Source organism: Phacochoerus africanus, chromosome 6 (assembly GCF_016906955.1).
Source record: "Phacochoerus africanus isolate WHEZ1 chromosome 6, ROS_Pafr_v1, whole genome shotgun sequence".
NCBI lineage: Eukaryota > Metazoa > Chordata > Mammalia > Artiodactyla > Suidae > Phacochoerus > Phacochoerus africanus.
In genome coordinates, this window is record NC_062549.1 from 61,335,940 (window position 1) to 61,408,028 (window position 72,089).

At 36.2% G+C, this 72,089-nt stretch overlaps 1 protein-coding gene across 1 annotated transcript; it reads right to left on the bottom strand.

Annotated features, from left to right (window-relative positions):
- Nucleotides 1–17,525: 17,525 nt before the first annotated feature.
- On the bottom strand, nucleotides 17,526–45,558 carry PI15 (peptidase inhibitor 15). The gene is made up of 5 exons (XM_047783721.1): nucleotides 44,802–45,558; nucleotides 29,245–29,363; nucleotides 28,136–28,268; nucleotides 27,898–28,013; nucleotides 17,526–23,290 (listed from the first exon to the last, which is right to left on the bottom strand). The coding sequence occupies exons 1-5, from the start codon at nucleotides 45,072–45,074 to the stop codon at nucleotides 23,155–23,157; spliced, it is 777 nt and encodes a 258-aa protein (XP_047639677.1). The 5' UTR covers nucleotides 45,075–45,558; the 3' UTR covers nucleotides 17,526–23,154.
- Nucleotides 45,559–72,089: the final 26,531 nt, after the last annotated feature.

Consider the following 72,089-nt stretch of genomic DNA (forward strand, 5'->3'; position numbering starts at 1 on the left):
CCATAAATGAAAATGTAATGAAAATTATATCCAGTTTTTTTTAGTGAGTTTTCCAAACTCACTGATTTGCTGTCACCTCAAGTTATGTTTTATTACTTGAGGTGATAGCAAAAATGGTAACTTCTGTTCTTTCCTTTCATTGTTTCTCAAACTATTTGTTTAATCAAAGCTTTTATTTGTTCATCAGTTTTAAGTATAGTGTCTCAGGCAAGCCTCAAATTCAGCTCTTTCTTTAGGTACCTGTGAGCCTGAGACAACCTGTAGAAAAATTCTATTTCATGATGAAACAGCAAAAAAGTATTCTGGAGAAAATGTTAAACTATTTGGTGGAGTAGTAGTTAGCATTAGCTTTTCTATTATAAAAATGTTACCTTATACATGTTTTGACTTCTGTTTAATGTTTCCCAATTCCCAGGCTGCTCTTTACCTAACATCAGACATCCAGTTAGTCTTCTGAAGTAATAAAGTGTATATTATTTCAATTTCTATATTCAAATTAGAATTTGGTTAGCTTTATCATCTAGAGTGGTGGATTGGGCAACTGTTTCTACTCTCAAAATTTTAGAATCAAGGCATTCAAAACTACTACAACCAAATTTTAGCTGAGTGCTAAAGTTTTATTAACTGTACATGAATGTGAATGCACTTTCATTAGCATATTAAAATATTATTTTTTTATTTGCCTTTTTAGGGCCGTACCTGTGGCATAAAGATATTCCCAGCCCAGGGGTCAAATCAGAGCTATAGCCACCAGCCTATGCCACAGCCACAGCAATGCCAGATCCGAGCCATGTCTGTGATCTACACCACAGCTCACGACCATGCTGGATCTCCAACCCACTGAGCAAGGCCAGGGATCAAACCTGTGTCCCCATGCATACTCTTCAGATTTGTTTATGCTGAGCCACGACGGGAATTCCTAAAATATTACATATTGGAACTTTTTTTGTCAACTGTCTATCTGTGAAAGCTCAAATTAAGGGAACATATAGCACTCTTTTAAACTTGTGGAGAAAATCTCTTTCTGACAAGACTATTTGAAATTTGATATGATCTCTAAAATGGAAAAATTTAAATAGTGGAATTACCTACTGATATTTCAGTGGAGAATGTGGGCAAATTATGGTAGTTTCCTAAATGTTTTACAAAATTCAAATTGCGAAAATGAGAGATTTATTTTTATTTAGGAGGAGGAAAGTCAAAATGTAGAAAATATTTTACTTTACAAATAATAAGAGTCATAAGAAGTTATATTACACACAACAAAATGCCTAACTTCAGGGAAAGATCAAAAACATATTAATGAATAAGTGTTTGATGATTTACCATCAGCTGGTAGATCCAAAAGCAAGATCATTTGTCTTGATGCAGTTGCGGGTGAACACAGAGCATATGGAGAATCCATCTAAGACATGGTTCCTTGGCTTTCTTTACTCCAACTACTTTCACTTCTTTAATCACTTGAGTGATTACTTATGATAACAGTGGTTGTTATTGTTATTATTTACAACCGCTTATTCAGTCTTTACGAGGAGCAATGCCATTATTTAGTATTTATGAAGTTTTCACTAATTCACTAGTACCCATGCCAAGAAATCTACATACAAAATGAGTAGTGGGTAAGAGTTAATTGGCCTGTGTTCAAATCCTAGCACTGCCACTTACTAGCTGAAGATCTCCTTGCTTACGTTGTATAAGCTACTGGTTCCAACACTATTCAGTATGACAAAACAAATACTTTGAAAACCCCTCATACCTGGAATTATTAAAATTCAGTCTAGAATATTTAATTGCTTTAATTCATCCTTGAGCTGACACAAAAGGGAGAAATCCAAGAAACATTGTAATAAAAGAGGGACCAGGTGGGCAGTCTCAAGGAGACTTCAACCTAAGCTGGACCCCATCCGTCAGTGTAAACCCACCACCCTGGAGGGGATAGCTGGAAAACTCGCCTGACCTGATCTTGGCACTAGATGGTAAGAAAATAAAATTGTCCTTGAGAATTTGTAACCACAAGCTAGCCCTTACATGACAGATGTTTCCAGTCCAAATCCACTCTGTCTTTGCGGTCTGCAAAATCTGAGGCAAGAAAGTTAAAATAGTTCCAGATTGGTAGTGTCCTTAGGACACTAACTAGAGCAAAAGAAGCCTCTCTTAGAGGAATGGGCTTCAACCCAGGCATCAAGTAATGTGCAGATCACCTTCCCGGTTGTGTAGGGTCAGGGAGGGGAAGGGAGCATTCTGTCAGATCACAGCAAAAGCAAACCAGCAAGAAATTCAGATATTTGAGATAGCAGATATGGAGTATGAAATAATTGCATTTAATTTATTCAAGAAGTAAAAGAAGCTTAGAAATATGTAAAGGGAATACGATGCTACACATAATGACTGAGCAGTTTTGAATAAAAAACAATTACCTATTTGAAAACCATAACTCAAATGTGTTGCCATTTTTTTAGAATTATGTCTGTCCTTTTCAAATTGACTTATTCAATAATTCTGGATATAAAAACTTCCAGAAGTACATTATAAACTATTTCTTCCAGTACATGCTTTGCCTTTTTTAATAATTGAAGTTGATTTACAGTATTATATTAGTTTCAGCTGTATGGCATAGTGAGTCAATATTTTACAGATTATACTCCATTTAAAGTTATTACAATATATGACAATATTTCCCTGTGCTGTACAACACATCCTTGTAGCTTATATATTTTATACGCAGTAGTTTGTACCCCTTTATCCCCTGCCTCTATCTTGCCCCTTCCCCCTTCCCTCTCCCCACTGGTGACCACTAGTTCTCTAGATCTGAGTCTGTTTCTGTTTTGTAATATACATTTATTTGTTTTATTTTTTAAATTTCCATATATAAGTGATAATGTACAGTATTTATCTTCCTCTGTCTGACTTATTTCACTAAGCGTAAAACTCTCCAGGTCCTTCCATGTTGTTGCAAGTGGCAAAATTTCATTCTTTTTTATGATGAGTATTATTTCATTTTGTGTGTGTGTGTGTGTAATGATTTCTTTTTCCATTCATCTATTGATGGACACTTAGGTTATTTCCATACCTTGGCTATTGTAAATAATGCTGTTATGAACATTGGGGTACATGTATCTTTTCAAATTAGTGTTTTTTTTTTCTTCAGAGAAATACCCAAGAGTGGAATTGCTAGATTATATGGTAGTTTCTATTTTTAGTTTTTGATTTGTACCTCCACACTGTTTCCTTTAGTGGCTGCACTAATTTATGTTCCCACCAATAGTGTACAAGAGTTCCCTTTTCTCCAAATCCTTGTTAATGATTATTTGTAAACTTTTTGATTATAGCCATTCTCTGAGGTGATATCAAGTGGTTTCTTTTTTTTTATATTTTTAATGATTTTTATTTTTTTCCTTTATAGTTGGTTTACAGTGCTCTGTCAATTTCTACTGTACAGCAAAGTGACCCAGAAGCATATACATATATGTGTGTGTGTATATATATATATATTCTTTTCCTTACATTATTGTCCATCATTTTCCATCACAAGTGACTAGATATAATTCCCTGTGCTATACAGCAGGATGTCATTGCTTATCCACTCCAAATGCAATAGTTTGCATCTATTAACCCCAAGCTCCCAGTCCATCCCACTCCATCCCCCTTGGCAACCACAGGTCTGTTTTCCAAGTCCATGAGTTTCTTTTCTTTGGAAAGTTTCATTTTTGCCATATATTAGATTCCAGATATGTTATATCATATGGTATTTGTCTTTCTCTTTCTGACTTTCTTCACTCAGGATGAGAGTCTCTAGTTCCATCCATGTTGCTGCAAATGGCATTATTTTGTTCTTTTTAATGGCTGAGTAGCATTCCATTGTGTAAATATACTACATCTTCTTAATCCATTCATCTGTCAATAGACATTTAGGTTGTTTCTATGTCCTCCTGGCTATTGTGAACAGGGCTGCATAGAACATATGGGTGCCTGTATCTTTTTCAAGGAAAGTTTTGTCTGGATATATGCCCAAGAGTGGGATTTCTGGGTCATATGGTAATTCTATATTTAATTTTATAAGGTACCTAATACTGTTTCTGATTTGCAGTTCTGTAATCTATAGCCTGCCATGATGAGCATATTTGCATGTGCCTGTTAGCCATATCCATATGTCTTTGGAAAAAATGTCTCTTCTGCCCATTTTTTAATTGGATTGGTTTTTTTTTTTTTTGTTATTGACTTGTATGAATTATTTATTTATTTTGGATATTAATCCCTTTTCCATCATATCATTTGCAAATATTTTTCTCTCATTTGGTAGGTTATCTTTTCATTTGTTGAGGGTTTCTATTGCTGTGGAAAAGGTTTTTAAGTTTAGTTAGGTCCCACTTATTTATTTTTACTCTATTACTGGATTCTATCTTGATATTTTATTTAGGATTTTACTAAGATGACTTTCTAGGCCCAAGATGGAGTAACTATTGATGGGGAGGTACCAAATCAGCAAATTGAAACTTAGATAACGCTTTTTTTTTGTTTTTTTGTTTTTCATCTTCTTAGGGCTGCACTCGTGGTATGTGGGAGTACCCAGGCTAGGGGTCTGATCAGAGCTGTAGCTGCTGGTCTGTACCACAGCCACAGCAAGGCAGGATCCAAGTTACGTTTGCAACCTACACCATAGTTCATGGCAACACAGGATACTTAACCAACTGAGCCATGCCAAGGATCAGACTTGTGTCCTCATGGATGCTCGTTGGATTTGTTTCCGCTGAGTCAGGAGGGGGACTCCAACACTTGTGTTTTGCATATCCCTGTGAATACTTCCCTTGACCAGAAACACAGTATAGTCAGCCAATCCCCAAGCACCAGGCCAACTCTGGGCTATCTTACCCCAAACAAGGTTGACCAGGTGGCCCCAGCTCTCAGATATTTTTCTATTTTTTGTGTCTTTTTTGTTATTTATTCTTTACCCTATAAAAGCTTCTTTCCCTCTGCCCCATTTTGTAGTTCCCTGGAAGAAGATGGGTCTTTTCATGAAGTGCTAAATAAATTTTATTTGTATCACCTAAACTTTTTTCTGTATTTTATAATAACATGTATTTTTTTGAGAAGTATTGGCCTATATTTATTCTTTCTTGTAACATCTTTGACAGGGTGATATATCAAGGTTATTCTGGCCACATAAAACAAATTGTAACGTATCCTTCATTTTGCTACTTTTTGGAAGAGTCTATGGAATTTTATTGTTACATCTTTTTCAAGTGCTTGGATAATTCACTTGGGAAATCATCTGGTCCTGAAGTGTTCTTTGAAGGAATGTTTTATTTTTATTTTTCTTTAATTGATGTATAGTTGATTTACAATATTCTGTTAGACTCTGGTGTACAGCAAAGTGATTGAAATATGTTGTATATATAGTCTTTTTCCTGCTCTTTTCCATTGTGGCTTATCATAGGATATTGAATATAGTTCCTTGTGCTATTTAGTAATGAAGGAGTGTTTTTAATTGCCTTTTCAATTCATTTAGTAGATATGTTGTTATTAAGCTTTTTATTTTTTCCTTTATAAAGCTTTATTAATTTTTTCAAGTATTTTGCCTATTTTTTCAGAATTTTCAAATGCATTGGCATAAATCTATTTATATTTTTCATATTTTTAGTATTTGCAAGATCATAGAGCATTCCAGTTTTTCATTCTTAATATATCTCAAGGGAGTATCACTTTTACTAATTTTTTCAAATAGAACCTTTTCAGTTTGTCTGTGGTTTCTATCATTACCTGATTTATTTAATCAATGTTTGCTCTTACATTTATTCTTTTTCTCTTCTATAATCTTTGATTTTGACTTTGTATTTTCTTTGTGAGATTCTTGTGATAGAAGCTTAAATCATTAATTTTAAACTTTTTTTCTTTTTTACTGTATGCATTAAAGCTATAACTTTATTATTGAGCACTGCTTTAGTTGTATCATGAAATATTTTTGTTATTTTTTCATTATTATCCGGTTAAGATATTTTATAAAATCCAGGTGATTTCATCTTCAACTAATGGATAAATTGCTTAATTTCCAAACATTTGGGTTTGTTTCATTTACTTTTCCTTCTTTCTTTTTCTAGTTTAATTTTATTATGATCAAAGAACATGCTCTGTGATTTCAGTCCTTTGCAGTTTACCTAAGTCTTGCATTCTGGCCCAGCATGTGGTCCACTTTGATGGTCTTATGCAGATTCAATCCTTGGTCTTGCTCAGTGGGTTAAGGATCTGGCGTTGCCGTGAGCTGTGGTGTAGGTCACAGGTGTGGCTCAGATCTGGCATTGCTGTGGCTGTGGTGTAGGCCGGCAGCTACAGCTCCAATTCGACCCCTAACCTGGGAACCTCCGTATGCCTCAGGTGCAGCCCTAAAATAAAAGACAAACCCCCCCAAAAACAAACAATTTGATGGTCCATCAAATTGCCCATTATCACACACACAGAACATTATCCTGTTGTATGCACTCTTCTATATGTTTCTACGTGGCTTATTTTTTCTTTTAGTTGTGATCTCGATATTGAAGCTATGTTACTTGATACATAAAATTGATAATTCTTATATCTTTCTATGGAATCAAGACAAAATGAGTCTTTCATGTGTAGCTAATTTAGTCATATTTTAAACTAACATCCAGCTATTTATTTTCCATTTGTTCCACCTCTATTTTTTAATTCCTCCTTTCTTAACTTCTTTAAATTAATCACTTTCTTTTGATTTTCCTGACCCATTAGGCTTTTGTTTTTACATCTTTCTGTTCTAGAGAATATGATTTCTAAAATTATTACTTAAATTGACACTGCTACCACTTCCTAATCAATTCCATGTATCCCCCTTTGCATTATTGTTGTCATATTGTTGTTGTCAATTTATTGTGTATAAATTGTAAGGTCCACAAAGTATCATTATTATCACCATTTTAAGCAGTCAGTATTTATTCATATTTACTCATATATTCACCTTTCTGGTGTTCTTAATTACTTCCTGTAATTTCATTTTTCCAGCTAGGTACCCCTTCCTTAAACAACTCTTGATAGTACTTCTCAGAGTATGGATATTTGAGCAACAATTCTCTTAACTTTATTCTCTTTTAATCTGCAAATATGTTTATTTCTTCTTCATTTTTGAAGGATGGTTTCTATAGGTATTGAATTCTAACATGGAGGTTTTCTCCTTTTAATACTTTAAGGACCTTAGTCCCTTGCATTCTGTCTTCCAGAATTTCTGTTGAAAAGTCATCTGTCAGTCTTATTACTGTTCCCTTCATGACAGTTGGCTCTTATTTCTAGTTTTTAAAGATCTTTCACTGTCTTTGACTTTTAGCAGTTTGACTATGATGTGCTTGAGTGTGGCTTTCTTTTTATATGTTATGATTGGGGTGGTAAAGCTTTTTAAAATCTGTTGCCAAATGTCTCATATCACTTTGGGGAAATCTCAGTAAGTCAGAGGCATGTATAAGGTGGGTTATGACTATGGATTAAGGAAAAGGGATATAGGGAGGGGATTTAGTTCAGTTATCGCCTCCTTAGAAAGCCTTTTAAGTGCCCACATCCACTCACAACCCCCAGTTCCCCTTAGGGCATAGCATTACAGCATATTTCTTACTACACTGTAACTATCTTTTTCACTAGCAGAATGCAAATAATATGGACACTTTTCTTTCAGTATTTACAAATGTGTATATGTGTGAAATATATAAAAATGATTTTGTTATGTTAATCATTACTAATAAAATGATTTTAATATAGCATTATGTTTTTATTAGAACACTTCTGCTTATATATTTTGCTTGTTTAAATATTTAAAAACCTAGAAAATAGTGCCTTAAAATGCCCTAAATGGGAGTTCCCGTTGTGGCGCAGTGGTTAACAAATCCGACTAGGAACCATGAGGTTGCAGGTTCGATCCCTGGCCTTGCTCAGTGGGTTAAGGATCCAGCGTTACCATGAGCTGTGGTGTGGGCTGCAGATGCAGCTTGGATCCTGTGTTGCTGTGGCTCTGGCGTAGGCCGATTGGACCCCTAGCCTGGGAACCTCCATATGCTGCGGGAGTGGCTCAAGAAAAAGACTAAATAAATAAATAAATTAATTAATTAAATAAAATGAAATAAAATGCCCTAAATGGTATTTAAACATCAGAGCTAATTAAGAACTAATTATGTAAATCATAAAATTATATTTTGCCAAAAATCATTAAATTTACTTAAGAGGATCAACTCTTACATTGTAATTTATTTACAATTTATTTCTAAATTTTTACTAACTCCAAATCACCTATAGTTGATTCAGTTTTAAAAATACATTAAGAAAAAATAATTTAAAAAAATACATTTAATTAGGAGTTCCCATTGAGGATGTGGGTTTGATCCCTGGCCTCACTCAGTGGGTTAAGGATTTGGTGTTGCTATGAGCTGCAGTGTAGGTCACAGACACGGCTGAGATTTTAAACTAACATCCAGCTGTTTACTTTCTGTCATGTAGGCCGGCAGCTGTAACTGCAGCTCTGATTCGACCCCTAGCCTGGGAACTTCTGTATGCAGCAGGTGCAGCCTGTTAATTAAACGTAAAGTATGGCATTGAACCCTTTTTTAATATTTACAACTTTCTGTCAGTTAGTCAAACTCTTACAATTTTTCTCTTCAGCTTTATTCTGAAATATCTTTAAAAAAATCGCTGCTTACTTGCCTGTCCCCTCTAGAATGAATAGCACTACTTTGTCAAAGTTTGAGAAACATAAAATCATCCACATAGTCTCTGGATAGATTTGGTAAACATGCGATGACTGTTGCTTCCATTTTTGATATAAGTAATGCAAACCAAGTATTAAATGTTCAAATGATATAATTCTTCTAAGGTCCTGTTGAGTTTTCAACACAAGTATGCTGCTACAGATAGTTACGAGAGTGGCATCTGTTGGTCACTCTTGTACCTGCAGATAGGTGACCATAGCAGAAATAATATGGCAGCTTGACCACAGTCTTGCATAAACGCATTGATTATTTCAGTGGTGAATACAAAGGTGATGCTAGCACAGACCGTGTAGTAGAATAAAAAAGGTCTTTAGAACTTTTATAAATATGCAATAAGGGAGGATAGGCAGTAAATGCAACAATAGAGATAAAGACCATGTGCTATGGGTGCTCAAAGGAAAGAAAACAAGGATTTAATTGGGGAAAACCGCAGACTTCCAAATGAGGTGAAATTAAATTAAATGAGGTGGGAGAAGCCTTTGTGATACAGAGGACACGTACACACATTGTCGCAATATAAACCACTTAAGATCAGACAAAGATGTTGGGTGTGTAGATTAGGGTATGAGTGATGCCATGTGGTTCTCATTGTCTGTAGAAAAGGTATGTGAAGCATAGCAGGAAAAAATATATATAAATATAAGCTCTCTCCTCATCAAAGGGGAAGGTAAGTGTAAAGAAAGGTCATTTGCATTTATTCGAAGGGGACAAGAAGTAAAGGAATTTTTTTTTTTTTTTTGTCTTTTTAGGACCTTGCCTGCGGCATATGGAGGTTCCCAGGCCACCGGCCTATGCCACATCCATAGGGATGCCAGATCCAAGCCACATCTATGGTTTACACCACCGCTCACAGCAACGCCGGATCCTTAACCCACTAAGTGAGGCCAGAGATTGAACCTGTGTCCTCATGAATGCTAGTCAGATTTGTTTCCACTGAGCCACAAAGAGAACTCCAGAAATTTTTTGAACAGGGAAGATATATGTCAAAGCTGGCCTCAGAAAGACTGATTTCATAATAAATTTAATTGTACAATTGCAGTTAAGAATGTTGTGATTTCTCAACTGGACCACTCAAACTCTCAGGAATAATAGAAGCCAACCAGAGAATAGAACCCAAGAAGAGTGTGAAAAATGGGATGAATTACTGCCTTGGATGCAACAGAAGGATGGAAGAAAATAAGTGGTAGTTGTGTTTAATAACTAGATCACAGAAATCTTCCCCAGGCAGTTTCACCCGATGAAGTAAGGTATTTGTTTACATTTCACCTCCTTAGTGAGGCCCTTTCTGACCATCATCATCTAAAATAATCTTCATTCTCTCTCTCCTTCCCCTGTTTATATTTCCTCATAACAATTATCTCCACCTGCCTTTTTATTATGTATTTATTGGCTTGCTTATTTTTCCCCTTGCCACTGAGAAGTAAGCTTCTGGTGGGCAGGTACTTTGATTTTAACCTTGAGTAGTACCTGACATGTAAAATGGACTCGATAAATATTTGTGGAGTAAATGAATTGAAAGATACCAAAGATTAAGTGGGTGACCAGAATCTGAAGTCAGTGAATATAGATGACGCACTCGTAGATCTGAGTCTCGAAGGACTAAAAAGCAGATGAGACAATAGCTACTTGTTGTGCTATTCTGGGCTTGGAAGAAGAGAACGAGAGTGAAAATACAAGAAAAAGAAAGGATGATTGACAGAGCAGGGTCTTAATGAAGGTGGCCTCCATGACTCTCTAAAGCCCATTTGAACTTAGTGGTCAGACAGAGCCTTCTGAATGTGTTGGATTGTGACACTTTTCTACTCAAAACTCTCAGTAACATTCCGTTTCATTCAGAATAAAAGCCAAATCCCTTGCAATGGTCTGCTCCACACAGCCTGGGATTCTGAGACCTCTGTGACCTCATTCCAACACTGTTTATTTCTTCCTTCTGCTGCAAGTCTGTGGACACAGCAGGCTTTTGCCCTCCCTTCTTCCTCTGTCTGGAAACTGTCCCCCCAGAGGTTCACAGGGAATGTGTCTAGGGTTAGATTCCATATGGCTATCTCCTTCAAATCCTTCATATCTTTGCTGAAATGTTACCATGCTTAGGCCTTTTCTGACCCCTTAGGTAAAAGTGTGAACCCTCTGTTGCGCATTCCCCATGTCTCATTCTGCCTGATTTTTCCTCAATAGCACTTACTGACCTCTGATAACATTCCACGTCTTCGTATTTGTTCATTGTTGACCTCCTCCCCTCCAGAATGAAAATACTATGAGGCATGGCTTTTGATATGTTTTGTCCACTGCATTGCTTCAAAACCTTAAAGAGAGTCTGACACATAGTTAGAAATAAAAAAATGCGATGAAAAAAAAAAAAAGAGTGACTGTGCATATTTACAACAAAATATAAGAATGAGGAACTCACAGAGGAGTTTAATGCATTAACCAGACAATTTGGTTTGGATAGTTCATTCGTGAATGTCTCTATCAATGGTTCTTAATCAAGGGTATTTAGTGCACCCCTCCTTCTCCAAGAAGGCACTTAAGTATGTATACAAGTAGTTATGGTTGTCACAATTTGTGGAAACTGGAGAAGGTTCCATAGGCATTTAGTGTTCTGAGGATCTATGGATGTCCCTTTTGTGGCATGGGACATTCCCTCACAATAAAATATTTTCCTATTGAGAATGTCAGTATTATCCCTACTGAGAAACACTGCTAGAAAATCATGTTTCCTTAACTGTTGCAGTATAGTTGATTTACAATGCTGTGTTTGCATCTACTCTACAGCAGTGGTTCTGTTATGCATATATTTTATATAAAAGAATGTATGTATATTCTTTTTTTATATTCTTTTCCATTATGGTTTATCACAGGATATTGAATATAGTTCCCTGTGCTATATAGTAGGACCTTGTTGTTTACCCATTATATGTATAATCGTTTGCATCTGCTAATCCTAAATTCCCAATCCATCCCTCCCCTAGCCCCTCCTCCTGGACAACCACAATTCTCTCTATGTCTGTGAGTCTATTTCTGTTTTGTAGGTAAGTTCCTTTGTGTCATATTTCAGATTCTACATGTAAGTGATATCATATGGTATTTTCTTTCTCTTTCTGACTTTCTTAGTATGATAATCTCTAGGTCCATACATGTTGCTGCAAGTGGCATGATTTCATTTTTTATGGCTAAGTAGTATTCACTTACACACACACACACACACACACACACACACACACCATATCATTATCCATTCATCTGTCAATAGACATTTAGGTTGTTTCCATGTCTTGGCTAATGTAAATAGTGGTGCTCTGAAGATACAGGTGCACGAATCATTTTGAATTATAGCTTTGTCCACATTTATGCTCAGGCATGGGAATGCTAGATCATATGACAGCTCTATATGTAGTTTTTTTTTTTTTTGAGGAATTCCATACTGTTTTCCATAGCAGCTGCACCAACTTACAGTCCCACTAACAGTGTAGGAGGGTTCCCTTTTCTCCATACCCTCTCCAGCATTTGTTGTTTGTAGACTTTTTGATGATGGGCATTCTGACTGGTGTGAGGTGGCACCTCATTGTAGTTTTTGTTTTCGTTTCTCTAATAAGTAGCAATGTTGGGCATCTTTCTATCAGCCTCTTGGCCATCTGTCTGTCTTCTTTGGAGAAATGTCCTAGGTCTTCTGCCTATTTTTGTTGTTGTTGTCATTGAGTTGTATGAGCTGTTTGTGTATTTTGGAGATAAGCTCTGTTGTTCACATAATTTGCAAATATTTTCTCCTAGTCTGTAGGTTTTTTCATTTTTGTTTATGATTTCCTTTGCTGTACAAAAGCTTGTTACTTAATTAGGTCTCATTTGTTTATTTTTGCTTTAATATCTGTTGTCTTTGGAGACTGACCTAAGAAACACTGGTATGATTTATGTCAGAAAATGTTTTGCCAGTGTTTCCTCCTGGGAGTTTTTTCCTTTAATTAAAAAAAAATTATTGGGAGTTCCCGTCATGGCTCGGTGGAAACGAATCTTACTAGTTTCCATGAAGATACAGGTTCAATCCCGGGCCTCGCTCAGTGGTTTAAGGATCCACTGTTGTTGTGAGCTGTGGTGTAGGTCACAGGCATGACTCAGATCTGGCATTGCTGTGTCTGTGGTGTAGACTGGCTGCTACAGTTCCAATTCAACCCCTAGCCTGGGAAACTCCATATGCCATGGGTGTGGCTCTAAAAAGACAAAAAAAAATTATTGAAGTATAGTTGACTCATAAAGTTGTATTATTTTCAGGCATACAGCAAAGTGAATCAGCTATACATATGCCTATACCCATTCTCTTTTCCCATGTAGGTTATTACAGAATATTGAGTATTTTTCTATGAAACATATCATGAGTAATTTTATAGGGATCACACTAAATCTGTAGATTGCTTGGGATATCTTTCATTTCTTTGAATCATCTTCAATTTCCTTTATTACTGTTTTGTAGTCCTCAGCAAAGCCTTTCACCTCCTTAGTCAGGTTTATTCCTAAGTATTTTATTCTTTTGATGCAATTTTATTTTTTTTTTATTTTTATTTTTTGGTCTTTTTTCCCTTTCTAGGGCCTCATCCACAGCATATGGAGGTTCCCAGGCTAGGGGTCTAATCGGAGCTGTAGTTGCCAGCCTATACCAGAGCCACAGCAACGCCAGATCCAAGCCATGTCTGTGACCTACACCACAGCCCACTGCAATGCTGGATCCTTCACCCTGAGTGAGGCCAGGGATCGAACCTGCTTTGTTCATAGGTGCTAGTCAGATTCATTCCCCCTGAGCCATGACAGGAACTCTGATAGATTTCCATACAAATTTTAGAATTATTTGTCCTAGTTCTGTGAAAAATGTCATTGATAGGGGTGTTTTGATAGGTGTTCCGTTGAATCTGTAGACTGCCTTGGGTAGTATGATCATTTTTACAAAATTATTCTTTCAAGCCATGAGTGTAATATATCTTTCCAACTGTTTGTGCTGTCTTCAGTTTCTTTCATTGATATTTTATAATTTTCAAATAAAGTCTTTTAGTCACTTAGTTGGATTTATTCCACAGTATTTTATTCTTTTTGATGCAGTTATAAATCTGGTTGTTCTCTTAGTTTCTCTTTCTAATAGTTTGTTATCAGTGTATAGAAATGCGACAAATTCATGTACATTAATTTTGTATCCTAAAATTTTACCAATTCACTGATGAGTTCTAATAGTTTTTTGTTGGTGTTTTTTAGGATTTTATATGTATATAGGGTCATGTCATCTGCAAACAACAACAGTTTTACTTCTTCCTTTTCAGTTTGAATTCCTTTTATTTTTTTCTTGTGTGATTTCTGTGGCTATGACTTCCAATAGTATGCTGAATAAAAGTGGAAAGGATGATCATGTTTGTCTTCTTCACAAACTTGGAGGAAATGCTTTTAGCTTTTCACCACTGTATATAATGCTATCTGTGGGCTTGTCATATATGGCCTTTATTATGTTGAGGTATGTCCCCTCTATACACACTTTGTTGAGAGGTTTTGTTATAAATGGATGTTGAATTTGACAAAAGCTTTCTCTGCATCTATTGAGATGGTCATGTGATTTTCAATCTTAAATTTGTTAATATGGTCTATCACATTGGTTGATTTACAGGTATTGATCCATTCTTGTACCCCTGGAATATAGTCCACTTGATCATGACATCTGACCCTTTTAATGTATTATTGGATTTGAGTTGTTAATATTTTATTGAGGATTTTTGCATCTATGTTCACCAGTGGTAGAGGCTTGTAGTTTTCTTTTTTTTGTGATATCTTTGTCTGGTTTTGGTATCAGGTGATGCTGGCTTTATCAAATGAAAGCATTCCTTCTTCTGCAAATTTTGGAATTGTGTAGAATAGGTGTTAACTCTTCTCTAAATATTTGTTAAAATTCACCTATAAAGACATCTGGCCCTGGACTTTTGTTTATTGGAAGTTTTAAAATTACTGATTCGATTTCAGGATTTATAATTGGCCTCTTCATAGTTTCTATTTCTTTCTGGTTCAGTCTTGAGCTATTGTACATTTCTAGGAATTTGTACAAGTCTTCCAGGTTGTCCATTTTTTTAGTGTGTAATTTTTTTGTAGTAATCTCTTATGATCCTTTGTATTTCTGTGTTGTCAGTGGGATGTCTCTATTTTCATTTCTGATTTCATTTATTTATGCCTTCTCTTTTTTTCTTGTTGAGTCTGGCTAAAGGCTTATCAGTTTTGTTTATCATCCTGATTATTTTTTGTTAACTATTATTATTCACTTGAGAAGGAATAGATCATAAATTTGACTCATATTTTTAACAGCCAACAGTACTCATATAAATAGATCTACATAAAGATTTTCACAAAGTAAAACATATCAATGAAGTAATTATATTGGCTGGTATCTTTGGAATAAATCTGGGAAAATGTCATAAATTTCTAAAACCTCATCCAAATCTAAATTTGTATAATTTTATGAGTTAACCATGGGCTACATTATTAATCTCAGCATTTGCAGATGGCCAACCCTTGTATTACATTGTAAGATTGTATTAGTATTTATGGCTTTTGAACAAAATAAGGCAATAAAAATGAAGTGCCTGTATAGCAATAATTAGTCAATTAAAAAGAGCAGCCAGGTTTCTTATTTACATTATTCTTGCTCCTCCTTCTCCCACTAATGCTTTTATCAGCAGGCTGCTGAATAAAGTTATGTATTTCTTTGAAGCCCTGTGTTTGCAATATACTCCATTAAAGATATGCCCTCAAAATACTGAATTTCAAAATCATTTGAAATATTTTTGTCCCTTCCATATGGTTTCCTTCTTATTCCTTGAAGTAACAATTTCATTGTTTTTTAAATTTACCATTCTACTTTTCTTTTTACAAATAAAAGCAAATATCTTTTATTTCCTGCGTTATATATGTATTTTTCCCCTAGCTTTTCTTACAAGAGTAGCATACTAGCTACACTTGTATATACCATTCTTTTCACTTGTACTCATATCCTGGGAGACCACTGTACCAGTTTACAGAGATTTTTCTCATTCCATTTTAAATTGCATACTCTTCTCTTATGTAGACATCTCATTTAGCCAATCCCCTTCTGATGGACATTTGAATTGTGTCTTGGCTTTTACTAGAACAAATAATTTTATAATGATTAATGTTGTACACATGTCATTTCACATATTGGTAGTGTATCTCTGAAATGGATTTGTGGAAGAGGATTTGATGGGTCAAAGGGTAAATGCATGTAAATTTTATGAGAAAATGACAGATTCTAAGACTTATAAAATTTTTCACATACCATTTAATTTTTTAGAATTCACTTTTTATGTTAGAAAAATCATTTTTGAAATGATAATTAAGGACATTGTGCAGTTTATCATGTGGAAACTCAGAACAGACTACTGTCTATACTCGTTTGGTAATCTCATATGCCCCTTGATAAGTGGGTACATTGACATTGACTTTGATCAGTAGGTTATCAATATAGGTAACATGCCAAGACCTTACTCCTCATTCATCAGGGGAGAAAACTGAAGCCATAGAGATTCAACTTGTGTTGGTGCCATCTCTCCAATTTGTCAGGACAGAACTAGTCACTCCTGCAGAGTTGGTGCAATGGTACAAACACAACTTAGGAATAAGTCGGTGCCCCTGGCACCACTATGCCAAGATTCTTGTCTCAGGAAGAACTGGGTCAGAATCACTGACAGTGGGAATAGGCTTTGGTCCCAAGAACGTAGTCAGCTGTTTCTGGAAAAGCTGATGTTCATCTTGTAAGGGTGTGCCTGCTTCTCATAGGATGGTTGGCCACAGCTCTTACTGTTCAGGGAGACAATGGAATCAGGCACCCACAATACCTCCTATTTCTTCACTGTGACAAGTGTGTAAGACTTGAGGGACACGATTCCTTTTGCATCCATCAGGCCTAGTCTGAGGGGTCTATAACATGCAATACACACACACAAACATTTACACATATCAATGAATGGAGCCCCACTCCTGCAGAGATAGATGGAGCTTTCCAAACATTTGGATGAGAAACTGGAGGCATAAAAGAGGAGGAAGTGAAGTGAAAACGGAAGACTACTGAGAGAAAGGGAAGCTGAAAGCGAGCTACAGAGTTCTGTGAGATATTCTGAAAAGTCTGAAGTTCATGAGGCTTTCTTGTCTTGAGTAAAATATGGTAAGGAGAAGCTTAAATACATTCCTAGAGTTGAGTCCTTCTCAGCAAACTGGCCTGGAGCCATACTGTCTCACTGGAGAGAGAGGAATTACCCTCTGTAAGGCAGAGCCACCCGGTAAACCCCCAGCCTTGGTCCAACTAGTGATTGGAGGTGGTGCTTCTCCCCCAGAAATGCCTATGGTTTCTCTTCATGCCCTCAATATGAGGAAGCATGTAAATATTTATGTCCCCCTGCTATAATTTTCCTCAGTTGGAACTTCTTGATACAATGTTCTTTTCCTCTATCTCTATGTAAATGTCTTTGATATTGGTACTTCACAATGTTTTTCAGAATTAAATAGAAAAATGACGGAAGAAGGAAGGAGGCAGGGAAGGAAAGAAAGAAAAAAAAAGAAAAAAAGATGTTTTGATGTATTTCAGTCAGGCACTAAAGACATAATCATTGCCACTTTGAAAAAGTAGTTCATTTCTTATCAAAACTATCATGACATCTAGTTCAGATTTTATCATAGAGTTATCGAAAACAGGAAAACAATTAGATTCATGTTGTTAATTAAACTTTAAAAACAAATCAATTAATTATAACTTTTTATTGAAAGAGAAAACAATATAGCAGAGCTCAAAAAGCTACACTTGTTATGTTTTATAAAGACAGAGGTTTACACAGGTTTTTTGTATGTACACATTCATGACATTATATCACAACATCAAAGGCACTTTTACTCCCACAGGTAATGAATAAAGAATATCAAATTAATATTTTTAAAAATTAAAATGATACAGTCTGTTTTGGGATTATGTACATATTTGAAACGTATTTTTAAACATTATTTTCATATGTGCATCACAATTATCTCTAATTGTCAAAATATTATGGTACCAAAATTCTGTCTGTCAAATAACAACACACAAGATACTGTAATCTATAACCAAGCACCAAAGTCAGTATTTAATGCTCCATCAAACTAAGAGGATTCTAATACATGCAAAGTGAAATGGGTGTTTGAGATAACAACTGAAATACTTTTAGAGTTTAAATTTTTTTGTCTTTAATTAGCTGGTTATTTTAGAGAAAATGGGGAACACTGGATGATTTAGATCAATTTTTTCTAATGATTTAATACAATCCTCGGGCTCTCAGAAGAAACTTCCAAGGCACCGAGGAAGGTTTGGGGAATAAGTAGGTCCATTTTATGGGTATCATATGTTAGAGCTTTGTATGTGATTGAAGTCATACAAAGGGTTCTGTTGTTTTAAAATAAGTTTGAAAATACTAATTTGGAAAACTGCTTCAAAGTGTATACCATTTGGTCATGCAAACACAGTTTAAGAAATATCTTTGTCAAAACAGATCATCACACTTAGTCAATTGCACAACTCAAGTGAAAGTTTACTTAAAAATGTTGCCTTCATTAATTACAGAAGATGTAATTCTCAGTTTTTATGCACATTCTTAAGTTTAGAAGGACTTTTTAATGGCATAATAAAATGTTATCATTAGCTCAATAGTATGACCAAAGAGGATTATCAAATTATAGATCAACAAGTGGAAATAGAGAGATAATCTTTTGATACATGTAATTATTTTAATGTATAAAAATAAATTACCACTTCTGAAGGTGAGACACACTTATAATTTTCTGTTTGATAATTTTAATTCTTATTGTATTAATGATGTAAACAAAATGAAAAATATATAAATATGTAGTTCAAAAAAAGAACACTTTAATAAGCACCTTAGAACTGGAATATCATTTTTTAACATTATTTAGGAAAGTGGATGTCAAGATACATCATCTCTTATCCCCTTAAAAAATTATGTCAATAGATTCAAATATTTTTAATGATATCAGATTTAGTGAATATCCAAGAATTCTAATATTATGCAACTAAAATTTTTATTGACCCTAAGAAATGGTTTTGTTGCAGGTCAAGTAGCCATCAAGAATTTGTTTTTATAACCACCAGAGGGCGCCAGTGCCTGCAGCATGGTTGCTGTGGGTGTTAACTCTAACCTTTAGGTGATAGTTGAATTTGACATTGCCAAGATAAAAATACCTTTAAAAAAAAATCGATAACTTCTAAGAAATATGTTTACATTTGGTAACACCTAAATAAAGTTGGACTATTGTATAAAAAATAGAGTTTACTGGCTTATGTAGTTAAGATTAATTTAACAAGACTTCATTAGTATTTCTAAATCAGGGATTTTTAACAAAGAATAAAAGGAGAGTTCCTAAGCTACTAAAATTAACAATTCATTTAGCACCACATATTTAGCACCAGAATAGATACTTACAGTTTACACTTAATATAAACTTTAATTGCAAAGAAACTTCAAAATTGTAGCAAGTATATGACAGTTGTAATGCATTTTTCAGCACCATGTGAATTGTTAAAGTTTCTAAATTTTTGATTCACCTCTCATAAGTCAATGTTAGACTATGACATAAACTTTAAAAATCATTATGCATGTGTTTAAATATGTCTTCCCTCACACATGTAATGACAATACAAAAATACATATAATAACAAAGATAATATTAGACATTGATAGAAATCTAACTTTACTCTCCCTAAACACTTCTGTAGGAAAAGGCTTCTATCCAAGTCAAGATTTGTGTCCTATGCTACTGTGTAACATAGGGAATGGTGTTATACAAGGGGGAGAACACAGGTCCTAGTTTAAGCGTGACTTTTCAGACATATTCGATGTGTCTGTTTAGCTTATGCATTCATTTAATAAGCAGAGTATGAACACAAAACATTTAAAACTGGCCTAAATATGTTTTAGATTTACTTATGTGGATGTTATAAGTTGACTTAACACAAGCATTTATTAATGGGAAAAATATATATATTGTTTCAATTCACATATTCTCAGTAAATTGTATTGAAGTTTCTCTACTGTTTGGTCAACTCTGTGCTAAAGCTGCATGGAGCTTTCAAATGAATATTTCCACGAAGTTTTCAAATAAACACCACAGCACTGCCCAATTTAATTTGGTAAGGAAGCCCTAATGGACCAGAAAAGTGATGCTGCTTAGACAACTGAACAGAAAAAACAAAACAAAAACAAAAAAAAACATATGATAATAATAAAAAACATTTCTGCCACATTTTAAAGCAAGCCTATCTATCATAACCAGGAGTGTTAAGACTGTGTCTACACAACTCAAATACACTTCTGTATCAGTTTAACAGCAAAGATTGTTATTTTTCCAGTCTTTTGATGACATGGAAGCAAAAAAAAAAAAAAAAATCTATACTGTGACAGAAAGTTTTTACTTTGCTACTAAATAAAGGATGATATGAAAAACTGTGCCGAAGATAAAAATCAATGTTTTAGAATATATATGCCAATTACTATTTCTTTTCAATGAAACTGTTTGAAATAGAAAACCTCAGTACTGACTATTTAAAGCTGCTCTTATGAAATAGCTTATGCCCAGACCCCTTATGTCTCTGGGAATTACAGTGAGAAATAGCTATCCTAGCACCATTGTTGCATGCTGTGAAAAAAATATGACATGCTTTGTTGACATTAGCAAACTTTCATTTGCTTTAGCCTGGAAAATAAAACATTTCACATGGCTACTTTATATTACTGACTTTCAAAAGTACAGATAGAATAACAAATATACCCGTTATATTTTCAGCTGAGTTGTTAAGTTACAAATAAACTACAGTTCTAGCCGTGATTTGGAAAGGATTGTGGAGTAGAAATTATGAGTGACCCTAGTCTTAATCTGATGTTTGATGAGTTATCTGGATTGTTGATGCTTTCAAAGTTTTGTACCTAAGACCTTTTAGTCTTAACAGAACATGGAAAGGTGGGATTCCTCTAAATTCTTGCAATTCTGAATTTTCTAGTTAATTCTAAAAACTTGTTCATATAAGCATTTATTACATTACAGCCACTATGTAAGAAGCTGGGATAAATACAAAGATAAGACAGAATTCTGCCAAAGAGGAGCTCATGAAAGACCTATTTTTTGTCTCAAACAAATGTTTCACAATATTAATGATAATGTTCCTATTACTATGGTAATTTTACTTTCCCATGAACCTCTGTGAAACATGTGGCAAATATCATTATTCTTTTTGAGTACTAAGAAACCAAGCCATGCAAGTAAACCAGCAACAGAACTGGAATTGCTAATAGCCTTTTTGGGCTTAATGGTACTTTTGCTTCTTTTATTGAACTAGTTTAGCAAAATCAAGGATGAAAATACTTTCTAGATAAATTAATTTCTCACTAATGAGCTTTCTTTCCAATTGCCTAGTTAAAGTTGGATTGGGGCCTGACTCTTACAATTATTTCCGTTCTTCACTTTAGTCTCAGAAAATACCCATTTTAAATAAAGTCTGTATATGTTCCCACAAAAGCAAAGTAGTATAATATGAAAACACTGGTCAGATTCAGTGCATGAAAGAAATCAGACCAGTTGTCATCATGTAAACCTAAACTCCAGATGGTGGATGTTTCCCCTTTGGATTTAATTATCTGTCATCTTTCATCTACCCTAAGAAACTGCAAATGTGTAGGAAATTTTAAACAAGTAGCCTCCTTCTGTTATTTGTACTCTGGAACAACCATGTCTACTTATTCCGTAATTCTATTGAAGCATTACATAGCCTGAACCCAGCCCCCCAGCACACACACTTGAAATGTAATGTGTTCGTGTCTTGACCCAAAGGTTGAATTCTCACTGCAAGTGATTCTCTGATTGGAAATAAGCTTTCCAAAAAATCACATGACTGAAATTTTCATAGTAACTTTGACATCCACCAAACTTAATGGAGAATTGAAAATTATACTGCTTAGATAGACAAGTAAAATTTGGTAATTAGCCTTTAGAATATCATCAGAAGGCCCCTTTAACAAAATCATAACTGTCTATGATGTGCACATGGGATCTTTAACACGATGTTTAAAGACTATGATGATTGGGTTGATTTGCACCAAATAAGGACAAGCAAAACCATGGAGAGTCGGAGGTGTCCTTGGCACCTCCAGTGTTTCTTTCTGGCATTCTGCACCTGCTGACAGGCCTCAAGGTGTACTAGACCTTCAGGATATGTCCTTCTGAAGCTCTCCATGTGTGTGTGGGGGGTTGGTGTGGGGTGTAACCCTTTTTCTGGGACTTTTTATCTCTGTAACCCAAATCTCACTTTTCTTGGGCCTCACCAATTTGCATGGGTTTAACTTTTCACCTTCCAAAATCACCTATTTACTCTCACCCACCAATTCCTGGTCAGTTGTTAATTCGTCCCTGCCTCATTTAGTTCCAAGCACTCTAGCTACATTTTCATGCTAATCAGATGCTTGACATATTACACAGCATATCACCTTTCCCACCTACCTGTAAACTGTTGCAGTAACTTTCTCAAAATCACAAGAAAAACCAATTTGTTAAAATAATTTTATACCAAGATAATTAGTCTGAATTTCTGAATATTTTTTGTGAGCTTCTTGAAGGCAGGGATCATATCCTATTATCTTTGCATTATCCAAACATAATTAGCATTGTGCCTTGCCCATCATGACCACGCCACACAGGATTACTGATTCAATAAAAGAGATTAAACAAAAGGCATGATTTGAACCTTACATAAGTCAAGTATATCTTTTGGTGAGCCCAAATAAGATATCTCTAGGATGAAATCTGTGATTGCTTAATTAAAATATTGTATCCAGATATCACCGAGGGTTCTTTCACAAATTATCAGTTTTTGGCATTACAGAAATGGGTGCTGAAGATGTCCCACAACCTCATGTATATTTTAGAATAGGATTTAAAATTTTTTCCCTCAAGTTAACTATAGATTCATATTATTATCTGTGTATTACATCATCTATGTGTGTATATATACACACATGTATTATAGGCCAAATATCTATTTTATTCTTTAGGGCCATATCATAATTCCTTTGGAAAACAAGTTTTGGAATGGGATGCATCAACGATGTCAATGCTACGTACAATATTTTAATTTATGCTTAGAGGTCAGAAAATAGAAACAGATATTCTGATTACCTCAAAGGATTAAACAAACACACTAGACAAACACTAATTTATACAATGATAATAAAAGGAAAACAAGATTATGATAAAATATGTATAGTATGTGCAAAACTCAATATATATACATGCCTATGATTCCCAGAAACCATTATATTTCCTGGAGGAAAAGATAAGCTTATTTAAACCAGTATAGGTAGTTTGACGTTACTCCTGGAAAACAAAGATTATCAGTACAAGAGCCCCCATAACTTGGAGGGCAGGCTGAACATGGTACCCCAACTTTATATGGTGCTTCTCCAATCCAGTTGCCCCTAGAGAGAAAGAAGAAGTTAGCATTAGTGCTACTTGCCCATTTAAAAAATCTGAGTGTCCTTTAGCACATGATCACATGTTTTGGCATGTGAGGATATTTCTAAAATTTTGTCATTTTCAAAAAGCACTGAATGTTATATCCATGTCTTATTTCTACAGTATTTTATCCCATATACCTTACTTAAAAATATTTTCTTTCTAAGTTAATAATATGTTAATTTACAGGTGAGAAATAAGGTGCCACAGTGCATGGTGACATTATTAGTCATCTGAGAGCAGGCTTGACGCTCTATCCACCCACCACATCCACTCCTTCCTACAGTAGCCTTCTAGAGCAAGTAGGCTGTGTCCACTTAAACTTCCTTGTTAAAAAACTCATTCTAATGTTATTATAAAGATAGTAATATATATATATATATATAGTTTTGATGACAGTAGCTTTGCAATATAGTCTGAGGTCAGGGAGCCTGATTCCTCCAGCTCCATTTTTCTTTCTCAGCATGGCTTTAGCTATTTGGGATCTTTTGTGTTTAAAAATTTAAAAATTTTTGTTCTAGTTCTGTGAAAATGCTATTGGTAATTTGAAAAGGATTATGTTGACTCTGTAGATTGCCTTGGATAGTACAGTCCTTTTGACAATATTGATTCTTCCAATCCAAGAGATGGATTTGTGTCATCTTTGATTTCTTTCATTAGCATCTTATAGTTTTCAGAGCATGGGCCTTTAATCTCTTTAGGTAGGTTTATTCCTAGGTGTTTTATTCTTTTTGCTGTAGTGGCAAACGGGACTGTTTCCCTAATTTCTCTTTCTGATCTTTCATTGCTGGCATATAGAAATGCAATAGATTTCTATGGCATATACATATGCAATGGACTATTACTCAGCCATAAAAAGAATGAAATAATGCCGTTTGCAAATACATGGATGGACCCAGATTTTCTCATACTAAGTGAAGTTGGTCAGTGAAAGACAAGGATCATATGATGATGTCACTTATATGTGGAATCTAAAAAAGAGATACAAAAGAGCTTATTTTCAGAACAGAAATAGACACAGATTTTGAAAACAAACATTTGGTTAACAAAGGGGGAGGGTTGGGGCGAGGGATGGACTGGGGGTCTGGGATTGGCATATGCACACAGTGGTATATGGAATAAGTGGCTACTGGGGACCTGCTGTATAACACAGAGAATGCTGCACAATATCTATGATAATCTATATGGGAAAAAAATCTGAAAAAGAATGGATTGTGTACATGTATAACTGAATCATTTTGTTGTGCGGTAGAAGTCATCACAACATTGTAAATCAACTCTACATCAATAAAACTTTAAAAATGAAAAACGGTAGTAATATATGTAAACAAATATTTGTGTATATGTAATTCTGGAAGATTAGAAATGATGAAATGAGCAAGAAGTTGTCATAAGAACAAAAATAGGTTTTAAATATTCAAAATATTTCATTCTAAATTTGAAAAATAGTTTAAATTCTCAGTATTCATAAAATGAGACATGGAAAACTCAATAAGAGAATAATGGCTTATAGAAGCAGCCTTTAAAGGTGATTTCAAAACATTTTCCCATATGCAAGCTCACAGTTACGGTTTTAGTAATGCTGTTAATTTTTAAAAAATACTGAACACCATTTGACAGAATTATTATGTGTTGCCAATATTTTTCTTCAGCTGTAATAATGATTATCATTATAATTATATACAAAATTCACCATTTAGGGTGGCTAAGAACACCCACAGTAACTTACTATTATTAAGCTCTTCTAACTCTGAGGGAGGAGGTAATAAATGTATTTTCAGTAACATGGTGGTTAGTAACTACAGTACTAGGAAATAACACTATAGCCAGCAATGTGAAGGAAATTGAACGGTTGAAATTTGGTTGTCGATAGTAAAAGTCAGGGTTGAAGATAAGACAGAAGTAGATGAAGTCTAAAATATGAGACAGATGGGTCTTTAAGATCAAAGTAAGACCAAACAGGTGACTCATAAAGTGTATTTACAAGGCATGAAAATAGCCTCTTGTTTAGTTTGTTGAAAACTTACACTTTTATCTATAAAGGAAAATTTATGTATAAAACGAAAAACATGCTGATTATTCCCATTATAAAATGAAATGAGATCCCAAGACTATACACATCTATTTAGCTTGTTCTATACTCTGTCTTCCAGAGAAGCTTCCTCAAGCATAATTCTGATAATGTCACATGTTTGTATATAAACATTCCAGCAGAGTGCAGCTCACTCCTTTAGCCTAATCTCTCTCATTCTATATCCATAATCTCATTTCCCTCTGTATCTTTACCAAAGCCATAAAAACATAGTGACTTCAGCCTGTGCTATTTTTTTTTGTGTGTGTGTCTTTTTGCCATTTTTTGGGCCGCTCCCGCGGCATATGGAGGTTCCCAGGCGAGGGGTCTAATCGGAGCCGTAGCTGCCAGCCTATGCCAGAGCCACAGCAACACAGGATCTGAGCCGCGTCTGCAACCTACACCACAGCTCACGGCAACGCCGGATCCTTAACCCACTGAGCAAGGGCAGGGATCGAACCACAACCTCATGGTTCCTAGTCGGATTTGTTAACCACTGCGCCACGATGGGAACTCCCCCTGTGCTGTTTTAATTTCATATTTTTCAACTTACTCTAATACCTTTTGGAAGTTATACCGTACATGGTTTTGGTAATATTAACTTAGAAATACAATTTTATGATATGAAAAATTTATTATATGTTATAAACTTTTACGTGAATGGAGGATGATTATATTCAATAGGAAACCAGTCAACTGATATATTATTCATCCTTTTCATTTTTATTCTATTTCATCTAATTCAATTAACTCACATTCTTTCTTTCTCTCCCTTTCTCTCTCCCCCACCCCAAACACATCCCTTTCCTTCTCTGTTATTTTCTTCCCTGTAAAAAAATTTAGGCTTGCGATAACATCGTATTGGGATTGGAAAAAACATATTCAACTATCGGGATTTTAAAGCTTTCTTTATTGCCTAGGTTTCAAAAGAATGGTTCTTTATTACAGCAAATATAGCATACTAACATGGCTTCTTAATCTCTTAGACTTATAAAACAAGCACACATCTCATCAATAATGTTAGAAAATTCTCATCATTGGCCAAAGCCAGAATAATTAAATGAATGTAATAAAAACCTCTCTTGCTATTTGGGAACTACTTGGCCTATTTATGTCAAAAAGAAGGATAAAGTTTTAATAGGAAAATATAAAGCATAAAACGGAAAATCAAACAAATGCACAGTTTTAATGCTTTTCATAATGTAGCCACATTCCACTTTCCAAATCTTACTATTTTGTGAAGAGGGGACCATCGGGAAAATCGCTATTTTTCTATCTTTACAAAAACACTGCCACTGGCATATTACCATATAAATGAGTAATGCAGTTATTTGTGAAACATTTTCTCATTCCCTCCCCATACTGGCAAAGCAGGAGAAAAATCTTTGTTTGGGACTTACTTTGGACGACACCAAGAGTGTCATAAATCCTCTGCACATTTTAATATTTACTCCAAAGGGGAACAGACTCATGTATAAATACTGGAACATTTTATCTAAAGAGTCATTGTTATCAAAAAGGCATTTTATCAAATGTTAACAAATGCTTATTTATCCTCATAAAAATGTTCATAAATGGGACCATATTTTATAATCGTTGATGAATTTTCACAACACCTTTTTATGTATGGCATAGGATGAAATTACTGAATATTTTTTACACTGACATTTAAATCATGGCCAAGCTTCCATTAAAAGGAAGTCATAGCATTTAAATTTTCCCTCTGATTTTGAATGCCTTCCTCACCATCTATGGAAAAAGTAAACTATGATTTTAATTTTACACTTAAAGAAAGAAGAAGGACTTGTTTTGCTTTCCTAGTGAAAAAGTTAAGCCAACATTCTAGTACTGATTGATGAGACTATTGCAGTGTTGATAAATTCCCTTAGTAGATCCTATCCTGATGCCTTTTATACACCTGTCAAAAGCCTGGAGGTACACTGTTTATTTTACAATTACTGTGTCTAGAGAAAGATGGTCTCACCTCTAAATCCCAAATTGTTTTGCCTGCCATTTTAATCTAGAATCCTTGTGAAAAGAAACCTTTTCACTCACCACTTTTCAGGTAGATGAGAATAACGGATGATTTGAGAATTAGAGGCCCTTCATTGTCTTACTCATCTTATTTACCTGTTAAAAATACCTATTGGGGAATTCCCATTGTGGCCCAGTGGAAACATAGTAACCATGAGGATGTAGGTTTGATCCCTGGCCTCTCTCAGTGGGTCTGTAATCAGGTGTTGCTGTGAGCTGTGGTGTAGGTCACAGACACGGCTTGGATCCACGTTGCTGGGGCTGTGGCGTAGGCTGGCGGCTATAGCTCTGATTCAACCCCTGGCCTGGGAACTTTCATATACGTGGTTGCGGCCCTAAAAAGCAAAAAAAAAACCAAACAAACAAGCAAACAAACAAACAAACCCAAAAAACCCTATTGGACTACATTGGAAGATATTTAGCATGATTAAGATTCCAGGAAGGAGAATCCAGCTGGGTACTTACTTGGGGGCATAGTTGCATACCAAGTAAACTGCACGTCGCCATACAGCTCCCCAAACATTCATGTTTTGACAAGTGTGAATTGCGCATCCTATTCGATTAGAGGTAGCCCAAACCATCTGCAAAAGTAAGCCGATAGACCATTATTCAAGTCAGAGCTAAGAAAAATGCATGTTCACCAAAATACTAAGAGCATTGTTTAAAAGCATGAATCCAAAATGAACAAGACAATTTAAATGACCTGTGTATAATGTGTGCACATGGGGCCAAAACATCGCATAGGACATCTGGGGTTGCAGTCCTGAGGGTATGGAAAGGCATAGTCTTTCACTTCATCATACCATGGCTTGACCAACTGGAGAATAGAGCGATATCTAGATATCAAGGAAACAATGAGAACTTAAGAGTACAGCAGGCACAATAGATGGTGGACTCAATTGTTCTTTTTTGCAGATGATTCATGGTAAATCAATAGCCTACCCTCTCCCCATTACCATTACCACCTAGTAGAATCCTCTTTTCCTTGAAGTAGAGCCAAGCATGAGAATGCCCAGGACTGGAGCCAAGTGATTCTGAATCTAAGTTTGCAACTAGTTGTTTCAAAAAGAAGAATGCCAACTTTTCAGGAATTATCACCTCTGTCCTGTTTTAACCATGTCAAAAATTTCTTATATCAGAAACTTATACACAATTAAGGATTAGATATATATAAGAAGTTGTGATACTAGATTCAATGTGATTTTGTTTTCCTTAAACTTGAATCATTTTAATTTTAATAATAGCACACCTGATTTTTCCTCCCTTATATAGAAGAAAATGGGTCTTTGGAATGTTGGGTGATGACATTCCACAGTGATAGAAAAATGATCCTATCACTGGGAACAGCTTTTTCCTTAGTTGCATGTTCTTATATATGCAGATGTCTACACGTGTACATATGTAGACGTGTATAACATAGATACAGGTATATGCAAATATGGGAAAGTTGCATACACACGATAATGGCTTATGCCATTGCCAAGGGATTTTTCAGAGGTAGAAAAGACAGGATATAGGATACTGTCTGATCCTTTCAAAGACTCTGAGGTAAGTGTAGAATACAGGCTAAGGGAGAGTGTTCCAAGGATGAAAGGGAAAGCTGTTTTTTTGGGTTTTTTTTAGCCTCTTTTAATAAATTAAATAATCCTTGAGGACATCTAAAACAGTCATAGGACAAGCATCAGTGCCTGACACATAGTAAGTCCTCAATAAATACTTGTAAATACGACTTGAAATCAGTGTCACTAACCCTTGGAGTCCATAAGCAATAAAGTTGTGCGGATAAACGGTATCAGTGAAATTGCTTCCTACCTTCCAGTTCGGACAGATAGATTTTGACCCAAAAATCTCAACAAGTAAGATGGTCCATGGTCCCAAATGCAAGTAGCTGCCCAAGCCTCTGCAGATTTTGCAAGGTTTTCATCCCAAACCTGTGAAAGGGGAGGGAGAAAGCCATCAGCTTTACTAGGTTTGTTAGTAACAAACAAAGAATAAAAGGAAAGAAATGATTTTCAATTCTGGTTCCTCACTAAAAGAAAGCAAATTTAGACCATTTTTATTAAAAGGTCTGCAATGCAATTTGGTTATTCCTCAGAAATCTTTATTGTTTTTACAGTGCCATCTACACAAAGTTTAGACATCAGTTTTAGTAAAGGATAGGTTAACAAAGATACCATATCTAGGCATCACTTGGAGACACTGCTTACTGACCATTGAAGTTTGAACCCACCAAAAGTCTATTGATTTCCCTGGAGTTTATTTACAGCAATTGATCTGCTGAATTTGAGCATCTGTAGTATTTATTTGAAATGATCCAAGTATTATAACCTACAAAAGTAGCAATGGAAGAAGAGGGTCACATGTGCACACTTAACAGTCTATGAAATGAGTAGTAAATATACAATTTATTGTCATTTTTTAGAAAAACTAAACATAATATTTGTGCAGATTTTATGCAGCCAGCCTATATTTCGAGTTCTTGTCCCTCTGAATGGATAAGATGGTTTCCAATAACTTAGTTGTGTATGCTTAAAATCTGATCTTGTCTTCTAAAAAGGAGGAAAAATTTAAGAAAATTTTGGGAGTTCCCATCGTAGCTCAGTGAAACGAATCTGACTAGCATCCATGAAGACACAGGTTTTCAACCCTGGCCTCAGTCAGTGGGTTAAGGATCCAGCGTTGCTATGAGCTGTGGTGTAGGTCACAGATGCGGCTCGGATCCCACATTGCTGTAGCTGTGGCATAGGCCTGTGGCTAAAGCTCTGATTTGACCCCTACCCTGGGAACTTCCATATGCCATGGGTGTGGCCACCCCCCCCCAAACAAACAAACAAACAAACAAAAAGAAAAATCTGCATGAAGACAAAAACATTTACAGGATCTAGTAGAAGTTAGGTATTATTTATGATTAAACTAGTTGATTCATAAAGATGGTTTAAAACACTGTCAAGCTAGTAGGTTTGCCCTGTTTCCCCACATGGTTTCCTTCCATTCTTTGTTGTTACCAGTCATTTAGTTGGTCAGCTCATAATTGATTGATTTATCTTTGGACTAAAATATTGACCATGAGCTACTCTGCGTATAAATTTAGCATCTTTTCTGTGGAAACTACATAGTCTGGTTAAGCCATGAGAGAGATCCAGAATTCAAACTGATGTCATTTAAATAGCTACAGGAGTGTGGCTCCAAGAGATAGGAGGGATCTGAAAAGAAGGCAGATCCCTATCATGTTCAGAGACCTTTAGAGCTTGGGCCAAAGAAATACAAAATTGAGTCAAAGGATGTTTTAGCATGGCAGAAAGTCACTGACTTTTGTAAGTAGACAGGAGAATGAGAGAATGATATGATATGTTCCAGCCTGAAGATGAGATTGTTTTCTCAGCCATTTTCTTAAGTTTTGGTATCTGTGACAGTGGCTGCCAGGATCCTGAAGCACACTAACATCCAAGGCCCCCTTTTTTAAACCCCCATCACCATCTCTAGACAATAAGAAGTGAAGTCAGAGTGGAAGGCAACTCTGAAAATTACTTGAAAATATATCACCAACATTGTTTCATAAGACATACTTTTTTTTATAGATAACATCTTTTAATTGGAACCATAAGAATTAAAGGAAGAATTGTTTAAAAGAATCATGTTTGAGGTGTTCAAAAGGATAAACATTTCTGGGTAAGAGAAACTACTGTTTGATATTAATAATAGTGGTTAGGAGAATGTGGCAACAGATTATTAAAGCAACAGGTTAGTCTTGTAATTTCAACATAGAATATATCACTGAGTAATTATTTATATTTGTGATTTTAAGTTAAAAATTGTAAGAAGCTCTTGTTATAGTTTTAAACAGTACTTCAAAATTTAGAACTTTAAAGAGTCACTATTTCTTAGGCTTTTAAGACATTTATATGTATTGATGTTATTTTCAGTAAACCAATTGAAATACTAAAAATGTCAAATATACTAAATCTATAAATGCAGCTTAAAGTTTAAATTAATTTATAAGTAATAACAAACATTAAACAAATGTGATTGTCAAAACCTGCTATATTAATGAGTAGAACAAAAAAAGTATAAATGAAGCTAAATTAATGGGGAACCTAAAATATTAATTTCGAAAATGAAAATGACCTCTTAAAAATATGTTCTGGGAGTTACTGTTGTGGCTCAGCAGGTTAAGAACCCAACATAGTGTCCCTGAGGATGCAGGTTTGATTCCTGGCCTCACTCAGTGGGTTAAGGATAAGGCATTACTGAAAGCTGCGGTATAGGTTTCAGATGCGTCTCAGATCTGGTATTGCTGTGGCTGTGGAGTAGGCCGGCATCTGCAGCTCTGATTAGACCCCTAGCCCAGGAACTTCCATATGCTGCAGGTGCAGCTATAAAAAGAAATAAATAAATATGTTCTGAACATGGAAACCATTTTCAAAGACAAAATACTAAAAAAAAAAAATTCACACTTTGAGTTTTTGAAGACACATTTCTAAATTCATTATCGTCATGGATGCTCTAATAGCAATGGAATTGGAAACAGTATGGCATGTCCTATAAACACTTATTTTCTTGGACTTTTATGTGGTCACTCCTCACATATTTAGATGAAAAGTAAAGGCAGTTTAGACAAGTTTTTGGTTTTTAAAAATAACTCAGCTGGGGCTTTTTGTTCTTTTTCTGGGTTAGATTAGGAAAGGAGTACTGACTTACAGAAGTGAGAAAGAACCATTAAAAAGATATCAATTGATGACAAATGAGGATAGCCAAAAGCTTTTTAAAAACACTTCATGGGCATGATTGTGGTTTTTTTTTGAAGTTGGTGAGTTAATTCCTATTAGGTGGGAAAGCTTGTGAAATGCCCACTAAAGGACACAGAGCCGAACATCTGAGACCTGGTGTTAAACCAGACAGGAGGAAGCAATGCGTTTTGTTAAGGCTGGAGCAGGTGGGGTGGGGCAGAGGAAGAGAAAAGACTTCCACATAGGAAATCTGGGACACTGATTAGATTAATTAATGATCTTAAACTAATTCTACTTTATAAGAGAAGTAGTTAAAGGAATTGATTTTTAAAACTCCCTCAAGCCTCAAAAGTAACTACATAATATGGGACCACATTATATCAGAAAATATTCAAGTAGGATCCTAAGCACTGTTTCAATGTTTAAACAAAGGTAATGAAGACTTCCTTCAAGTAAGATGAATACTATCTTTTGTGCAGGTGGGAACGGAAAATTTCTATAAAGAGATGATGTAAAGTACACATTTTTTGAGACCCTGAACTGGATCATCGCCAGGAGCATAAATTTCTTAAAAACAAAACAAAACAGAAAAGGCCCTCCCTTGACCCCTTTTCATCTTCATGCACTATTCATGCACCATTCCTCACCTTTTATAATGAAATATGTCGTGTTGTCTTAACAGAGAATTTTCAATTTCTCTCTTACAGTCTCTTTTGAACTCCCCCCCCCCTCGCCGCTGCACGAAGGTTCTCTTCTTTACTCCCACTCCACCTAAACTGCTCTCATCAGTGCCATCAGTGGTCATTTCCTGGTCTCAGTCTTACTTGGTCTGTCAGCAGCTTTTAGAATGCCTGACGACTTACTCCTCCTGCACCCACTTCCATTCTTTGATTTCAACACCCTGCTCTTGTCTTGTTTTTCCCTGGTGGATGCCTTTCCATATGTTTGCAGATTCTTCCTCATCACCATTACCTCTACATGCTGGAGGGTTCCCAGGGCCCAGGCCATGTCTCTCTCTTTCTCTTCTCTATTTCATCTATATTCACAGCCTAGGTAATTGCATCCAGTCTCACGGATTGAAATACTGTTTATAAGCTAGGGGTATTATTCTACATTATATCTTTAGCTCTCTCCACCAAATTCCAGTCTAACTTATTCACCTACCCACTTTAAACCTCTACTTGACATGTCCGAAATTTATTTCCAATATTCACAACCCTAGCCCCACTCCCCACCCCCTAGCCAACTCCTTCCTCCCATCAGAGAATGGCACTGCCCTTCTTCTTCTGGCTCAGGGATCACCAAGTCTGTCCCATTGCCTACTTATGTCTTATCTATGGCTCTTTCTCTGTTATAGTGGCAACATGGACCAGAAGGCCTGCAAAGCTGAACCTATTTACTATCTGGTCCTTTACAGAAAAAGTTTATCAACTGCCATTGTAGTTACTCAGGCCAAAAATCTAGTAGTCATCTTTACTCTTTCTTTGCTTAATAATCTTTATATGCTCTATCAGCAAATCTTGATCCTCCCATCAAAATCCTGTCTATCCAGAATATAACCATTAATCATCACTGTTATTGCTACCACCTTGACTGAAGACACTATCCTGTGTTATCTGGATTATTGAAAAGAGATTGCTAGCTGACGGGGTGTTTCACACATAAAAAGCCATAGTATATAAATTAATGAAGACACGGATAAAAGAAAAAATATTCAGAATTTGAAGTAAGAGCATTTAAACAGGCTTGGTAATTAGGAAATAAAGGAAAGACTATTTCAATACTTGCAGAGCAAATTAAACATGATTACTAGATGGACTGGTTGATGGGCCTGTAATTTCTGAACTCTGATGTGAGGTAACGTCATCACCATTTCACTTACCTACATAAGTTATCTTCCCTCTTGATATGCATGGGTGGTGACAGGAAAGATTGACCCTGCAACTACCTTGGCCTCGAATCTTGCAACAGACTTACCAAATAGGGACTGCTGCTTTGTCTTCGATCATGGAAAATGCAAAAAATGCAAATTTCCAGATCAACCAATAGACTTCTAGGCAATTCACTCATCTAGGCAGCCAGTAATTGTTTATTGGGAGGCACTGGGTAGTATGAATTCAACAGTCAGCAAGGCTGCCATGGACTCTGCCTTACAGTTTAGGGAAGAGACAGGCAATGAAAGAACTACCAAACAAATAAGGGAATAATTGCAAATGATAATACATTATATCAATTCATTAGTATGTAACAAATTATACGTTATCCTTATATAATGTATGTAATATACAAAGACACTTCCAAAAGAATCATGTGCTACTTAAAAGTATGCTTCTTTAGAAGTATGCTTAGTTGGAGTTTCTGTTGTGGCTCAGTGGGTTAGGAGCCTGACATGGTATCCTTGAGGGTGCAGGTTCAATCCCTGGCTTTGCTCAGTGGGCTAAGGATCTGGTGTTAACAAAGGCTGCTGTGTAGGTTGCAGATGCAGCTTGGATCCCTCGCTACTGTGGCTGTGGTGTAGGCCATCACCTGCAGCTCTGTCTGATTCAACCTCTAGCCCAGGAACTTCCTTATGCGACAGGTGTGACCCTAAAAAGACAAAAAAAAAAAGTATCCTTAGTTAATTGAGTATATTCCCAAGTTTTCCACCCTGCAGACATCTGCAGCTCATCCACAGTGATCACAAGATGTTTTGTGAAAATGGATGCTGAATTAATATTCAAGTGAAATTTTGTGATAATGTAGACACAATCACTGGAATAATTCTTTTGGTTTAATATATTAATTATTTTAGTATATTGTTGCTTGCTAAATAAGTGGATATTTTAGCCACAAAATTATTTCCTTAGTTCAGTTTGTGTCCTGAATCATTCTCTATGATATTCTTTAGGCAAATGTTAGTTTTCCCCTGAGAAATCATCAGGATTTTCAGGGGAACTTTTTTGAGAAGACAGATGCCCAGCCCAATCCTGGACCTAGTGAATCAAAATGTCATGGTTAGAGACCTTGAATGTGTGCTTACCAAGTGGTTCTGTGCTCTTCTGGTTGGAAATAATTGCCTAAAGCTCATTTGGTGGAGTGTCATTCTGACTGCAGAGGATGTGGGGACTTGCCTCCCTTTTCCTACCCTTACCCACCCCCCTGTTGTGTGTGCATGTGCACACACACACACACACTCTCTCTCTCTCTCATACCACATAAAAGGCTTAGGAAGAAGGGAGCATTTCTGAAAGTTAATTTTCACTTATAAGCACTTACATCATTACTTTTCTCTCAGCTCTGGGATTTTGATCCAAGGTTTGATAAAAATGAAAGATAGCATTTCATCAGGAAATCATCTGGCTGTCACAGACCCTGGATGCTAAACTCTGTGAGGATGTTTGTTCTGTGTATTTGTGGAAGACAAAATTATGAGTGAGAGACGTAAGGAAACCATCCTGTATGTTGCTCTGCCAATAAGACAACATCCTTCATTCTGAAAGTGACAGTTCCAGGTAAGGGAACATATAGTCTGTGGTTACATGGATTTGAATACAGAGAGGACAGATGGGGTTCACCACAGGGCATATTCAGGGAACTCTAAGTGGCTTTATTAACTGAGACAGCAGAGGTAACGTGTACCTAACTTTCTGAGAATCCAAACTCTTGAGGAAAGAAAAATAGATAAAAATGTTTTAAAGTAAGGGAATCCCTTTGCATTGTAATAATACTGAATCTGTATTTAAAACGCACAATTGACCTGTGAGAACCTTAGTTTATGAGAATGTGACTCCACAGAAGCATGTACGTATCTAATCTGCCAACCTAACCCAAGGATGCAGCCACAGAAGTAGAACAAATGGAGACAAATCTGTCTCCACTATAGTGCACATCAGTTCCAGGTGCTTCACTATTAGAAGAGCTCACTCAAACTGAAATCCAACCAAAGTCAGCAGCCTGGTGAAAGGCATTCGTTGCTCAGAGCCTCTCTGCTTACAGATCCCAAAATGACCTAACTGGCACCTTTTCTGCTCTGTGTGTCACATAAGCGACGGCAGAGAAAATAATTTGATTTTCCATTTCCTTAGTGGCACAACTTCCTACCTTTACCAGGATTTTCAGAAAGCAAATATCTTTGTGACACCTTCCTTACATTGGCCACACACTGTGTGCCAGAGGTGATGTGTACAGGTGTTTAACACCAAAGGGCTGGAGGTTTAGAAAGAACTGGCTGACCGGTGGGGCAAGGGGCTGAGGCATAGATGCTCTCAGCCTTCTAAGACTTGAGACACGATCATAAAACAGAGTTTTCCTATGTGGTTGCCAAAGTTATAAAGAGTATAGGAAGCAAGATTTCATTTCACATGAAGAAATACTTTCTAATGTTCAGTGACATTCTCAGATAACATGCATGTAGAGAAATTCCCTGGCCAATGGGCTCCAGCAGGAGACAAACACTGGAAGGGGAGTGTGTGTTGCATGGCCTTTCAAAACGTGGACTTTGTTGTCAGAGAGAACTGTACTTTCATCATTTTGATTTACTTGCTCTGTGACCTTGGGGAAGCTACATATGCTTTCCAAACTTCAATTTTCCAGTCCCTAAATAAGGAAAATTATCCCCATCTCACAAGGCTGTTGTGAAGCTTAGGCCAGATAATGACTGAAGAGATTTCGCACAGCTGTAGCAGGGCGGGGTGTACTCAGTGGTAGGTGTTATTATTATTATTGAAGGATCAGGCAGTGGGAGAGTGGTGGTGTCTGTGAACTGGAAAGCTGCCTGAAATGGGAAGCCATGTGAAGTGCACATTTGGTCACCTTATCTGGCAGCCTGAAGCTTAAGTGACATCAAGCTTTAATCTCAGTTTAGCAAGTGATCAGATAAAGTGAAAACAGATAAACCCTGAAGCACCTAACTAATCAGAAACAGAATTGTGTACAGACAATAAGGACCTTGCTTCCAGGGAAAATAACATCAGACAGTGGGAGATAAAAATTAGACAACATTTCAGAAGTTTTAATAGGTTTTAATTCCCCTCCTTAAATCCCTCTTTGACCTATGTTTTAGCTTTAAATTTGAAGACTATTTGTTGATGGATTCTAGCAATAGTCCTCCTTTCCAGGGAAATTAATATCCATCAGCTATCATTTAATACTGGAGTTATATGCCAGGAGGACATTTTCACTTGTGGTTAATTTTTTTCACTGACTTAGTGCTACAAAAATCTAAGAACTGACTTCTTGATTGTTAAACTACTTTGTGATACACGTGCAAACCCCATATCTTGCCATTGTCCACTTAGAAGAATGCAAATGCCTTTCCACCTACCCACTGCTTTGCTGAAAACATGATCTCACTGGAATGCAGAGGCAGATTTGGTAGAATGTTCACATTTAATGAAATTATAAAATATGAATTTGATGCACTTTTGTAGGAGAAAAAAAAAACAAACAAAACCTGTGCCCTTAAGCAGCATTTCTGGATAATTTCAGTTTGGAGTATGTGATGTGAAATTTTAAGAGTCATGAAAAGTTTAGTCTGTATACACAACTTTTGGTGCATTCTTTCGTATTTGTGTCAAAAAAATGCTTGGTACCTGATTTTAAACACTATGGATAACATAAACTGAAAACATTCACATCCCATCTCTCCAAACCTCAGCCCACAATGTATTATATGCCAAACATTTCTCTTGACCACTTTAAGCTGTTAGTCTTCATCTTCCCTGCCTTCCTCCCATGCCATTCTTCAGATAGTCTCATAGACAATTAAACATCTCAAGTTTGTAACTATTTCATGGCCATTGACTGACTATTAAATGGTTTTCTGACATGCTAAATTCAAGACATCAACCAGACTACTCAACTTCTATTTTTCTCTATTTTTTTTTATTAGTTTCTAAAAAAACTTAGCCAGAATATGTCAGAAAGATTAGATGGGCCTGGTGCTACCTAGGCCCCTGAAAAAGATTTGGATTATGTTGATTTAAGTCTCAGCACTTATTCAAAAAAAAAGAAAGAAACTTTCTTGCAAAAATTCTTGAGTAGATTCCCAGACATAAAATCATCCATCCATTCTGTCTCCATGACACTACCCTACCCCTGTTATGCAAAGTGGTCCCTTCTAATCACCGAAGCATATTCCCATCCAAAATTCTTTGTATTGAAAGAATGTTCCCTCCTACACACTAGCTACTTTTTAAAACCTTCATAGATGTGTACCCTGGATAATAAACCTTCAGCTACTTAATGACTACCAGAAACTTGCACTTTATTTTGTGTTCTACAACGTAGAGAAACCCAATTGTCTTTGTCAAAAATGGATGCATTCTCCTTGGCTGCTCCATCATGTAAATCTTCATGCTACTTCCTCATATAAATCACTCACTCCTACTGATTTGATCCCCAAATTCATTTTGCTACATCTGTATGACCCTGAACTTTATTGAGGCTTTAATGATCTCTCACCCAGATGATTATAACTGTCTCTTGACTGTGCTGTTACTTCTGTCTCTCTCTAATCTCTTTCTCAACCTGTAGCCAGAATGACCTTGCTGAAAGGCAAATTAATTACATAACTTCCCTACTTAAAACCTTCAGCCACTTCCCTTGATCTTAGAATAACACTCAGACAAGTTTCTGCTTGCCTTCCCAGCCTCGTCAAACATCACATTTTCTTTTGTACACTATATCCAAGCCATGCTGAATTTCATCCATACCTTCAATGTACCATACACCTTAGAACACCCTTCCACACCTACTGCACTCTTTCCAACTCCTGCCTGTATGACTTTTATTTATTTTTCACCTTTAATATTTGAATTCACTTCCTTTTTGGAAGCCTTTCCTGCCTGTCTAACCCTAGTCCAAGTCTAGGCTAGGTATGCCCCCATGTAACCCCAAGGCACCCTGTATTTATCCTGCATTAACACTCAGCTTAGCTATCCTGCTTTGCCCACTTAATTGTCTGTTTACAGTACTTCTGATAAAGAAGTGTCTCTAGGAATTCTCTGGTGACTCAGTGGGTTAAGGATCCAGCCTTGTCACTGCTATGGCTCTGGTTGCTTCTGTGACAGAGGTTTGATCCCAGGCTTGAGAACTTCCATATGCTGCAAGTGTGGCAAAAAAAAAAAGAAATAAAGTCTTTTTCTCCCCACTGAATCCCTTAGCACTGTGCCAGGCACATGCATAAATATTATGGAATGAGTGATTGAATATTGAGTGGCTCCTGCCCCCTAGAGCACCATAGTCACAGGCTCAGCATGGAATTCCCAGTAAAAGTTAAAGGTCTTCATTCAGTTGTTCCTCAGATTTTTACTGAGTGTTCTCTGTGGGATAGGTATGATGCTAGTCTAGAAACAGTCAGCAGGAGTATAATGAAATTATTTTCTGTGCCATTGCATGTGGTCAAATACCATTTGCCACCAAAAAGGGCAGTATTGAATACGAGGAAATATGGTCATCATACATGTAGCCTCCGTGTGATTCATGGCTCTCCCTTCTACCAGCTCACAGGGAGGTTTTGGAGCACATCATGGTAACATTCTTACATGGGCACTTAGAGTTTGTATTCGCAATGATCACAAACAAAAACTTCCTGCTTTCAGCTGGCTCCACAGGTGTGAGAGCTGAACATTCATATATAAGCAATACTAAGTAAGTACTACTACACAATGTGCACCTTGGAAGAGAATTTCTATGAAATGTGCCCTGTCTCCATTTGAAGCCAAGACACCAAAAGGTTCTACATTCAGAAAACAGGAATGTGGAGTTCCAAATGTGCTGGAGAAAAACTCTTCCTATCAGCAGTCTTTCTCAGTTCCCTGCTGGCTGGCAATATTTTCCAGTGCCTTTCTAGTGGCCATTAAAGTATTCATTGAAAAAAATTTAGGTTAGACACATCAAATTTCTCATGTTTATAATGAGAAAATTGAGTTATCCTTCTCAAATGAGAAGAAAGTGCCATCTGGGACAATCTATGGTTTCTTTTTTTTTTTTTTTTAATGGTAAAGGTAGGCATCATAACTGTTTAGTCAACTATTGAATAAAGAAAATCAATAGTGGTTTACATTATCTACATTCTCTTCCATGCGAAGCCCAAATACATGAAATCCAAGTTTTTCCTTATTCTCAAGTCATAAATTATTGTAGGTAATTCTTTATTGTCTATTTCCAAAGGAAGATTAATCATTCCCCATTCATCCAAGTTATGCTTACTACCTGCTGTGACTTAGTAACTAGTATTTTTCTCTTTTCCATAAAAGTATAGGAAGACTTATTCCCTTAGTTTTGCAAATAATATTTGGAGGCACAAACAAATGAATAGGCCACATGATCAATATAGCAATTTTGGCTTCTTGAAATTATGTTACACTTTTTTTTTTTCTGTTTTAAGTCGTTTAGTTCATATCTGTCATTATCTTCATGTTGTCCCTCACATGCCTTTCCACCATTCTCTATCATCTGTGAAGCTGCTGTCACATGTGCTCATGAATAACTTCCATTAGCTGTTCACATCTGTCAAAGTGTGAAGGTGTAGGTGTCTGGACACCTCCTGTATCTTTACCCAAAGGAATTGTACTACCGATTCAGTGGTTGCTACTTCTTGGGTCACCTTCACTGCCAGTCTAAACTCCATCAGTTGCCAGTGCCATCTTTCTAAAATGTACCTCTGACCCTGCTCTAAAATCTCCTTGGCTTCCCTAAGTGCTTTTGTATTAAGCGATCCTCAGTCTTTTCTCAGAATCCTCAAAAACATGGCTAACTTGCTGTGCTTTTTCTCTTCTGGTGATTTTGCCCATGCATTGTTTACCTACTGTTACAGTCAGTCCTGCCCCTTCCTGAGCATCTATCTCAAATATCCCTCCTCCAAGGAGTCTTCCATGATTCTTTCAACTGGAGATTTTTGCTTCCTTCTGTGCTATTTATCTGTACTCTTCTTCTTTTTTTTTTTTTTGTTTTTGCATCAGTCCTAAGCAGCAGTGTCTTATATTGAATTATGTGTTTTTTTTCCCGTGCTTGTTTTCCCTGGTTTGTTTACACTTTAGACACAAAGATTTCTGTTGTCTTTGGCTCTCATCCTCTCACAGAAGGGCTTCAAGTTTTTTTTTTTTTTTAATGAATTTATTCAATTGACTTGAATTCAGGGAATATCCTACAAATTTTACTCCATGTTTGCATCTTTCAATTTCATTCTTTTAGAGATGATTCTTATTCTAAGAAACTAATGCGGTTTGTGGTTTAGAGTCATGGTTGAAGTTGCCCTTAGGAAGAATGAAAAACAGCTGGTGTCCAAGGAGCTTTGGAAATTTGTCAGTAAACTAATTGTAGAACAGAAGCCAAGAGTAAAGAGGTTTGACCTGCAAACACTATAACATGAATGTCAACACTCTGCTGTTCAAAGTGTGTCCACTTAATTTAATCAAGCACACATGAACATCACCAAGTATTTAAAGAAGATAAAATCACTTAAGGGGCTTTTAAAAAGAATTCTGAAAAACTTTTGTATTTTAGGTGCAGCAGATACAATATTATTATAAATAGAAAATTTTAAATATGAATAATATCAAAATTGATTCAACTTTTAAACATATAGCAATTCATAGGGATTTTAACTAAATTGACCAATAATGGTTGATTATTGTCTACATGAAAGACATTTTCCCAAAAAATAGATATATAAAGGTGACTAAACTGGTATAAAGGTAGGAGGCTTGCAAGAAATGTACCAATAACTATAATTTGAGTCTGATTTTAATGAGAGCAGAATGATAGACTGGTTATAATGCAAAGTTTTTCTGAGTCTGCATGGAGGATGCAATGAATCACTTCAGTGGGTCAGTTTACTCATAGAGACTTAGGATTTCACTAAATTGAGTACATTTTCTCTGATCTCAGGGACTTTGCTCATGCTCTTTCCTCTGTCTGGAATGGTCTTTCCTCATCTATTGTCATGGCTCTCTTCCTCACTCCCTCCAGGATACTCTCAGGGAGCTCTTCCCTGACCACACTATTAAATGTCGCAAACTCAACCTGTTTTATTTTTCTTCATAATATTATCACTTTCTTACCACAATTGATTGATTTATCTTGTTTATTGTCTGATTCCCCTGGGGGAGGCAAGGATTATCTATTTTATTCAAAAGTATATCCCGGGTGCTTAGAATTGTGCCCAACATATAGTAAATGCTCAATAAATGTTAAGTGAATAAATACATGTGTGAATGAACTATATGCAGTACTTATGTGATAATTTGAAACAGTATTATTTTACTTTACAGAGATTACTGCTTTGACTACTTTTCTCATTAACTTTACTAAGTGAAGGAGGATTTATAAAGCCTTTACTATACAACCAGTACTGTATTTGGTTCTTATAAAATAAATGTAACATCTCCCATATTTGAAAAGCAAATCATAAGAGAGGAATGACAAAAAGAATATGAATACTATATGACTTTAGCTGACCCTGTAAAGAAGGAAACAGAGATATCCTGACATCTCCAACAGTTGCCCTCAATGTAATATTTGTTAGATAGAGCAAATGAAAAGATGCTCCCCAATACAAGCTTGGTCTTTGAAATGACACAGACCTAAATTTTAACTCCAGTGATACCATTCATTATCCAGACCACCTTGGCCTCATCGTTAACTTCTCTGGGTCTAAGTGATTTCATTTGTAAAATGAAGATTACAGTCTTAACCTCATAGGGAGTCTGTAAGCTATCAAATGAGATCATCTGTGGAAACAATTAGCCAAGTACTTGGCACATAGAAGCAATTTAATAAATGCATGTGGAATGAATTAATTCTTGATTGGGGGAAATATAACTAGAAAAATATGGCTTTTTAAAAACCCACTTCTACTGTATATGATCCCTCTTCCCTCAGTATTATTAAAATAGTGAATGCACGAGATATTTATTACTTATTATATAAATCATTGTTCCCATTTCACGGAGAAGGAAGTTGAGTCTTATGCATATTAGATAACTTGCACAAGGCCACAGAGTAAGCAGCAGAGTTAGGATTTCAACCCAGGTGAACGCCTTTCCAAAGCTAGTTCATTGGTCTTGATCCTCACCTTAGTCTACACAGCGATGGGATCACCACCAAGAAGTATTCCCTAAATCCGAAGTCTTGATAGCATACCCTTTTGAGCTCCCATAGAATCGTAGGCATATTTCTCTCATAATTGATGTTTGAAAACATCTTTCTCGCCTTTCTATATCTGTACATCACCTTCTAAAAACACCTGTTCAGTCTAACATTTCTTATTTTTAGATCTTGAATGCATTTTCACTGCGCACCTTTCACAATAAGTTCCCAGAAACTCATAAAAGATAATGTTTATTGAACATTATTTTTCCATAGTCTCTAATTGTTCTATCCTTCCACTCATGCATTCCTCATAACAACTCTATGTGTCAGATACTAACTTTATCCTCATATTAGAGACAATGAAAACAAAACACAGGTAATGAATTCATTCAACTAATGTTCCAGAACTGGGATTTGAACCCAAGCATTTGGATTCCAGAGTCCAAATGCTTAATCATGAGATTATATTGCCCTTCAGACACCAGGGCTGAGGAAATCTTCTCTTCCTCTTTCATTAAAAAAATCCTAGAAAACTGCATCTTCATAGAGTCTAAACTGACCTTCTGTGAACCATGACTCTCTTACATTTGGCAAGACTTTATTTTTCTTGTAACACTGATATCTACCATTAGTCAAACTTTAAGAGCTTATTTAAATAAATAGATAAATTTAGAACCTGATGGAAACGCCCAAATTTTAGGTCAGCACTTATAAATAGTTGTTGGTGTTACCTCCACCCTCACCCCAACTGAGAAAATACCATGTCGGTGGTCTTCCTCGCCTTAAACAGGCTCCAAGCTGTGCTCTTGGAAGGTGCTAGAAGTTAAACCATGACTTCACATAAATTCAAAACCAAAACCAAAATTTTTAAAGACACCTATCCTTTTAATACCACATTTTCTTTAAACTTTCTAAGTGAAATGATTTAAACACAGAGAGCCTATTTTTCATTTTTAAGAGAGAGCAAAGAATGTATTCATGGCAAGTTGGAACAGCATGCAAATGTGCTGGCTTCACTGTTATCTGAACGACAAAGCATTAAATCACAAGGAGGAGAAAGTCAGCATGTTCTCTGAGAGTACAAATAGATTCAAATAGATTTGTGTCAGGAAGAGCTTTGTCCAAGAAAGGGAAGAGACACCTACCCAGAGAGTAAATCATGCACATGAAACCTATAATTAAAAAATATTTTAAAGAAATATTTTAGCTGATAAATATGACTGTTAGATAAACAAAGCACAGAAAAAGTTCCATGTGATTTTTTTTTTAAGTTAACTTTCCAAATAGGATCAGTCAACACCCCCCACTATTTATCTGTTTCTTATATAAAGCCTGATTTATCCATGGTTATGGGACTCTGATAAAAAAATTAGAACCCTTCCCTCCGTTTTCATCCTATGATGGAACAATACTTTTTAAGTTTACTAGACAGTTAAGAACCTTCTCATAAGTTAAATGGTGTAAAAAGCCCTATATCCCTTAACATATAAACACTCTTTGAAGTTTTCTTACCTACAATTTAAATAACGCATCCTCACCCAGAAGTCAAAGAAAACAAATTTCTCTTACCATATATTCCATGTTTGCTGCTGGTGGGAACACTTTGCCCCGAACTTGATTATGATAATCAAGAATGGCGATCATGTCATTCTGCGAAATGTAGCGCTTCCGCCTTGCTTTGGGGATATCCGCAGAATCTAGTTGTGCTCTTAGAGCTGCTTCAATATCAGTGAAATTATTGGCTGGCGGGGATGAGTCAGTGGAATTGAGTAAGACGACGGCACTTGCTTCACAGAGAAGGGAGAACAGGAGTGCACTGCTGACGGCGGAGATTGCTATCATTTTGAGGGGCGGAGGGGAGAGGCCACCGGGTTTACCTTGCCTTAAAGCAGAAAGGTAGAGTTAGGGTCTATAAAGGGGAAAAAAATGAGGGCCAGAGGGTATGAATGCACAAAATCATTGCTTGATTTGCTTTGCTTAAAAAAAAAAAAAAAAAAAAATCCAAGCGAATGCTGAACTCAAGCCTTGGAGACAATTTGTAGGGGTCTCTCTATATTTTACTTGGTGTTATGAGGTAGATCCCTAAGAGGAACTTCCTGTAATAGCTAGAGAAAAATAAACAGCATGACTACTAACCCTAAAATGAATGTGAGCCATTTACCTCAAATGCCTGAACAGCAGAATGCATTACTGCATATTTATTTTCAGAGGGAAATCTTTAGGAATTGAAATCCATCATGAGAGTGAAAAGAAAAAAAAATGCATCCCAGGTAATAAGAGAGAATGTGCTGATAATGTCCCCCAGACATATATGGACACCAAGTGATAGAACAGATACAAAAACTTATAATCCAATCTCATTTCTAAAAAAAAGAAAAATAAGAATTAAAATGTGAGCTACTTTAAAAGCAATGCATGCAAAATAAACTTGTTGAGCTAAATAGCTTACCTCTGCACAATGCCAAAATGAATATAGTATTCTTCCAAAAATTTAAAGTTCTCTGCTAGGTTGTAGCATGGACACTTGTAAGAGAGGAGTGTGTCTTATTACAAACTCTCAGAGAGCAAAACTCTGCAAGGTTTGAGTGCTGCTGGCTACAGGAACAGCTAACAGCTTTTATATGTCACAGTCTGCAACGTCCAGAAAGGGCAGTCTTTCTTAGGGTCTCTCCTAGCCAAAATCAAAGGGGAGGGGTTTGGATAGAAAAAACAGTGATTGGGTGGCAACCTTTTTATGTGGGTGGTGAGGAAATTGAGTCACACCCACAGCTTACAAAGAACAAACCATAAAAGACAAACCCTTTTTTTCCCCCCCCTCTGGGCTTCCACCTTTCTGTGAGTGGTTAATTTTTCTCATTTAATGCTTTCTAGTTCCTAGTTCCCAAAGGAGGAAAAAAAAAGATACTGTGAGTTCTTGAAAACACAGAAGACTGAGTAACAAGCAGTACATTTTTTTACGACAGCAAATGACATGGGAGCTGAAAAGAGCAAGCTGATATTAAATCAAAAGATCAGCTCACATAGTTAATCTGGGTGGCCACAAATATGATTCAAAAGGGATGCCAGGCAAGTCAGTAGTAGCCAAACTATAGCATATGATATTAGGATAATAGATGCTCAAGTGGTTGTACTTTCTGTCTCCATGTGGCTTTATTCCTCAAATTTATGTATTTAGTCTCTCTCTCTCTTTCTCTTGTTTCACTCTCTCTTTTTCTTTCTCTACAGACTGAAGCAGCAAATTATTTGCCTTTTACCTGCCTTGTATAGATGCAAATAGAGAAGCTTATGACAAATGACAACAGCCAAGATAACATCTGTTTCAGGTTTAGAAGCATATAGTTGAAATTTTAAGCCGAGAGTAGCTCAGCTTCTTAGGAAGCATATTGGAGGGCACAGCTCAGAGGCCATGAAGAATTTAACAGCAGTGGTAGCTGCTGCCAACAGTCAGAAATGCCTTCTTAGAAAGATGCCATTGTAGCAAAATCTGTGTCTGGCAAGATAGGAGCCAAGAAAGTGAATATTAGGGCAATTTATAATAGAAGCACCCTTAAAAACCCTGTGTCATCATAACATTAGCTGAATGTGGACTGTTCACAGTCCATGGCAACAGGAATCTCAGAAGCTACGCATCATTCAGTTAAGAAACTTGCTTAACATACACTGACTGGTCTGGTTTGCCTATGTGTGTTAAGTTTCCGGCATGTTTCAGCAGGAGAAGTAGGATGTGAATTTATAGTTGTCAGAAATGATAGTCATGTGGTAAGATGTACACCAGATTGGGAGCCAAGTTTCCTGGGCTCTATTCCCAGTTGGGTCTCTAGCAGTATGTGTGGTCTCATACACCCTGTTTAACTCTTTGTTGATCCCCTTAAAAATGGGAGGGAAAAGATGTGTATTTGATGGTGAGGTGAATATCATCAAATACCATAAGAGAACAGTAGAGTGTTTGAAACTGAAAATGCCACTCAAGTTCAAAGTACAGTGGTGAGCTGCAGTCTTTGATGTTGCTCATGTGTCAATGTTCAGGTTTTGCTATACTTTAGTGAGTATTAAATTCCTAACCACATTCACATTATTTTAGAAAAGCTCAAGGTGCAATACTACAAGCCGTAAATAGGAATTAATATTGAAAAGATAAGAACATTTAATATGAGTAGAGGAGGTGCGTAGGGAGAGTATAGAACGTCAGTTCATTTTGAGGGAGTGAACACGGCTGCTCACAGCATTGGTTAAACAACTGGAGCTGTCCAGCAAGGGTCACACCCTTTCAGAAAGTACTCATGGCACCTTGAATGAATCTCAAAGATGCCGTGTCAAGGATTCTTGAATCAAATTGGAGCTTAGAAAGCATACTCTCTGTGGGCTGTCCAACTTAAAGATCCCAGGACCTTTTGAGAAATTACTGTCAGCACTGATTAGCTTATACTTTTCAGCATATCTCTTAGAGCTGTCTGGCAGATAGGAGACTAAAGGACTTTTAATGCCTAATCAGCAGACATGAGCCTTTTTTTTTTTTTTTTTTTTCTCCAGGGTGGCTGAGTTCTTGTTTAGAATCAGCCATTGTTTTCAAGATTACCTCTTTGTCCTGTGTACAAAGAGATATTGTTCATCTGTTGAGGTGTGACTTGAAGTATTTCCACGGGGATAAAAACGTGTCCCTTGAGAAACCTGTCTGAACCAAAAATGGGTTTCCTCTAAGAGAAAGTGGAGGGATAGAGGAGGAGAAAGAGGGGGAAGGAATTTCTGAGATGGACCTATGCATGCCCAGTTACAGGAGGGCAGAGCTGATAGTTGCCTAATCCTGAGACCCTGAGGCATGTCAATGATTTCAGATGTCTTTCAACACACATGAATTATATTGTGGAATTTCAGACTATTAAGAAAACCCACAAGGCTATGGAATCATAAAAGAAAAGACCTGTGGGAGGAGAGTTAAGAATTCCATTTCCAAGCAGAGGTTATTGCCAGAAGAAGTATTTGAAATGCTTTGGAAGTAATTTTAATTTTAAAATACTTTGCAAAATTAAGAGGCATACATCCAAGTTGTCAGTAAAAGAACTACTAATGAACAACTAACAATGAGGTGGTTCTTTATGAGATCTCTTTTTGAAAAAGACCGTTGATGTGTTTAGAAACCTTTAGGGGAATGCTTGCCAACACAGACAGAAATGGAATGCAGTTATGTTACCGAGAAGAAATACATATACAATTGGCAGCAACTATTGTCCACCTTGAAACCTGTGGGAAAATGGTTGCAATTTGAAAATTGAAATCAGATGCATTTTAAGTGTCCCAGAATGGCACAACTGCTTAAGCAAAGGTACTTTGAGTACGTATGAGTACAGATACACATATGGTTTTAGTCTAAATCCTTTCTGGTCATAATATGTTCCAGGGACTAGTGGTATTGATATTATGGGAGCTTGGTAGAAATTCTGCATTTCTATACAGAATTTCAGGCTCCATCCAAGACCCACTGAATGAGAATCTGCATTTTTATCAGGGTCCTCAAGATATGTACATGCTCAAAAGTTTCAGAAGTACTGTCTAAATCATTTTTTTTTTCAGAAACACAGAGGCACAAACCGCTACCCACATACCCATTGAATAAGCTGTAATAAAGATCTATTTATGTTGTAATATCGGGAGAATCAAAGATAATTAGATGTATACAAGTATCTACATTGAAAATGGGAACACAGGTTAACCTCTATAAAGAGAAAAATGTGACCAGGAAAAGCTAAGTAGAACATCTCACAAAGAAATAATTTAGTAGTGGTTAGAGCCTTTTTAAGATTACTGTATAAACCCTATTTGATATTTAATACATTAATTTATCACAAGGTTGTTGAAATCATTGAATGCAGTATATATGAGTGTTTTGTAGATCGCGATGTGCTGTACAAATAGAAATTATAACCTTATTCTGTCATCCCGAAGACAGAAACCAAAATAATCCTTTGTTCCTTATTCTTTCTCACCTTGCTTCATGCATCCACTAGCTCTGCAAAGCATGTGGAGTCTTATCCCTGAAATGTCAATCTACCCTCACTTTTTAAAAATCAGTATTATAACTTTAAAGTTACTTTCATGATCTTTTCCTAGTATCACTCTAGTGTGTCTCCTGTTGTTCATTATCAGTGTTACCCTTTGTTACTTTCCTAAAAAGTGAGCTGGATCATTTCACTCATTTACATGTAACTCTCTATTTGTTCTCCATTGCCCATAGAATCAAGTTCAAGTGCCTTGGCCTGCCTTACAAAGGTCTTGAGAATACAAATCTATTTACTTTTTAAGCTTTATCTACCTCAACCAATGGTTTCTATTTCTGTACCCTGGCTACACTTTATGCCCCAACTATACTTAATCACTCTTTTTCTGTTAGCTTCAGTACGTTAATAAGCCTGTGTGTTTGTTCATTGGGTAGGGTGGCAGCCTTTTGCCTCTTATAATGTAATTATTACAGGTAATTATGGATGCTATTATAAAAAGAGTTTAGAGAACAGTAAGATAGCACTGCATTAGTTGTGAATCGATCTCTCTTTAATAAATTATTTTCTTATTTACAAGCCTCATGTAGAGTCATCAGCCATTTGTAGGTGTCTGAGCCTTGAAAATATTTCCCTTCCCATTTAGCCATTTATAACCACTTATCAATCTAGAGTATAAGTAGGGGATAATTTGATGAAAGGTGGAGATGTTGCAAGAATGGTAAAATGTGTATTTCCATTTGTAATGTTGTGGAGGATTGTGAACTGATTAAGTTCAGAAAATATGAGGGATAAACTACAAAATACTTCCAAATTTTGAGCCCTCTGTCTCATTAATACTATATATAAATATATACTATGAATAGGTTTTATATAGAGGTTATATATTATATTTTTATAATATATACATTTATATATTAATAATAAAAATACATATATTTAGCGTATGTAATACCAAAATACCACATTATCAACATGTTTGAGAAATTCTGTAAAATACTTCTCACCTTTGTATAATTATAGTTTCTTTTATTATATTACCTAGTATTGTGAAGCCAGATTCAGAGTATCTGTACTTTAATGAGCCATTATCTCTCCTTTTTCTCTTTCTTACCAAAAGTGATTAGGAACTAAATATCATATGATGATAATTTGTGTGATGATTCCAACTTCTCTGTGTTTATTTTTCCTCAAGTGAAAACAAAACAAAACACTTAATCGGTTTCCTTCAGTGATAACACACAACAATTAACAATTTTGTGTGATCAAAATTGAGTTTTCTCATTGCCCTGAAAAGCATGGTTCCAAAGCAGCCTTCTGAGTCCCTGACACAACTTGATTCTAAGCTAAATGAATACAAAATGATAAAAACAATTTTTCGATGGAATATTTAAAAGTAGAATAAATTTGTTTTATAGTTATACAAGGTTTTAAAAACTTACCATTCATGTACCTTTTTGGAAAAGGTATTGAAGAATTTGCTACAACAAAACAAAGAAATAAATCAGAAAGGAGATAGATATGGAATCCAAGAAATAAGTCTACAACTTGAGAATAAGAGATTCCTTCAGAGATGAAAATTCCCATGATAATGATGAAGGGAAACCTCAAGCAAAACTTTGTCATAACCCAGGGAACAGCCAATCTAGACTGGAATAGAAGTACAAAGAACTGCAACATAGAGTGTTTCTAAGGGGGGAAAAATGAGATTGGTATATTTCATGATACTCTTTAACATATTGATAATATATTCATAAAACATTACAGGAAAAAGGAAATATAACCATAGAATACTATGTGGCTCTGCCATTAATATTTATGTGTACATAATGTAATATTATATAATGATATATACATAATATAAACAATGAGTAGTGCTCTAACCCAAAGATATAAAATTATTCTCTCAGAAGGTGAAGAAGGAAGTGTGAACTTGCGTTTTTATAGGGAAGGAGGTGGGGCTCAAAAGAGCTGAATACTTACTTTCTGTTATAGTAAACATATGACATCAACTATTGCAAAACAAATTATTCCAATACTTGAAGATTAAAACAACAATAAATATTATTAACTCACACAGTTTCTGTGGGTCAGGAATTAGAGAGTAGCTTGGTAAATGTTCTGGCTCAGTTTCTCATAAAATTGTAGTCAAAATGTTGGGACTACATTTAAATGATATCATATGTTTGTCTCTCTCTGTCTGACTTATCTATCACTTATAGGTAGAATCGAAACTAATAATACAAACGAACTTATTTACAAAACAAAAACAGACTCATAGACTATGTAAACAAACTTATGGTTATCAAAGGGGCAAAGTGGGAGGAGGGATGATTGCGGGTTTGAGTTTGGCGTATGCACACTGTGGTATATAGAATGGGTGGTCAAGAGGGACTGGCTGTGTAGCACAGGAAACTCTACTCAGTATTCTGTGATAACTTATATGAGAAAATAATCTGAAAAAGAATGTCTATATGTATATATATAACTGAATCACTTGGTTGTACAGCATAAATTAACACAACATTGTAAATCAACTATAATAACACTTTGATTCAAAAAGTAAAGCCAGCAAAAAAAAAAAATGCTTGGGAATAAATGTAGTCAAATTTAGTCCAATGGCTGGACTTAAAAGGAGTTGGAGGATTAACTTCCAAGATAGCTTTTTCCCTTGGTTGGCAGATTGGTGCTATTGGCAGGAGGCCAACATATGTAGACCTCGCCACATAGACTTCTCCATAGCGCTGTTGAGTGTCCTCACAGCCTTGAAGCTGGCTTCCTCCATAATGGGTGATCCCAAGTGAGCAAGGTAGACGATCCAGTGTGTCTTATGACCTACCTATGGAACTAATACCAGCATTTCTATAGTATCCTGTTGGTTACATGAACCACTCAGACCTTTTAAAAGAGGGACAAGATGTACAAGGCCATGAACCAGTGGTGAGAATTATTGAAGGTTGTCCTGAAGGCTAGCTACCACAGGAAATTTTTGGAAAATAGCTATTTTTTAAAAAAATCAAGAAATCTGCATATTAATTGAAAATATGGAGGAAACTACCAAGACGAAACTATTTAAAGAGGTGTAAGTGATTGCTTCTGGGGAGCAGAAATACAGCAAAAGTAAGGTACATGAGACTACCATATTTTTTTATTTTAACTTTATAGAACTCTTTGAGTTTTTAAAGTATGTACATTTATAACCTAATTAAAGTAAAATGAATGAATTCCTAAATATTAATTTGGTTAACAGTGCAGATGTGAGTTTGCCTGTGTGCTCTATCATGGGACTTGGCTATGTTACAGAAGCTTCTTACTGACTGGAGGCTTTTATCTTAATAATTCAATAGCCTCACTCCTAGAATAACTCTCCAGTAGGTTCTTGTTTACCTTCCACGTTTGAGTTTGAGGCTATGCTTTCATCTTCCTGTGGTTCAGTGGAGAAAATGAGGCCTTGAATGAATATCTATGTAGCAATTGCTACTGTGGGTATTTTATGGCCCTGGATAAAGAGGAGGTAGCCGTAACTCTCATCTCAGGGACTGTGTTGCTAGTTTAAAATGAAATGTTTGAACACCATAGTCTCTGGTTTCTTTAGGGTCAGTATAAAAGGAAGGCACCCCTTCAGTCATCTAATTAATCCTTAAAATATCCTTTGGATATCTTGAGTAATAATCTCAAGATTCTTAAGACCCAAGTGTCTTGTAGATCAAGAAGAATCTCATAGCTTAACTACGTTTCATCAATTTATGGACTTTGCCAGCCCTGAAGGAGGACAAACATGAAGGAACTCTTCAAGCAGCTAATGAGTTTGTGTTGGTATTAGAAACATAGCTGATTGGAGGGTTGTATTGTCCTCCACTAAGAGACTTTAATACATCTGGAAGATTGTATAACTGAATTTATGGCCGTCCAGCCTCAGAAGGTATAAATACCACACCCATACTTAGTACACAAGAGATGAAGTTACAGTGGTAAATTCTTTTATTTTCTTTCTTTTTAAATTAAAATTTTTTCCCCCCATACCTGATCCACAGTGTCCTGTCAGTTTTCTACTGTACAGCAAGGTGACCTAGTCACACATACATACATATATTCTATTTTCTTTCTTTTTATGGTTCCACCTGTGGCATTGGAAGTTTCCAGGCTAGGGGTCAACTTGGAGCTGCAGCTGCTGCCCTGTGCCACCTCCACAGCAACACTGAATCTGAACCACATTTGCAACCTACCCAGTGGAAACACTGGATCCTTAACCCACTGAGTGAGGCCAGGGATCAAACCAACATTCTCACAGAGGCTACATCAGGTTCTTAACTGACTGAGCCATAATGGGAACTCCTTCAGTGATAAATTCTGGTATGAGATATTGGTTATATCTGGTGAAACACACAAAGAAAGAACTTGTTGGAGTTGGTTGGGATTGGAGTATGAATATTGATTATTTAATGAATGGAAAAAGACTTGGATATTAGGACCATCCAGAAATTGTATGGTTATCATACAGAGGTAAAAACTTAAACTTCTATTCTAGTTTATAATATATACTTTTCCTCCCTAACATTTAGGATAAAGTCGAGGCTAGAAAAGAATAGCATGGTGACCCCAGGGTAGGATATTTATGTCTATATGCCAAGAATATATCAAAATAAAGCCCAAAAGGTCTGTGCTTTGGTCAAAAAGAGTGAGAGATTTTAATGCACTTATTCATGGCATCACTTCAGGCTTTGCCTATAGTCGACATTCAAAAGATGTTTGTTAAATTTGATAAATAAACAGATGCTATATCAGCATAGCCTTTTTCTAACCCAGGACCTCAGCACATAGCCAGAAAAAACTTGTGCTCTCCAAAATCCATCTGTACTCTGGCCAGAGTCATTAATTCTGCTTGTTCCTTTCACTGTGAAGAAGTTCTGGATAAACTTTGTGGGAAAGTCTCGTTAGCTGCCCAGTAAAAATGTAGAAATGAACATATGAGATGGTGGTATTAGGATGCCTTGAGCTGTTAGGCAGATTATGTATGACAAAGTCCATCATTTGTCATTCACAATGACCATGATTAGAGATGTGTAATCAGGTAGCCCTTATGAAGGGTGATGGGAAGAGCATTAAAATCTCTTCAATATGTGCCATTCCAGACATTCGATAGTAACCTCAGACTTCTGGTAATCAATAGTTATAAAAAGTTCTGCTGAGAAAAATTATGCATAATGGATTACTATTCTGAAAATAATAAATGGAAATCATTATTATGCTTCCTGTAAATCATGTTCCCACAAAGCCTGACTGCCATTATGGCCCTAAGGAAGGGAAAGGATTAACGACACCTCAAGGATGAAGATGTTATCATATAACACAAGTGTCCCTTCTAGACAGAAGAGAAGGGAAAAGAAAGCCTTTCTTGTTTCAGAGACTGTAATAGAAGAAACAGGAAGATAGTTGCAATAGATGTAACTCATCATTCCAGGTTGCAGTCCTGGAAGAGGAGGCATGAGTGGCAAAAGAGAGATAATTACTATATATGAAGCAGAATGCCAAAAGTAGAAAGGCTTTGACTTACTTCTAATTGTGGCTTTTAGGATGAGGACAGTTGCAGGGTGCACCAAATTAATATGTCATTCCCACAGGTGAATGGAGTGGTGGCACTGACAACATGGTATATTTGAGCAAAGAGCAGAGGTAGTATATGCCAAATCTCTCCCTGACCCCAGACATCACAGAAAACAATCCTCAGCATTCCCCATTGGTGGAGAGGATTGAGCGACAAAAGAGCAATAATGAAGAATGAGGTAACTTTGAAACAAAGACTAGAGACAGAAGTGGGGAGCAAGAGTGGGAAAGAACAACCTGATTGAAATTTAGAAGCCCTGCCATGCTAGTGAGGGCAAGTCAGCAAGGGAGTGACACTGGATTCTCACTGTCCTAAGTGATAGACTCATGTTTCAGCACTCCAGTTCCAAAAGCAGATATTAACATTATGCCCAGTTACCAGACAGTAGAGAGTTTGGACACTTAAGCAAATTAGCAACCAGGGGAGATAAAGACAGACACAGAAACCAAAAGCTCTATCCTCATGAAATGATCCAAGATTTTTCTCTATACTCTAGAGTCATCCTAAGTAGGAGGATGAAGCAGAAATCCTGAACTACTGGGTATTTACTGAAGATAGATTGAGTTAACCTGCGAGAGTTCGAGATTCCCTCTTTTGACAAATTTAAGGCTATGTTTAACCCAAAATCCAGCTAGCGGAGTGAGGACTTTGGGGGAAGATTAGGGAAAAGAAAAAAGCTAAAATGTTTTGGGAGAAATCCTGAATTGTGATGTATCAACTTACACTGTAGATATTTATGTAGGATTGTTTGGAGGATCTATCTAGACGGCTTAGGTGTTGTGGCTGCATCAAGCCAAATGTAAACAAGAGAGCCACACTTTTGGATCACTCAGTGCTACAAGAGTACCTTCACTGACTTGTGCATTGGGTACTGAACCTCAGATGTAAAAGAGCTGACTGAAAGGGGAAGAGCACTAGCTCAGTAATTCCAAGGACATTGTTAAGGGTGTGGTCAACCACATCATTCAGCGTGTCCACCAGAATTCTCAGCATGGAAAGTTTATTTCTATAGGTAATAGGAAAAGTTTTATTTCTCTACCAGAATTTATATGTCTTTCCTTCATGACCATTTCAAACCTTGTAATTCATTGTGTTTCCTTTTCTGCTTTGGTTAACAGAACTTGGATAGTCAATTTCAGTGTCTTAACATTGACTTTAGATTTGCATATCTGCATATTCTTTTGCTTTTATGTTCCTGATCTATTTGCGTTTTTGCTGGCCATGAATTTAAAATATTATTTTCCCTTTAGTATTGTTCTGATGCATTTTAAAATGTCACCCAATACTCGTTATTGACAACAAATAATGATAAACATAATAATTGCCATGATATGTTGAGCCTTCTTATGATAGGCTTTTTCTAAGATAAAGTTTAATTCTCACAACAAATCGTAACCTGTGAGAAAGTTTCCATACATCTCCATTTTACTGCAAAGAAAATAGGTTTAATTAGATGGGGCAATTTACTCAAGTACAAAGCTAGAAAATACTGGGACTGGGATACAAGCATGTATTTTTTTGAGGGAAAAGAATGATCGCTTAGTTACTATAATATACCATCGCTTTGGAGCAGCGTGAGGATTATGTAAATACATTATCAATTATTAAATAATTATTAGACGCTGAATAGTCCTCTGTTGAGCACTAAAGATAACAACGGAAATACTAATAAAAAATCAATCATCGTGTGCTCTTAAAGGTATATATATATTAGTTGTAGAAATGGGACATATGTATTGAATTATTTTAAATTATAAAAGATCAGATTTATAATGGAATACATCCATATACAAAGCAGAGAAAGAAAGTCATCTGGAGCTCCCTGGTGGCTCAGCAGGTTAAGGTTCTGGCATTGTCACTGCTCTGTTTCAAGTTGTGCTGTGGCATGGTTTTGATACCTGGCAAAGGAACGTCTGCATGCTGTGGGTGTGGTCAAAAAAGAAAAAAAGTTATTTGGAAATTTTTAAATGGAGAGAAATCTGCAAATATTAAGTTAATTATGGATTTCTTACCAAGAAATGAAAATTTAGCTGAATATAAAGGATGGCTAAGAATTAATTGATGTAGGTGAAGACAGACTTTGCATTTGAAAAAATAGACATTCTAATGGCACAGGGACAGAAGAAAAAGATAGCACTTTTGTGAGACAGAACAATTAGATGTAAAGGAATGGGGTTTAATAAGTAGATCAAAAAAATTAAAAGTCTCAAAAGTTCTAAACCTGGAAGCTTGGGAAAAAACTATCTTTGACCAAGAATTTGGGAAGAAAATCCCATCGGGGGAGTAAAATGAAAAGTTTAATTTGCGTGTGTTGAGTTTGAAAGGATATTCAACTGGAAATACTGAGCCGCGGCTGTTGGAGACATAGTACAGGCAATTGGGTAATGGTCAGGATTTATTACGCTGGGACAGTGGGAGTAAGACATAGAACCTACTGCAGGTCAGGTTCTATCCAGAAACCAATCAACACTAGATAATTAGTTAATACGTGAATAAGTAACTTAGTGTATCATCTTAGTTTAGGCAAGGAAACAGGTATGAAATCTGAGAAGTCTATGTAAGTGAGAGGAAGAAGTGGAAATAAATCTAGGGGAAAAAAGCAAAACCAGAATATACAATCTCTGGTGGGAGGCCCTGTTATATGTTGCTAGTTATAGATGGGTAGTTAGGGAAGAGTGTATGCATTTGGAATGAGACAAAGACTGATTCCCATGAGACTTGGGAGGCTATGATCATTTTTTTTTAAAAAAACTAGACCTTCAAAAATATTCTGAGAAGATTAGAAATACATATAGTCTTCCAAAAGTCAGATGCAAGTGAAATCTTTGAAAGTATACTATTTCAGGGAGTGATGGTAAAGAGAAAACTCTATCAGAGAATAGTCCTTGGAAAATGACAGGTGTTTGTTAGGAAGTAAAAGGAAGGAAATCAAAGAGAAGAGATGAGGAATGGTTAAGATGAGGAAAAAAAGGAACTATGCTGGCATTCTTTTAACCATGCTTAGACAAGTTATGTTTCTTCCTAAATTATTTGCATTTAAAGAGTATCTAAAGTAAGTACAAGTTACATAATCTGATAGAAAATAAAGGCTTTGATTAATTTTAAGCTGTCATTGTATAGGGCTGCTGTTCCATGCACATATATAGTGACTGATTATAATATGTTTTGAAGAAATTTCAAGACCTTCCTTATCATTTAATCTCCCCACTCTATGCTGTATAGAGAGTAGGGACCCTTCTCCTCACCCTTCTTTGACAAGAATGATTTTCTTCCCAAATTCTTGGTCAAAGAAGGGCCAGGAGGAGGGTCCCTACTCTCTACACAGCATAGAATAGAGCTGCTAACAAAACAGGCAACAAATGTGTTCATAGGCCAATGGTACTAAAAGCAACTTTTTATCTTTTTTCCACTTGGTACACTCACATGTGAAGTTAATTTGGCTATACAAATATTGAAAGGCATAGATGGTCTGCCCCAAGTTCCTCCCGAACCACAACCCTATTCTACCCCTACCTTGTAGTTCACCTTATCTTCCTAATTCTCTTAAAACTGAGGCTCTGAAATTTTAGCATTACTAGACTCCCCTAGAGGGCAGGTTAAAGCATAGATTGCTGGGCCAGAGTTTCTGACTTCAGAAGACTGGAATAGGTTCAAGAGTTTTCTTTTCTAATGTAATCTCAGGTCATCATTATTCTGCTGGTGGGGAAGTATGAGAACCTTTGACTTATGGTAAGTATTTGTATAGTTAGAATTGCTGGTTAGTTTTGCATTGATCTCCCTTACAAGGTGAATTAGGTCAGGAAAAGACCAACTCTGGTTCCTCAATGACCTCCCACTAGGCTGGTGCATTACTCTGAACAATAACAAACACGGCCTGAATGGATGTATTTATCCTTTCCATCTGAATGAACTTTGATCACTTCCTTTTAAGCACTCATGATAAGGATGCTCAAATAAATGCTTAACTACTTGATTTCAGTTTTTCCTAACCCCTATATAGCCAGCCCACTATTTACCAGAATTTAATAAACATCCTTATTTATCATTATTATTTATGTCATAAATACCCCCATCTCATTAGTCCCATACTTAAAATTCCAAAATTCTCTTCCTTCAGGAATGTAAATCTTCCTTTCTCATCATGCTGCCTATTCCTCTTTACCATTCATATTAGGCCAGTCAAGCCAGTTGTCTTCATAAGAGATGATGCCTGTGTTCATTCCGACTTAGCTCAGAATGGCATGAACTCTATCCTCACTCGTGCAGATCTTCTCTACAGGCTTTATAAAATAATTCTTCAATTTGTCTCAAGTCCTTTGAGTCAAATCCTTTTGGAGACAAGATGAAGAAATGCAAACCAACATCCATCTCATCCATAACTGGTATCATTTTTATTTTGTCCTAGATTATTCCCTCTGTGCCTAGTCTTCTCACTACCACACAATCATAAATTCCTTGTGGATAGGACTATATTGTCTGAGCCATGCAGTACCTGGAAAAATAATTTATAGTTATTTTCAACAAATACTTTTTGGGTATTGGGTTATTCAGACACATAAAGGTTAAGAACATTTCTTGCCCTAATGAAAAGTACAGATCATAGTATGAGTTAAAAAACTTTATAAAAAGTTTGAAATGTGATAAATATAACCCTTTAAATCTTAAATAAAAGGTATTTTTAAAAAAGTGACTTCCCTTTAATATTTGAAGTGAAATTGTATTGCACAAACCACTACGTGCAACCTTTATCTCTGACTAACAGTGAACTAAAGCAAAGAGAACAATTTCCCAACATTGTGGTGGGAAAATCATCCCATAATATCCATTTTTATGCAGTTTTCTGTTGTTTATTAAATAGGTTTTTTTGATGTGTACATACTCCCACTACAGTATGACGTCAGCTGTGTAATCTCTTAACTCCTCCAAGTTTGTGTTCTTGGCCCAGAGCCACATCTTCAAGCCAACTTTTCAAAGATCTGTAAAGTAACAAGTGGTACCCAAAGCTGAAAAATGCTCTAACACAGAAAATTATATTTTTCTTTTCCAGAAAATGGTGGGAATTAAGCCATAAGACATGCAATAAGACTTCTTCCTTCTTATTTCTCCCCAGCTCTAAAAACTCTCAAGCTTGTACAAGTCTCACATTTACCACAAATTTTCCATATATTGTGGGGAGAAAAGTGAGGCAATACAGTAGGGCAGCTGAGAGCATGTCCTCTGGAAACACACAGCCAAACTCCAGAAGGCGTCCTGTTCCACAATGTCCCAGCTCTAGAATGGTCAGCAAATTACTGAGGCTTTCTTAAGCCTGCATGTTTTTCTCTTTAAAGGAGGGATAATAACCTTTCTCAGAGGGTTGTTCTGAGAATTGAAAGAAGAAACCTATGGAAAACATTTAATGCAATTTTATTTTATTTTCTATTTGTTTGTCTTTTTAGGGCCACACCCACGGCATATGAATCAGAGCTATAGCCAATGGCCTACGCCACAGCCACAGCAACGCCAGATCTGAGCTGCATCTGTGACCTGTACCACAGCTCATGGCAAAGCCAGAGCGCTGACTCACTGAGCGAGGCCAGGGATTGAATCTGCCCCCTCATGATTACTACTGAGTCACAATGGGAACTCCATAACACACAATTTATACACATCCACACATACATATTCCATAACATGTTTAAGGTATTTCTGCTTATGCCCAAAAACCCTGAGAAGAAGGTAGAAATCGTGGGAATGGGGAGACACAGATGGCAAGGGAGGAAAAGAAGGAGAATACTCAAATAATTGAAAAAGGAAAAATGAAATCACTTCTTATGATAGCTTAATCTTCAAATGGCATATAGTTGAGAAGATAACTAAAGAAAGTACTAAAATAAAAATTTGAAATTTACTATGTGTGAATTTAAAGTGTGAATTTAATGTTATGAAAGAGAAAAGCAAGAGGGTCAAAAGGAAATAAATTTAACTTATAACAGTCTCCCACGGCTCTTCACAAGTGCTATCCTCAGCCTCTGTGAGAGGTGTTCAGACCAGCTGTCCGAGAAGCATGTGCCAAGTCTTGAAGAAGGATGACATGGGAAAAGCGAAGATGGAACTAACAGGGAGAAAGTAAGCAGGAATGGATAGGACACATTTAGTGAAGCAATGAAATGAAGCAGTGAAGCAATTTGTCAGTGAAGCAATTTGTCAGAGTGTCTGGGAAAAGCCCGGAAAGCTGAACACACCAGTGAAATCTTGATGTCACGTTGTCTTAGAACATTGAGTAATCTTTAGAACAGGACAGACTCAAATGTCCTTTGGTCTTTCCACATGTTCCATTTTCCCACCATAGTGATTGTCTCTGTGCTCGCAGAATATCTGTGTATCATCTGAGAGACATGAGTCCATTGAATGATGCACTTGTTCAGAGAGAGAGATCCATGTGACTGTCCAAATGTTTGGGCCAACTTTAGAGGATGCCAAGCAAGATCCACTTCAACAGATCATAATTTATACTGGCAGCTGGACAAACAAAAGCAGAGTGACGCATGAACCAGCTTAAGAAAATTGCCAATCCTCCACCAAATGCTTGTTATATTACTCTTAAATGTTTCTAAATAGGTCAGTTAGAATAATATCATGTAGGCCATAGTAACTCAGAAGAAAATAAATATCACTTTGAGCAAGTTGAATTCTATCTCTAAAGGCCTTCACTTTGGTCCTTTTATTTAACCATCATCTGACAAAGGGTAAAAAAACAAAATTGTCATGGTTTTGTAGTGGTCAGCACTTTCAGTGATTCACATTTCAACGTGGCCCTGTGACAAGTGTGGGTCTTTTCCAGGTGGTTTTTGGCATTACCTACATGGCTGGTCACACGATGTATTTTGCCTTGGAGACTGGAAGAATAATAACAATGACCCCATCTCTCGGAGAACCAGCCTCACTCTGGCAGATGTTCTGAGCCAACAGCTGTGATACTGCGAGCTCTAGGATAGTAAGGAGCTCCAGAGTCTTGGGGTCACCCAACCTCTCCTTCCTCAAAATTCAAAGAATCCTTGGAAGTATCCCAAAATTAGTCCTCTTGGCTGAGGTTGGATCTTATTTCAGAAGTGATCTCTGATAAGGTTTTAGCCCACGGGAGTCGGGTTGATGATTATGCACATCTGGAAATGCAACCAGAGGAAATCTGTCAGCACTGTTAACAACAAAGGGCAGTGACTTCCTTTTGCTTGTATAGGCTGTTGAGGGGAGGAAATTGCCAGGGTCCATCTTTGAGGTAAGGAAATAACAAAACTGCAAAGGGGGAGGGGGGATATGAAGTGGCATTTTTTTCCTTTTGAAACGTTGAGATGGTATGTGATAATCATGCCCACTTTTCAAGTGGGAAGACAGTGGTCTCTCACCATTCCAAAAAGCACTACTTCAAAAGTTTTACTAACAATCGTTACGTGCCCATTTTCACTGTGTAAAATTTTTCTATATTCTAATTTTTGATAAAAACACATATGTAAGCAAGAGCTAATATAGACCTACAGAATTCATTTAAAACTATGTCATGGGCCTGCTGTTGCCTTATCTACAGTAAAGCAAGCACTATCGATAGCGCAATAGACTGAATACTTGGAAACCTTCAGCAAGGATTCATTGATAGGCTTCCATGATTTAGAAATAAATGCTGACTACTGGAGATATACTCGTGGATAAACCCAATCTATTCCTTCAAGCTGCTCATGCTCTCATAAAGCAAAAGACACATGACCACTGAGTCAGAAGTCAAGCAGAGGTCAGTTTATGAAATAGTGAAATAGTGAAAGTACTAACATAGCGTCACCAAAAATATGAATGATAGTGTCTGACTAGTACAGTAGGGATCGTTCATAGGAAAGAGTAATCGAATCTGAATCTTGAGAGAAAAGTAGAATTTCAACAAGTAGGGGATGTGGATCAATGGCAGAAACAAAGGTGAGAGGCTTTTAAAAAGTTAGAATGTTCTGGGCACAAAAAGTAGAATTGTGTAATTAGTATGTAAGATGTATAGAGTAGAAAGTGGTAAGGTAAAACTGGACAGTTATACCAGGTCCGAATCACAGAGGGATTTTCTGTTATCCAACTTTATTCTCTAGTAAATGAGGAACCATTGATGGTTTTGAGTGAGTGATGGCATGATGACAGTCGTGTTAAAAGAAGATAGATAACTCACGTGACAACATGAACAATGGATCAGGAGAGAAAGGCAAGAAAGCATTTTAAGGGGTTTTCATAATAGTCCAGGTGACAAATCATGAATGATTGAACCAAGAAAGTAAGAGTATGCAATTCATTAGGACAAATTCCAAAACTTTTGGTTGATGGTAGAGTTGATTTAACAATCACTTATCTGAATGAATGAAATAAAAAACAAGAGATGAGTTCAAAGAACAGCTGAGCAAAAAGATGGTACTTCTTAGATAAAATTCAGGAGAAGCCAGTTGAGGTAGAGGCATCAGAATTTGGCTTTGACGCTATTTAGTAAGGCTTGAAAACGGACAGTTGTACTTAGAAATAAAAGCTTCTTTTATAAACTTAACATCAGTGAATTAGTGGGTAAAAACCCAGGATGCAGTGAGTACAAGGTATGAAGAGTAGAAGTCAAGGCAGAAGATGTAGGCTTCTTTTGAGAGATGTACAACTAACTGGTCTGGTAATACACTCTTGGACCTGCTTGTCAAACATATTTTTGAAATTCTTTTATCTTAAAATTTTGAGGAGTTCCTGACATGGCTCAGTGGTAAGGAACCTGACTAACATCCATGAGGTTGTGGGTTCAGTCCCTGGCCTCGCTCAGTGGGTTGGGGATCCGGCATTGCCATGAACTGTGGTGTAAGTCGCGGATATGGCTCAGATCCAGCGTTGTTGTGGCTGTGGCATAGGCCAGCACCTGCATCTCCAATTTGACTCCTAGCCTAGGAATGTCCACATGCCGTAGGTGTGGTCCTAAAAAGCAAATAAAATAAAATAATTTGAGTGGGGCTGATAGGGAATAAGTAAAATAAAGTATTAGATAAAAAGTATGAGGTTAGACAAAAAGAAACAGACAGAATTAGTCCAGACAGTAATGAGCTTAGGAAGACAGTGATATTAAAACCATAGCTGCTTAGCTAATGCTACAGAGTGTGTTGACATGAAATTAAGAATGCAAAATTATTGTACTTCCAGAGAAAAGGAAAGGAAACCTACTTTGCATCCCCATTAAACATTTATATGTGAGAGCTGGAAATTACCTTCAAAAGTACTCCATTTCATTTTACTTGGAAAACCTGAAGCAAACAGACAATCTCTACCGAATTCAATTTAAGCTTCTCTCCATAACATAAAAGAACTACATATAATGCATGCTCAATAAATGTTAATAAACGAGAAAAATCAGTGACACAGAAGCTGCTAAAGGTTTGTTCCATTTTTATCTATAGATGGGATATAAGAAGACAGACTTGTGCTGTATGGTAAGGGGAGAAAAGAAAACCAAAGATGCAGCTTACAGTTATGCATGCCAAAAAAATAGCACCTTCAGATAAAACTGTGATCTGAGAAAATGAGAACTCAAGATGCTGAGTGGAGACTAGAGTAATTTAGGTGACCAGAATTTATTTGATCTTATATGATGTGGAAGTGTAGTCTAGGAATATTTTAGGAAGGACATTAACCTACATACAGTTTTGATTAAGAAATTAAGGAAGATTTTAGCAATAGGTTAAGGAGACATTCCATATGGAGATGATAGAATGTTATGATCCTATATAGAGAAGATGGATAGGTGGATGGAAAAAAATGATCCATAGTGGGCAGTAAATTTCTAATCTTGGTTCTAGCTTAGATAATGGAATAGGATGTTCTCAGATGAAAAATGATTGCTATAGGGTTAGCATATAGAAAGTCACTAAGCATGTTATTGAGTTAAAGTGGGATATGAAAGTTTCTCATAAATATTCAGGAGAACCATGCTTTTTAACATAAAATCATCTTGATAGGAAAAAAACTACTGAGTGTACAAGGATACAAAGGAAATCATTATAGGACAAAGGAAAGGGCCTTTAGAAAGAGTCGAAAATAGAAAAGCAGATCGCTCTTAGAGGATTCTGAATAAATACTTTGAATAAATCAATTAATAAAGAAAATATTGAAAGTTGGTGAAAAAGTGTGTTCGATTTCAGGGAATATTTGGCTTCCCCTGACATCACTGTTATGGGCTGACCTCCTAGCAACTTACCCTCCCTCACTGAGAAATTGGTCCCTGATTTACTGTCTTTTCTTTCCATTTAAATTTCTGATCTACATCCTAGGAGAGTCTATCCTCTTCAAGGAAAATTTGTGCATTATCTTTGCTCTGTAAAGTATCTTCACTAAATCTAGTATCTTTTCTTCTTGACCTCAGGAACTTTCACCTTCATTCCACATTCTACTGCCTACCATTCCCAGAGACAGATATGGATCTTGTCATCAACAGGAACTGTTAAGTGTCAAAAATCATAATCTCCAATGTCCCACTTCATGACAACTTTTCATGTGGTAAAAACCTCAAAATATGTGAAACAAAAGTGTTGCTATAAAAACAAAACTAAAACAATCCTAGATCGCAACGTAAATAGCATTATGTCCAGACTAAGAAATATTACCTATTCAGTAACTTAAAATTATCATTTTGATTGTTACTATTATTTATTTTTATTATGGTAGTTATGAAGCTAGATTTTAAAAATTGAAGCATAGTTTACTTATTTATTAATTTCAGGTGTATAACAGTATTTCATTAAAAAGTTATACATTATACTTCATAAAAAGTTATTATAAAATACTATATTGTACTTTACCAAAAGTTAGATTGTACTTCATAAAATTTATTATAAAATACTCACTACTTCCCTGTTCTGTATATTATATCTTTGTAACTTGTTCTGTACCTTGTTGTTTGTACTTCTTAATCCCCTTCACTTATTTTGCCCCATCTTGCAGTCCTCTCCGTTCTGGTAATCACGGAGAGGTAGTTTGCTTGTTCTCTATATCTGTGAGTCAGTTTCTATTTTGTTATAACTGTTCACTTGTTTTATTTTTTAGATTCCTCATACAAGTGAAAATACAGTATTTGTATTTTTCTGATTTATTTCATTAAGCATTATACCCTTCAGATCTATCCATTCAGGTTGTCCATATGGTGAAATTTGATTCTTTTTTTCATGGCTGATATTCATTATATATATATATATAATGAGTATATCACATCTTCTCTATCCATACATCTGTTGATGTATGGATATACAACATATCCTATATTTTAGTTACTGCAAATAATGTTGTTATGAACATTGGAGTGCATGTATCTTTTTCAGTTAGTGTTTTATTTTTATTATTTATTTATTTATTATATTAATTAATTCATTACATTTATAGTTGTGCAATAATATAGCATTTCCATCCCAAACCCCCAGCATCCCCCCACCCCTCAACCTCTCTCCTTTGGAAACCATAGGTTTTTCAAAGTCTGTGAGTCAGTGTATGTTCTGTAAAGAAGTTTGTGTCCTTTTTTCAGATTCCAGATGTAAGTGATAGCATTTGATGTTGGTGTCTCATTGTCTGAGTGACTTCGCTTAGCATGAAAATTTCTAGGTCCATCCATGTTGCTAAAAATGCTGTTATTTCATTCCTTTTAGTGGCTGAGTAATATTCCATTGTGTATATGTACCACATCGTCTTGATACATTCCTCTGTTGATGGACATTTACATTGTTTCCATGTCTTGGCTATTGAAAATAGTGCTTCAATGAACATCAGAGTGCATGTGTCTTTTCAAGTCATGGTTTTCTCTGGATAGGTGCCTGGGAGTGGGATTGCTGGATCAAATGGTAGTTCTATTTTTAGTTTTCTGAGGAATCTCCATACTGTTTTCCACAGTGGTTGCACCAATGTACAATCCCACCAACAGTGTACTAGGGTTCCTTTTTCTCCACAAGCTCTCCAGTACTTATTGTTTGTAGACTTTTTGAGGATGGCCATTCTGGCTGGTGTAAGGTGATACCTCATCGTGGTTTTGATTTGCATTTCTCTAATAATGAGTGATGTTGAACATCTTTTCATGTGTTTTTTGGCCATCCACTTGTCTCCTTTGGAGAATTGTCTGCTTAGATCTTCTGCCCATTTTTTGATGGGGTTGTTTGGGTTTTTTTTGGTATTGAGCAGTAGGAGGTGTTTATAAATTTTGGAGATTAATCCCTTGTCAGCAGATTCATTTGCAAATATTTTACACCATTATATGGGTTGTCTTTTTGTGTTGTTTAGGGTTTCCTTTGCTGTGCAGAAACTTTAAGTCCCATTTGTTTATTTTTGTTTTTACTGTCATTACTTTAAGAGGTGGATCTGAGAAGATGTTGCTGTCTATCCTGTTCCACTGATCTATATTACAAAGCAATAGTCCTCAAAACCATATGGTACTGGCACAAAGACAGAAATATAGATCAATTAGTGTTTTAGTTTCCTTTGAATAAATACCAGAAGTGGCATTGCTGGATCACATGGTAGGTCTGGTTTTGAATTTTTGAATTTCATACTGTTTTCCATAGTGACTGCACCAAATTGCATTCCCATTAACAGTGCATGAGGGTTCCCTTTTTGCCACATCCTCACCAGCACTTGTTATTTCTTGTCTTTTTGAAGATAGCCATTTTGACAGATGTGATGAAATATCTGAGTATGGTTTTGATATGCATTTCCCTGATGATTAGTAATATTGAACATGGAGCTAGATTTTTATGACTAGTTCTGAGAAATATTTTGTACCAACAATATCCTGATTATCTAGAAGAAGGGACCAAAATGGTTAGAATTTGATCTGCTAGAGCTCCAGCTTCAAAGAGCCTCAAGAATAAATATAAAAAGACCCACACATAGTTATAACATAAACTGATGAAAACAAAAATAAAGAGAAAAATCTTAAAAGCAGCCAGAGAAATGGAAAGAAGACAATATTATTTAAAAGGAAAATGACAACACTAACAGACCAAAAGACAGGAGAATGATATCTTTAAAGTGCTGGGGAAGATTTTTTATCAGACCATGATTCCATATTTAATAAAATCATCCTTCAAGTAAAAGAGGAAATAAAAACATTTTCCAATCTAAGAAACTTGTGGAAATACAACACTAGTAGACCTGCACCATATGCAATACTAAAGGAAGCTATTCAAGATAAGGGGAAATAAGACCTGATGGAATATCAGATTCACAGGAAGATAAAAAGCACTGGAAATAATCAATATGGTTCCTGAAGTCCAAGGTCTTGTGACAAGCAATGGTGGAAAATCAAAACATTTTAAAGTAATTTTCCTTGGAGTTGGTAGTGTTGTAAAGATTTCTCTTATGGATAGCTATTTAACAAATAAATTTGATGTGCAGATGTTCCATAAAAATAACTAAAAAAATTTAAAAATAGAGACTGAAAAGTGGATGGGAATTTTTTTCTACACAAATTGGGACAAAGCCAATCAAAATGATTCAGAAGCGCAGGAACACCAGATTATAGAGGATATGACTGTTACCTTCTTAATTTTTGTATAGATAATATTCAAAGCTTCCAAAATTCAGGCAACCACAGGAAGTAGTTTATACATTATGCAGATATCAAAGATCCTATAATATTTTATTTTGTGATTTGGGGTAACAAAATTAAATTATTGTCAAGGGTTGGAATTCCTCTCTTGGCTCAGTGGCTAACGAATCCGACTAGGAACCAAGAAGTTTTGGGTTCAATCCCTGGCCTCGCTCAGTGGGTTAAGGATCTGGCGTTGTCGTGAGCTGTGGTGGAGGTCACAGATGCAGCTTGGATTCCCTGTTGCTGTGGCTCTGGTGTAGGCTGGTGGCTACAGCTCCGATTAGACCCCTAGCCTGGGAACCTCCATATGCCGAGAGGGCGGCCCTAGAAAAGGCAAAAAGACAAAAAAAAAAAAAAGAAGAAGAGTCTAGAGGAAGAGCTAGTTTCTGATACAGAAACAGCAGCAACTGTCTATACTTTGAGTACAAAAGATGCCAGAAAATGTTATAGTGATCATTAAAGAAACCAATTTGATGAGTTCGTGATGCTTACTACAAGTCATATTTACAACAGATTATTAATCGCTACTAAATTCAAAACCTAGTTTATCCTATTATTGACTGTTACGGAGTGCCAGTGTATTCTAACCAACTCACACATACACACCATATAACTACAAAGATGGGTTATAGAATATGTATTTGCAGAAATGTACCATCTACTAAAACAATAAACTAAACTATATTGTTGTTTCATGTGTGAGTGGGATAAACAACATCTACTCACTGAATAATCTATTTACTGCATACAGCTTCATATTTATAGATTTTAAAGGATGCCTAATGCAATAATTATTTATCAGACAAAAGACTTAATTGTAATAGAGATAACAAAAATATTAATTATTATTAAGACCTAACACTAATATACTAAAAAAGATAAAAGAAAGAAACCACAGCACATATTCTTTTAACAGAAAAAGGAAGGTTATATTTGGATTTTGTTTAGATAACTTAACAGAAAGGTCATTACTGGGATGCAAAGGCTCATATTGGATTTTAGCAAGCCTATTAAGACAGGGGGTTTTCATGATGCTGTAATTGTCAAGAGCATCTCACAGCTTACTTGCTAATTAATCTCTCTCCTTTTTAATGAAAAATCTTCAGCCTAGTCCCACAAGTCTAATCAATTAGCAGGAGTTCATGGTCATTTTTGTCTGAATTGCTTAAACTTTTGATTTATTTCATAAACTGTTCATTTATAAAAGTTTTAGAATATAAAATATGAGATAAACTCTTCAGATGTGTCTCACTGTTTAGGAATATGTCTGTTATGTACCACTCTGTTTCATCTCAACAATCAGGAGGGAGAGCAGAATGTATAAAGGTGTGCAGTTGTTTTACTCACCTTCCTTCCCTCTTTCACTTAAACTAAGTTCCAGACGTGGATGTTTAGTTTTTCCCTCCCTCCCCTGGGAAATTACCTCATGCCTTTCCTGACTCATGAGGTATATACACAGATACTATAGGTCATTTCCCGCTAAAGTATTATATTTTGGGAGCAGAATACTAAAAGGTTTAAAATAACACAAGTGCAACAGTCCAAAAGTCTGAAATTATCTTTGGAAAACTCTGTGATGTTTTGTTTATTGCAAAAGTAGAGTGAGCATATTTACCAGTTAATGAAAACTTACGTTAAATGTTTATGTCTACTACTAAGTATAATAGACATTGTTATGTAAGAGAAGCAAAGCTGACAAATATGAAATAATAATGGAGTAATGCTTGGAAAAACATGGTCAAGTGCTAAGTGAGACAGGTTATTTTTTTTCATTTTTTAACGTTTTATTGAAGCATAGTTGATTTACAATATTGTAATAATTTCTGCTGTCAAAGTGATTCAGTTTTACATGTACACACATCCATTCTCTTTCAGATTCTTTTCCCACATAGATTATCACAGAATATTGGTTGGTGTTCTCTGTGCTATACAGCTGGTGCCCATTGGTCAATCATTCCAGATACCTCAGCATGCATATGCCAATCCCAGACCCCCAGTCCATCCCTCTCTGCCCTCCCACCTTTCCCCTTTGGTAACCCTAAGTTTTTCAAAGTGTGTGAATCTGTTTTTGTTTTGCAGATAAGTTCATTTGTATCCTCTTTTTAAGGTTCCACATATAGGTTATCATATGATGTTTTTCTGTTGCTGTCTAACTTCACTTAGTATAATAATCTCTAGATCCATCCACTTTGCTGCAAATGGCATTATTTCATTCTTTTTATGGCTAATATTCCATTGTATATATGTACTACATCTTCCTTTATCCATTCCTCTGTTGATGGTCATTTAGATTGCTTCCATGTCTTCGTTATTGTAAACAATGCTTCAGTGAACATTGCAAATTACGGTTTTCTAGAGAAAAACATTATTCAAAGCGATAGAGGTTAGCATCTGGAGCTCCAGTTTGACCCCTAGCCTGGAAACTTCTATATGCCGTGGGCACGGGCCTAAAAAAAAAAAAAAAAAAAAGGCCAAACACCCCCCAAAACAAAACAAAACAGGTAATAAATGCAATGAAAATTCAGAGATAGATGAGAATCTAAGTAGTCAAAGAAAGTTTTCCTGGGGCAGAGAGAGGTTGACCTTAATTAAAGGTGAAGTTTAAAGGTGGATACAATTTGAATTGGAGTTAAAGAGGAAGAACATGGTCAGAAAGCAGCTTGAGCAATGACACAGGAGGACAATCACTGAGCGATGTTAGAAAGAGAAGCTGAGAAAAAAATACGAAGAATATATTAAAAATTTAAATATACAGGAATTCCCGTTGTGGCGCAGTGATTAAGGAATCCGACTAGGAACCGTGAGGTTGTGGGTTCGATCCCTGCCCTTGCTCAGTGTGTTAATGATCCGGTGTTGCCGTGAGCTTTGCTGTAGGTCGCAGACGCAGCTCAGATCCCACGTTGCTGTGGCTCTGGCGTAGGCTGGCAGCTACAGCTCAGATTAGACCCCTAGCCTGGGAACCTCCATATGCCACGGGAGTGGCCCAAGAAATGGCAAAAAAAGACAAAAAAAAAATTAAATATGCAGAGAAGAATGGGTAACCAAGCTCTGATTTTCGAGAAATTCAATAAATGTAATGAAGAGATTAAACATGCTATGATCAGCGATCAGGAGCCCTTTCTATTTCCTGGAGCTAAAAGACCACAAGAGATGATTTGTGTTTTAGGAAGTCTGGGCTGAAATGCAAATCATTGGCAGTGAAAGAAACTGCTGACACAAGGTCGAGTCTGGATGCTGTTGCAATAATCCAGATGTAGAATTACAGGAAGTTCCCTTGTGGTGCATCGGGTTAAGGATCCAGCATTGCTACAGCTGTGGTGCAGGTCGCAACTGCAGCGCGGTTTTGATCCCTGGCCCAGGAACTTCCGCATGCCATGAGTGCAGGGGGAAAAAAAAAAAGTAGAAATACAAAATTGTGCTCAGCATGATTGGAGTGGGAATAAGTGAATAGATACAACAGACATTTAAAAGTTAAACAATAAAATTTAGTATGGCTAAGATAATGGGATGGCTAATATGAGAAATGTCAGAGGAATCTGTAAGGCTGGCAAGATAAGGTTAATAATGGCACTGATAAAGACATTGACAAGGAATGGAATGTGATTCCAACATCCTCATTTTTTATTTGAACATAAGAAATTTATGGTGAACAAAGAATGTCT

Coding starts and splice junctions, on each gene's coding strand:
- PI15 (XM_047783721.1), bottom strand. CDS start 45,074: ATGATAGCAATCTCCGCCGTCAGCAGTGCACTCCTGTTCTCCCTTCTC. Junction 28,269..29,244: donor CTATCTGTCCGAACTGGAAG/GTAGGAAGCAAT, acceptor CTTGATATCTAG/ATATCGCTCTATTCTCCAGT. Junction 28,014..28,135: donor TGTGCACACATTATACACAG/GTCATTTAAATT, acceptor TTACTTTTGCAG/ATGGTTTGGGCTACCTCTAA.